Genomic DNA, 55,170 nt, shown 5'->3' with positions numbered 1-55,170 from the left:
ATTAGTAACACACTAGTCTAGCACCCGTGCGATGCACGGCTTACAAATCTTGATACTGATATTCATTTTACAAAATTTTAAAATAAAATGATTTAATGAGTAGTAATAAATTTACTTATAAATGTCTTAATCATATATTTTTTACCCTCAAAATAATGATATACGAAATACTACTTGAGAACAACCTTTTTTCTAATTCTTAAATCTTATGGTTAGATTTGAAAAATAATTCAACTCAATGAACTAACAATCAATACCCATCATATTTTTTTCTCTCATTTCTACTTGCGCCACTGGCCACCTCATTTTTAAATGGGGGGATTTTTTTGTGTGGTTGGTCATACCGTGTGGCCGGGTTACTCGATTTACTCGGTCAGGAGTTACTCGAGTTATTTCTGACCGAGTCACCCTAAAATAACCCTTGACCAAGTAACTCATAATCCCTGACCGAACCCCTCGAGTAAACCCCTGACCGGATGAATCGCGTAATCCCTGATCGATTAACCCCTCGAGTAACCCCTCGAGTAACCTATGACCAAGTAACCCTTAACCGAACCCTTCAAGTAACCCATGACCAAGTAACCCCTAACCGAACCCCTCAAGTAATCCCTAAATTAAATCCTGACAAAGTAATTCAAGTAACCCATGAACGAGTAACCCCTCGAGTAAAACCTGACTAAGTAACCCCTTAAGTAACCTATGACGACCGAGTAACTAACCCCTGACCGAACCCCTCAAGTAACCCTTGACCGAACCCCTAAATTAAAGTAAACCCTGACTGAGTCACTCGAGTAATTCATGACCGAGTAACCCCTGACCGAGTAACCTCTTAAGTAACCCTTGACTGAGTATTTAACTAATCCCTGATCGAACCCCTCAATTAACTTCTGACCGAAACCCTCAAGTAACCCTTGATCAAGTAACTCGAGTAACCCCTGCCAATAAAAATATTCCTTTTAATTGACTATCTCTGTCCTCTAATTTAATACGAAGTATATTTTTAGAAAAATTTACCGTTATAATAACAATATGATCATTATATATTGTACTTCATATATCACAAATAATTTCGTATCTTTTTCTCCTCTATGGCCTCTAAAAACACTTAAAATTTAACTTGAAACTTTTAAAAATAGGATTTTTGATCCCATCACTTACTACCTTTATTTTATTACATGATGAATTCACCTGATCATCACCATACACCTATTGTACCTTGTACAACCAAAAATCTACAAAGCCTCTAACTTAAAGCTTAGTACGAAGTATAATTTTTTTTTTCCTAAAATTTTAACCTCGGAATGATGTTTAGGCTTGTCAATTGTTTGATTGATGTCTTTTTTTTTAAAATTATATGTAATCATTTAATATTTTTATTGCATATATATAATAGTAAATAAAAAAATAAAATATACAAGCATATAAGAGAAGAAAAAAATGCATATCATTCTTACATATCACCCGTGACAACATATACAAAATCTACAACATATTTTTTGTGCGGCTAGTCACATTGTGTGTCCGCTTGTAAAAAAAAGAGTAATTAACCCTTATGAGACTAACAAACTAACCCCTATCATATTGATATAGTAACTGCTAAGCCCCGTTTATTTAACGTTATATTTGCTGAACTAAAATTATTTTTGCTGATCATAAATTATTTTTTACTAAACTAAAATTAATTTTATTGAATTGAAATTATTTTTGTTGATAGTTTTTTTTTTTTAACTTTATTGTTTCTCTATTATATTTCTTCTTTAAATAATTGTTTTTTACTGAACTGAAATTAAATATACCAAATTGTACTTATTTATACTAAACTGATTTTATTTTTACCAAATATTATATCTTTAAGGTGAAGTGAACAAAGTCTTATTATACTTATTTAGTAACCCTTAAATAACAAAGTAACAACTATAACACTAATTGGGTAACCCCTATAACACTAACTGAGTTTCCCTATGATGATTGACTACACACATTTAAAATTAGTACCAAAATCTATATTAAAAATGAAAATTATAGTTTTTCTTATAGGATGGTACAAACACACTTACATGCCTCATATTATTATTTTTTTATATGCATTATGTCTATTATGCAAATTTATATACGATAGATAAATAAAATTATTCTTATGCACATTTGGTAATAATATAATTTATAAATTTCTAGCTTCATAAAATGGTCAAGAATGCTTATAATTTGTAGGTATTCATAATCTATTATTAACTATCATTGTTGGAAAAAATATCATTTGTCAATCTTTTACCAAATTATTAGAGATTTTTAATACATAGATTTTATATAGAGTGGTAAAATATAGGATAAATTTATCTTTTCTATAAATTATATATATCACTTAATAATATATTACATTCTATGAAAAAGAGAATATTAAATGTTATAAAATAAATATATGTAGTATATTTTAAGGAATAATATACTTGAGTGATAGATGAGTGATCTATATATTCAATACATATATATTATATTGAGTTCCATACAAGAATATAAACAAAAAATTTATTTCTTAAGATTAAGTATGTAGGATAAAAAAATTATTAACTATAATTAAAGTTTAAAAATATTATTCAACATCTTTTATAAATTAATTTGTTACTTAATACTACCCTCGTTTTCCCGAGTTCTATCCATTTACAATTCCTAAGGTTAAAGTGGAGGTAGTATATTACGTAGTATATTTTATAAATAAAATAATTTATAAAATTAGTGTATTCGAGTGATAATCTACCTTTAATATATAGTTAGTTATATTTTTACTAAATTGTATTTTTTTTTTTTGATGGGTACTAAACTGTAATACAATGTTACTAAAATATTCAATAATCATGTGTAAAATATATGGAGTATCAGATTTTATAGATTATGAAGATTGTTTTATAATATGCAATCAATAGAATTTTTGTCAATTATATACATTCTAACAATAGACAACTTTAAAAAATAAAAAATAAAAGGAAAAAAAAAAAACAAAAAAACTAAAACAGGGACACGTGTCAGCTTTGGAGCTAGTGACCCTGTTTTCGTATAGTATATAGATAGATTCCCACCATTAATTCTAATTGCACACACTTATAATTAAGTAAATTTTAAAAAAATACGTATATTTCAATCTACTTGTAAATTTTTTTTTTTTTTTTTTTTTTTTGAACGGGTGTAAAATTTTGGTTTAATCCTTAATTAATAAGCACATTTTGACTACAACGCAAATAAATGGAGACATAGCTAGGGGATCATAAATGATTTTATGTTGGGTTGGTAAGGAGAAGGGTAGTAGGAACGGAACCTTTTACATGTCCTCCTGGCTTCTGGCCCAAGTTATCAGGTTAGGCACTTTAAAAGTGGTAGAAAAGGGTAAGAATATCTCCATCTTAAAATGCATCTAATGGAGTTTAATTCCACGACCTTTTAGTCAAAAAATGTGAATTTGAGATGATAAAGATTTGACCAAAAAAATTGAGCACATGCAACACCTCCCCACCACACAAGCAACAAGACACATGCAAATTATACAACTCATCCCATAATCCCATCTCCACCTTTTAGCACCACATACATTCGACTTTTTCAAGGTTACTTCCTTTCTCTTTTTAATTTTCACATGTTAATATTCTGAGATGCCATGACTCCATATTTTATTACTTGCTCTATTTCTCCGGTTACGAAATTTTAGAAGCATTATTAGTAGAAAATATTACTTTATGATGAAAGTGGAGTTGGTTGAAAAATAAAAAAAATTCTAATAAAGCGAAATTAAGAGAGAATAGAAAAAATATTTAAATATAATATGAGGGGACAGCTAATAAATTGTAAAAGTATTCTTAAAAGTTTCCAAAAAAGTAAATACTCCCTCTATTTTTAAATACTTGCTCCATTTCTCCATGCATGGAGTTTTAGGGGAAATTAGATAAAGAAATAAAATATGAAGGTAGTGGTCGGGGTTGGTGGAAGAATAAAAAATTGTAAAAAGCAAAAGTAGTGGAGAGAATTGGAGGAGAGAGAACATGAAATTAATAAAATATAATTTATGTTGGGTCCACTAGGTGAAAGAAATTAATTAAATATTGTAAAAACTTTCCAAATAAGGAAATGGAGTAAGTATTTAAAAACGGCCACAAATGGAAAGTAGTTAAAAATGGAGGGAGTAAAGCAATTATAGCAACTCCAATAATTGTATCTAGGGACTTGCTTGCAATTTCAATAAAATCCTGGCTACTAGCTTGACCATTGGAGCTAGAAAACTCAATTTGCTTAAGCTTGGCTAAGCAAATTAGCTTTGCCAAGCTGATTACACCAATTAAGCTCTTTCCATGTATTTGTCAAGCTAATTTACTTGGGAATAAAAATTGTCAAAATAAAATGCTCATTACACCAATTAAGCTCTTTCCATGTATTTTCTATCCAATGATTACTATTAAGCTAATAGCTAGCCATTGGAGCAAAAAGTAGCTAAAATGATAATTACCTTAAAAGCTTATATGACATGGCAAGCTAATTGTCAAATTAGCTTGCGATTGGTGGCAAGCTAAGGGCCTGTTCTCTTCAGCTTATTTTCAGTTTAGTTCAACTCCAATCAGTTCAGTTCAGTTCAGTTCAGTTCCTAATTTCCTTCTCTCATAAAATATTCAGTTCATTTTAGTTCAGCTCCAATTAGTTCAGTTCAGTTCAGCTCAGTTGAGTAAATGAGAACAAGCCTTAATTGTCAACTTAGCTTGCCATTAGAATTGCTCTTAATATTATACCGCTGCAGAAGAAAAGTGGAGTTAGTAATAAAATATGGAGGGAGATCTAATTCTTTTTAGAGGAAAGATACATAAAAAGTTACCATAGTCTTCACTCGATACTATAGCCTAACTTTTCATACTGAATAAAAAAATTAAATCTATTACATATATATTACTAAAAGCGATAGGAGGGTCACTTGACAACGTCATACTAAAAAAAATTTCCATTCAAAAGTATTTGCTTAAAAAAAATTTGTATTCTTACCATAACGAGAATTATATCTAAATAATGACATTTTCTATACATAAAATCTAAAGTAAACTTACAAAAATATTAAATTGTTCATTATAACTATTATATATGGTTATATACTTCATACTTGAAAAATTAGTGCATCAAGTCCTTATATTTTTATACTGTTTTTATAATTTGATTTCATTATGATTATTTAACAGCCGTGCATCTCTTGCACGGGATTTAATATAGTTTATAATCTAAAAACGGATCACTACCTTGATGAGCTTGCATAATAGTTAGTTGTTCTATTACCCTCTCAATAGATATGCTGCCATGATTCAACTGTGGTAAATTTTCATAGTAGTCCCTTGACATATTCTATCTGTAACTAAATTTTCTACGGGCACTATGTCTTCCCTTGCAAAATATATAAAAAGTAAATTATCTCCTTCAACAACGGTAAAGTTTCATAGCAGTGTGTTGCTCGTACTAATATTAAAAGACCTATGATGACCCAAATGTTCTCTAAACACAATGTCTGCAGGCCTTGAACCTCGATAGAGTGTAAAACATATTCCTTGGCCTCAATCATAAACTTAAGCTTTTGGTTGAGATGGTACTTTAACATGGTATCTAGAGCCAGCGTGACACAAAGATCACGGGTTCGACTCTCATCCACCCCCACTTTCAAGTGCAATAATAGGCTCTTGGTATGAGGAGGATCCATGTTGCATCTTGTAGACACTTAAAAATGTCTCCCCAAAACTAAACTCGATGATGAACAACCTTCATCGCCATTATTGGTCAGGTTGAGTATTTAATCTTTGGAGTGCTTTAATCCATATTCAATCTATTACATTACATAAACCACCACACGTTATTCTCATTTCTCTCTCACACATTCTAAGCCTTAAACCTATTCTCCTAATTATTATTCTTTCACTATTCTTTCCCTATGCACTCCAAGGAGTCCATACAACACCCAAATTTCCATACTTAAACCAATGCGTGAAAGGTAGAACCGATTGAGGGTTTGGACCAAATCAACTATACTTTTATTTAATTTAATTTCAATTTGATTTATATATTTATTGAATTTAATAACAATTTATTCATGATGTAGCAATTTAAAGAAGTGCAGAACGTGAGTAATTTATTTACTTAATTACTCTTATTTTTATCCTTATTGCTAGTATCATGATTAGGGTTATTATTATGATTTGGTTTTACTAACATTATTATGGTTAAATTGCTTCCAATGTTAATGATGGTTCTATTATAATTTTGATCACCATGTTGCATGTTAAAGGGAATATGTAATTGAATATAACACCTAATAAGATAATTTGGACAACCGGTTTAGGATCATTTTTAATCTTGTTGTTTAATCGAAGTGATCACGATATTTAGAATTATTTGTTGCATTAGCATTCAACCAATTTAGCTTAATATTAGTTCGGATCAAATTGAATATTTGTTTGCATGCCTTTGAAATCGCAAAAAATACTTTCGCTATAAGAATCGAGTAGAGGCCAATACGGGCGAATGTGACTCCATGACTCACTTCGTACCATCATCCCCGATCCTCCTTTTGTGGTTCATTCCGAACTATATAAAGTTAGTAATCTCAAGGATTATGAATGGGGTGTAACCTTCACAGGTCAATCATTGTTGCCTATCATTGTCCCTTAATCGTGGTTGTCTTATAATGATCCGTGAACGGTTTACAAGTTTCTTAAAAATTTATTGGAGGCTCCCTTCTTTGCTTTATCCCTAATTGTGTCCCTAATCGTATGTCAATTCTCACTTCCTATAAGTTTCAAGCATTTTCACAACATGCTTAAGTAGGCGCGCTTCGAATGACGCTTACGCATCCACACTTTATGCCCAATGGGCTATCGTGTGAGGTACGTGATATAGTATAAAACATATTCCTAGTCCTCAACTTGAGCTGTCAATTCGGGTAAATGGGTTAGGTTTGGTTCGGGTCAACTTGGGTCGGGTTAATGTTGTAAACTCTGCGGATCGGGTTCAGGTTAGGTGATGCTTGAGTCGGGTCACGTCGGGTCATACATCTTATCGGGTTTGGGTTGGGTTTAGGTCTGGTCAATAATAGGTCAGGTTACACTCGGGTCGGGTGAATAATAGGTGGGGTTTATTTTGGGTTTTCATGAGTTAAAACGAGTTAGGGTCATTCTCGGTTTCGAGTCTGCTTCGATTCAAGTCAATAGTTTGCAGGTTATAATCAAGTCGGGTCATTCTCGGGTTCGATTTGGGTTCGGTTCAAGTGAATAATTTACGGGTTATAATCAGGACAGATTATATTCCAAGTCATGTCATTCTTAGGTTCAAGTCGGGTTCAGTTTTTCAAGTCAATAATTTGCGGGTTACAATCAGGTTGGGTCATTTCCAAGTCGGGTCATGTTCGGGTTCAGGTCTCAAATATTGGGTTAATCTGGGTTTCGGGTTGATTTCAGGTCGGGTCATATCATGTTCAAGTTCATTTTTTGGGTCGGTTTGTTAAAATTTCATGAAATGATGTTTACGTTTAATCATGCAATTTCTTCATTTTTTATAAGAGAAATAAATTTAGAAAGTTTAAATTCGAGCTAATTAGTTCAAATAAATTTAGATAAGATGTACATAATAAGTTCATATTAATTCAAGTAAGATAGGTTTGTTTTAGATTTTTAGAAGATAAGTTCAAACTCTATTCTAATGTATTCACATTGTTTCCATTTACTTTAGGGACAACAATTTCAGATAAGTTCATACTCAAAATGACAACGTAACTACATAACTATATATATTTAATTTGATCAATATTAATAAGGTGGTCTAAATTGAATTTAAGATAATTTCAAATCGGACTAGGTCAATAATAGGTTAAGTTGAGTTCGAAATGGGTCAGGAACAATTTGGGTTGAATTTGGATTAGGTCAATAACACGTCGTGTTCATTTCAGGTTGGGTTAGTAACAAATCGGGTTGAATTTCAGGTCGGGTTAGTAATAGATGGGGTAAAATTTGGGTCGGGTTAGTAACAGGTCGAATAAAATTCGGGTCGGGTTAGCAATAGGTCGGGTTAAATTCGAGTTTTGACGGGTTAAAACGGGTTTGGGTCAATCTCGGTTCATGTCTATAATAAACGAGTTATATTCAGGTTGGGTCATGTCCAGGCCGGTTCATGTTTGGGTTCGATCGGGTCTTAAATTCTCGGGTTAAATCAGGTCTAGGGTTGGTTTCAGTTCGGGTCATATTGGGTTCGGGTCATCACTATTTTCCCGGGTTCAAACAGGTCGGTTAATAATCGGGTTCGGGTCGATTTTTGGGTCGGGTCAACTTTGACAGCTCTAGGCCCTCAACCATCAACTTAAGATTTTGGTTGAGATGGTCCTTTAACATGGTATAATTCCTAGACTAAACCATCAAATTTTATTTTAATAGCACCAGAAGAGGGTCACAAGGATGCACGAATACTCCTTGAGGTCGGACGAGAAGAAAGAGATGGAAGAGGAGTATCCATAGAGTCAAGACAAGAAGAAAAACACAACTCATGATATATAACATTACATCTATTTTTTTTAGTTGCAACATAGGGGTATTATTTTATAAGATATTAAAAATTCTTTTGTTACAACTAAAAAGAGATAGAGATAGGAGTTTTTTGGCGTATGGGAAAAAATGTCTACCGAAGAAAACATTGCTTCATTAAAATATTCACCTTTAGAGCACTGATCTATTGTCACACAATATTTTTTTAAATAAGCCATATAATTGTTTTTATTGATATAAATCATATATATTTCCTACAATGAAGACATGAATACGTTCTTCAAAATTGTGGTAACTACCATGCAATAAGGAAATCGGTTTGTCACTTACTTTTCCTTGAAAATAAAAGATTCTCCTATGATTCTACAAATTGGTGCACATGAATTATGATACAAATTTGGTATAATGTTCTACTAACAATTATCATATTGGGTTGGACACTCTTTCCTTGCATCAATTTCACAACTTTGGGCGAAACCTATTCAAAATATAGTATATATATTTGTAGTTTCGTACCATCTTTTTTGAAACAAATCAATTCATTAATAAAAAGTCATCTATCATTTATAATTGAATTCTAATTTAATAAATATATAAAATTGAATTAAATTAGGGTTTCCTTCATCAAAGTTACAACCGTTGAAAAGATCTTGTATTGTAGTACATCTCTCGCACACATCGCTGGAATATACAACCTTTTCGGAGAGACGATCTAACAATTTGTTGTTGCCGTAAAGATGATTTTCATCTGATTCGTTTGGACGCATTTGAAAACTTGACAACCGTTGCGATCCCAAACAAATCTTTTTCAAAGAACTGACAATATGGCCATAGATAATTACCTTTTAATAAACCCTAACACACAAACAAACAGTAAACATAAACAAACAATAAACAAACAAAAACTAACGACTCCACCATAGGGAGACGGACGAATATCAATACTACTCGTGTAAATTTATTGAGACGTAAATTGCAAAATTAACCAAAATTAAGGGAAAAGGGTCGAAAATAGTCTAATTTTCGAAGAAATTAGACAATTTCCGACCAAAAAACCCTAAAAAAGAGGAGGAGAGGAGAGGCGAGAGATTTTTTCCTATGAGCTTATTCTTAGTTTCGTACCATGTAAAAGCTACCACATGCTCCTTTTCTAATATTGGTAATGTCATCAAATCTCAAATATGTATGGTTCCTAATTTGTAGAGGCTCTTATGTTGATTTCTTGAAGTTTAATACTTCTAAGTTCTAGCTATATATATGATTGGAATTTTCTTATTTTTGAATACAACAAATTATCTTAATTAAACTCTTATTAGAGTTAATACTTTATTGGTGGTCATCATGTATGTGATACATGTGAGCATTGGGGGTTAGATCTTCTCTCATATAGTCATAAATAATAAAATGCCTCCCCTAACACCACCTATTGCATTACATGACTGTTTGGGATAAATTTATCTAACTATTATGGTGTTAATGTGGTAGCATTTGAGTGATGAAATCACAGAGGCAGATCCATGACATGATAACACTAAAGAAAATATGTCATCCTCAAAAGTCTCAACAAAACAAGTAATGATTGGAAAAGTTATGTTACATGAAGCATAATTTTGCAAAGGAAAGAGACACAGTATGATAAATCTTCATTTATGAGACAAGACACGTCAACAATACATGAGAAAAAAAACATGGTATAACAAATAATGTTACCATACATCCAATGTATTTGGACATATTTAAAAAAAAAAAGTTAAGGTAAGTAGTCGCTCCCAATGTTAGGAGAGAATATAACAGCAAAGTAATGAAACTACTTAACAAACTTCGTTAGTGAAAAGAAAAGAAATCAGAGGATTTTTATAGCAAACTTGTTCTCATATTTTTCATTCTATTTTTTTTATGATTATAGAATTGAATTTTTCGTGCGTTCTCTTGGCACTGCTATTACAATTTGAAAATTTTTCTATGGAGGCGGATGTACGATGTTCCGTGCATTCGTTTTTTTTTTTGTTTTTTTTTTAAAGGCGGAATGAACATTTAGTTGTTCAGTAAAGAACATACAATTATTTTGTAAAGAACATCTAGCTATTTTATAAAGAACATTACATATAGTTGTATTGTAATGAACATGTAGTTGTTTTGTAAAGAACGTATAGCTATTTTATAAAGAATATCCAGTTTTATATATATATATATATATATTTTGGTAAATCTAAAGAACATTTGTAATATTAATAAAAAACATGATAATATTAAAGAACATTATTCATATAGTAAATGTACATTTGGTATAAATGATCATGTAAGTACATAAAAAAGAACATTTTACTGTATTATAATATACATTGTATTATATTCTAATGAACATATGTGTTATAATGTTGCTTACAGGTTTAATGTACATTGTATTATTTGGATAATGCAAGTATATGAAAAAGAACATTTTATTGTATTTTAATGTACATTGTATTATTTGGATCTACAAATTATTCTGAATTTGTCTATTTGCTTGCTTTCTTCTTCCAAAATGTATTAATTGGTCGATCTTCTTCAAGAACTTCATTTTATTTCTCATTGCAACAACAAAACAACATAAATCGCAAATTAATTCCTAATAAAACCAAAAATTACAATTTTCAACCAAATTTATAAAAAACAAACACTCAAACTCAAAATAAACAAGTATGAATGTCGAATATGGTCTTACCTTTTGCTTTTATCTGTCATCTTGTACAATTTTGGACTTAAAATTTCGAATTTCTTGAAATTTTGCTAAAGGTTTGAGGAATTTAAATGGGTTTGAAGTTTTGTTTGGAGAGAGAAAGTGAACTTTTGATTTAAAAAAAAAATGATTTGTAATTAGTGTATGGTAAAAAAAATAATTACAGTTCTATTTATCTATTCCTTATATTAAAAAATTCTTTAAAAAAAAATATACAAAATTGTTGCACAAAAATCTCGTGTACATTATAAATGAACATTATGCTCTTTTATACGAAGTATACATGTCCATGTAAATTATAAATGAACATTATGTTCTTTTATATACCCATGTACATTAGAATATAACTGCATGTACATTCTGCCTTTTTATAGTTTTGGAGCGGATGCACCATGCGATCGTACACCCGCCTGCACGAACCACCCATTGATTACAATGTACTACCTTTTATATTAAGGCACATTACAATCCCTAGAAAGATACTAACCTAGGATTAGAAACCTTCTAGAGAATTACAGCTCATCACCTACCATGACCAATCAAATAGTGCCACTGGTAAGAAACAATACTGACAAAAATAGATCACATGCTCATCATGTGATGGTATACAGTGCTCAAATCTACATCCCCCCTCAAGTTGGATCTTGGGTTGAGTCACTAGACCCAACTTGAAGGATAGAAAGTTGAATTGTGTTGTTATTGGCTTAGAGACTTAGTCAAAATATCTGCTAGTTGCTCAATAGTTTTAACATGAGTTGTGTCAAGAAAACATGATTCTATGTGGTCCCTCACATAGTGACAATCAATATTGAGATGTTTAGTCCTTTCATGAAAAATAGGATTCTGGGCAAGGTGTTTTGCTGATTTATTGTCACAATGCAAAACAATAGGTTTAGGCATAGTAACCTTCAAATTTTGCAGAATGTCATCTACCCATACCAATTCACTGGTAGTGTGTGACATGCTCCTGTATTCAGTTTCTGTTGATGACATGAAAATTGTTTTCTGTTTCTTCGTCTTCCAAGACACCAAAGATCTTCCAAGGAAAATGCAGTACCCTATTAGTGATCTAGCACTAAAGGCACAAATTCACCAGTCAGCATCTGAATACCCTACTAGTTTGATCTCAGAATCACTAGTATAGAATAAACCCCATTCCAAAGTTCCTTTAAGATATCTCATTACATGAATATCAACTTGCAAATGAGGCTTCCTGGGACATTGCATGAATTGGGATGATTGCTACACTGAAGAAGAAATGTCAAGTCTTGTAATGTTCAAGTACAGCAATTTCCCAATGGTGCTTCAAAAGATTTCTGGTTCCTCCAATAACTCACCACTATCAGTAGATAGTTTCATTCCCTTAGGGAAAGGGAACTTTGTTGTTCTACACTCCTCAATCCCATTGTTCTTGAGGACATCTAAAATGTATTTTCTCTGGTTTAACAAAGTTCCATGTTGATTTCCCAATAAATAATCTAAATTCACCAAGATCCTTTATGGTGAATTCCTTGTCTAGTCTTCTTGTCAACACCTCTATACTTTCTTGATCATCTCCAGTTATCAGCAGATCATCTACATAACCAAGAACAATAGCTTGCTTTCCATTTTCATCCTTGGTAAACAAGGAATAATCTTTCTCTGACTGAGCATATCGAAGGCTTATCAAGAAGCTCTTTAGAGCACAATTCCATTCCCTTGAATCTTGCTCTAGACCATAAATGCTTCTCGCCATTTTACATACCTGTCCTGGTTCAACATTCTTATACCTTTTGGGTGGCTTCATATAAATCTCCTTTTCAATGTATCCATGGAGAAAAGCACTATCCACATCTAAATGCTGTAATTTCCACCCTTTGATAGTTGCCAAAGCAATCAAAATTCTGATGGTGCTCGTCAGTTTAGCAGTAGGAGAGATAATGTGTGCTTGTAGTCTTTCCCTTTGATTTGCTTGTCTCGCCTAGCTACTATTTTAGCTTTGAGTCTCACAACCTTTCCATCTCTTTCACATTTCACTTTATATACCCACTTTGAGTCAATAACTTTATTTCCTTCGGGTAATTTCACCACCCTCCAACTTCCGTTTTTCTCCATTGCTGCTTCCCAACCTAGATCACCTCGAGCTTGTTCATATCTATCTGGCTCTCTCACCTTCACTAAGCTATATTACTCATACAAGCAATATAGTCTGGTGAATGCTCCTGCATTTCTTTTACACCGTGGACTGTAAAAAATCCAGATTCTTCAAATTCCCTCCTCATTCCAGGGATTTTATAGACATAATCTTTCAAATTTCTGGATACAGTTCTCTCTCTTTCTGATCTTCTTATCTCTTGAGATAGCTCATTTTGAATGTGATCTATCACATTATCTTTTGGTTCTTCCCGAGTTTCCCCATAAAACTAATTTTGTTCATTGTCTTGCTCTCTCTCTGTATCATCATGAGGTATGTTCTCAGACTCAGTGCTATAAAAAAGATCTAGGCTTTTAACGCTCTCTTCCACCATAAAATGTTCATCATTATTATCATTTATTGTAGAATCAATATTACTCTCAGAAATTATCACCTATTTTTGCAAATTTTGCAAAACTGGCTCTCTTCTACTAAGGAAAGGAAAATGTGCTCTTTAAATTTTACATCTCTGCAAATAAACACCTTCCTTTTTTCAAGATCATAAATATTATATCCCTTCTGTCCATATTAATAACCTATGAACACTGATCTAATTCCCTTTTCACCAAACTTGTCACCTTTCTTCACTACAGGTAAGCCATAACATAAGCATCCAATAATTCTCAGACAATCATAATTAGGCATTCTCTTATTCAATCTTTCAAATGGAGTTTTCCACCCGATCACTGCATTAGGAAGTACATTAATCAGATGTGTGGCTGAAAGGATACACTCTCCCTAAAAGTATCTAGGCAACCCTGCATGTATTCTGATTGCTCTTACAATTTCCAAGAGAAATGTATGAATTCTTTATATTCTACCATTTTGCTATGGTACTCCTGGTATACTTCTTTGATGCATGATTCCTTTCTCTGCAAAGATTTTCCCACACTGAGGCTGAAAAATTTCAGTTCCATTATCACTTCTCAAAGTTTTTACCTTGCATTCATATTGATTCTCAATAAAATTTAAGAAATTGTTGAGTATACTTCTCACCTTTTATTTGTTAGATAATAGATGAGTCTAATTTTCCCTACTATAGTCATCAACTATATATGGTAATTTAAGGAAATAACTTGCACCTGAAATATTTTTTTTACCTTATAAGGTCCCTACAAATCAACATGGATTAATTCAAAATTTCTACCAGCAATTGCATTACTAGGTTTAAAAGGAAATCTATGGTGTTTAGCCACACAACATGTATCATTAAAATACTCACTTAAGTTCTTACAATGAAAAAAACTCAAATGTTTCATTTTTGACAGGGACACATGTCCTAATCTGGCATTAAAATGCTCAAATTCTCCTTTACAATCACGTTATTTATACTAGTATTCTTTCTAACACTATTCTTCTCTTCACTTCTTCCAAAATCTAGTGTATATATAAATCTCATCTTTACACCTTCCTCGAGCAGTTATCTTCTTACTGGTAGGAACCTATATCACACATCCGTTTTTATCAAAACTCACCCCCACAAACACCATCTACTATGAGTTTGCTCACTGACATTAAATTGTGCTTGAAATCAGGTAAAAATAACACATTTTTCAACATAATCTTAGGTGATAATCTCACTGTTCCCTTTTCTTCCACACATTTAAATTGCCCATAAGGAAGTCCTACTTTTGCAGGATATTAAAGTGAAATTATTTTAGTGAGTAAGTTTCTATTTCCCACCATATGATCTGATGCACCAGAATCAATTATCCAACTACCATGATCAAATACTTGAAAATAATGCCCTACATTTGAGGCTAAAAAATTACCTGCAAAATTTTCCATATGCTTCTTTTCACTCATGGCTTTCATCACTTCTTGCACCACAATTAAAATCAGTCCTGGATCTGGTTTAGTTCCACTTGTTTCTCCAAGTTCAGCATTCTTCTCAAGAGGTGTGTCACTTGCATATTCAGTGTTCTGTTACCCAGCATTTGCAATAGTCTTCTGTTTTCCTTTTCTTTTGGGAGGGTTTCTGAACTAGTCTGGATATCCTAGTAGCTCAAAATACTCTTCTTTAGTATGACCCTTCATCAAACAATGGTCACACTCCTTCTTCATCTTAGGTTCCTTAGATTCCATCCCTCTTCTACCAAGTATTCACATGTTTCTTCTTAACATTCATAACACTTATATCATTGTTGCTATGGATGTTTAAGTGATTTCTTTCTATTTCTCTTACTATTGAACAAGGTGAAAAGCCCTATTTACTAGTGATAGAGGTTTCATAGCAAGAATACTTCCCCTTATGTTCTCAAAGCCTTTGTTGAGAGCCATAAGAAATTGTATCAGCTGGTTCAAAGACTCTGCATCAGCCAGTTTCTTCATCATATTGCAAGTGCACTTGCTCATAGCACCACATGTAAACTCAGGTATTCCTTCAATAGAAGAAATATGATCCCACAAGTTCTTCAACTTGTAGTAAAAAGCTCCCACTTCCTGATTTTCTTGTTTCAGATCACTTAAATCTTTCTTGAGTTGGTAAAGGAGAAGTGCATTAGTTTGACCATACCTCTCTTTCACCTCATCCCAGAGCTCTTTCTTGAGTTGGTAAAGGAGAAGTGCATTAGTTTTCAGATAGATGAGACTTTCTGCCAAATTTGTAGTCATGGATGCTAAGTGTAACACCCCCAAATCTCCCTCTACGGAAATACTAGAGAAATGCGTATAATTATATTGTAGAGATAGACTTAGGCGTATTACCGTCGCGTGACTACGCAAGGCTACCAAACTTACTAAATAAAACCAATACTTTGCAGCAGAAAATTCAATACTCCTTTATTAAATAAAAACCATAATAATAACCATTGTCATGAGTACTCGTGATTAAAAACAAGAACTGACATTCCCGGGACTCCAAATGCTCACATATTGACTTCACCTGAAATTAGTCAACACTGCTTACCATTACGGTAAACAAGGCAAACCAAAATAAATAGGAAATACGAATTAGCAAAATATGCTAAGTACGATAAGTGCAAGATAATTAAATTCAATTTAGTAGCAAACATGCTTTTAAAACCAATTCCAATAATTAACCAATAATCCCAATTCATGATTCAAAACCAATTTTAATATTTCAATAATAATTAATAAAACCAATTCCTTTAAATATCCAAATTCCTCACCCAAGTGCGTGTGCACACCCCCCAAACTAGTCTCCTTATATTACAAGGCTATTCTTAAGGAAAGACTCGGTCATACAAAGTCCAAAATCTTATCAAATTAACCAAATCCGCATAGTGGGATTACTAACATGCTTATAAAGCTTTAATAATAATTATTCAATAATTCCATAAATCCTTTTTAACAATTCCAAAATAATTCAAACTCCTTTTTATTAAATTCTACATGCTTTCAAAATTAAACCTTTAAAATCTTGTCAAAAAAATCAAACCTTTAAAACATGATTAATGATTTAATTAATCAAGACATGATATAAAATCAACCCTTAATTTATTTATTAAAACCAATCCTTTAAACATACTTTTATTTCATAAACCATAACTCAATAAAATCATAATATCAAGATCAATTTATTAAAACACACATTAAAATCATACTTTATTTCATAAATCATAATTCAATCAATTTAATTCAATCACTAATAAAAATCATATAAAACATGTTATTCAAACCAATCACTTTCAAAGATATCTAGCCACCTTAACGTACCTCGATCCTTGCTTAGCAAAACCACACAAAAGAACTCAAGAACCTTGATTGAACACACCCTACAAATAAATATAACCTTAATTAATATAAGGTTAACAAATAATCACAACAATTAAATTAAAAACCCCCAACTATATGTACATAAACCTTTTAAATTATTTTCTCATAAACATCATTAAAAATCTGATTTTATTTAATTAAAACTAGTCATAATAATTTTTATAAATCCCCCATAATAATTATAATTAATTAAATAAGAGAAGAGAAGAAGAAAAGATAGAAAACCAAAGGAGAAAGAGGAGGAGAGTGGCGGCAAGGGGTGGCTGTCGGTGGTGGTTGGCAGCGACAGGGGCGTCGAAGGTGGCTGGTGGCGACAGGGGGTGCCGGAGGTGGTGTGGTGTACGGTGGAGGTGGAGGTGGTGGTGCGCAAGGAGGAGTAAGAAAAAGAGAGAAAAATAAGAGGAGAGAATAAGAGAGAATTAAGAGAATTTGTGTGAGTGTTTGGTCATGAAATAAAGGGGTATTTATAGGCTAATATGGACATGAATTATGGTAGAAAAATGTAGGAAGAATTATAGCAACAAGAGTTATGGAAATACTTGGAGAAGTGAATAAATAAATATGAAAAGTTTTGATATTAAGGTGATTGTGCATAATAAAAATACGGAAGCTGTGTTGTCATGAAAAATAATATGGTGAGGGGGATTACTTGGGGAATAATAAAGGGAAATAAAAGGTAGGAAAATATGATGATCAAATATTAAGAAGATGGAAAAATGGAATTAAGGAAAATAAAAGATTTTAAGGAGATAAATAAAAATATAATTTACCAAAATAAATTCCCCCAAAATTAACCATGAGGGCCGAAAATCTTAAGCTTACCATAGCTCAGATTTACGGACCTCAATAGTGAAATTAAGGAAGATTTTTGCTAGATTTTAAGGAATAAAAATAATTGTGTAATATTTATTGTATAAAATGATTAATTAAATAAATACCAATTATTCACCAATAAAATAACTAAGAAAATCAGATTTTCTATACATAGAAAATCCGAAATTCCTAGTTGATGTTTGGGAATTTTCATACCTATTTAATTAATTAATAAAATATAATTTTTGCTTTAATTAAAATATCCGAAATATATAAATAATCTGGTTTTTAAGATAAAATAAATAGATAATAAATCTTATCCACAATCTAAAAATAATAATTAAGTTTCAAAATAATTTTGGCGCTAAAATTCAATATCATTTTGGCTCCAAAATTCAAATAGTAAGTTAATTTACTAAAATACCCTTTTTATGAAATAATAATTAATTAGACATATAAAAATACGGGGTACACTAAGATCCATCCTCTTACCACATTATCAGTTCTGTACCATTTTTCGAAATCAGCATGACCTGGATTTGGTCTTCTAAGCTTACCATCAATGTAGCCTAGCTTGTTTCTTGACCCCAAAGCCATTATAGTACTTCTGGTCCGGTTCAGATAATTTTCACCATTGAAAATGATGATTCTGAGCTCTTGATTCAAACTATTATGGTCAGAATTTGCCAAATAGTAAGGATTTGCATATGCATTTCCAGTTGGTTGCCATCACTCTCATTTGTTTCTGGCATTTTCACTCACAAAGATTGAATCTTTTGATAAAAAACAAGGATTTTACCTCACTTTGAATGGTTTTCCTGCTTTGATACCATGAGAAGAAAAGAAATAAGAAGATTTTTATAGCAAACTTGCTCTCATATTTTTCATTTTTTTATTTTTTATTTATTTATTTTTTTACAGCATTGAATTTTTTGTGTGTTCTCTCGGCATTGCTATTATAGTGCACTACCTTTTATATTAAGGCACATTACAATCCCTAGAAAAATACCAACCTAGGACTAGAAACTTTCTAGAGAATTATAGCTCATTACCTACCATGACCAATCAAATACTGCCACTGTTAGGAAGCAATATTGACAAAAATTGTAACACCTCAACCCCAAACAAATTAGGTCGGGACCTATTGTCACGAAAATGCGCATCAAGGGTTAACAATTGTCCTTATAGACCAACTAAAGTCCTTCCGGCCCATTTTGTCCTCACTCATGCATACCCCAAGAAAACTTCCCGAGAGGTCACCCATACCAAGACTACTCCCATCGCTTAATTATGGAGTATCTTAGCATATGAGCTCCCTAAAAGGAAGATGCATCTTGTTGGTATTAGTAGTATATTAAATCCTTTTTAAAGCAATCATGAGGGATATTACATAAATAGATCACGTGCTCATCATATGATAGTATACAATGCTCAATTCTACAGTTAGTGAGATCAAATACTTGATAAGTCACTCACCTGATCTTAAGGTTAATCATACTCTTCTCCTCATTCAGTCACTCATTAGCATCATACCTCTCTTAGAGAAAGTGAAAAGGCTTAATTACACTCAAGAAATGATGCCAGTACTATTTAGTGCCTGTTTGGCCGGGTTTCTCAAAATGCTTCTAAGGGCCTATTCTCTTCAACTTATTTTCAGTTCAGTTCAATTCTTAATTTCCTTCTCTCATAAAATATTTAGTTCAGTTCAGTTCAACTCATTACAGTCAATCAGAACAGGCCCTAAGTGGTAAAATTAGTTACAAAAGGAGAGTAAAATTCTAATCTAATTAATCATTAATGACTAAGTTATACATTAATTAAATCATAAAGATGCTAAAGATTACACAATAATATCCCAAATTAAGATAACAAGATGTAATAATATCAAAGATGCAGAGAGATTTATATGATATATCTAATAGAGATATTACCACAGTAAACAAATGAAATTCAAGGATAAGGTTACTTAGCCAACAAGGTTCTCAAATATTCTCTATCAATTGCATCTTATGTAAGAATTTGTACTCGTTTTCAATTGATATTATGTGTTCTCATTTGGTAAAAAGGAACAATTTGGTTTAATTCCTGATTTGAATAAACTTGTGTGCTTATACGTAGTATAAAAGGAAAACAAAATACCCTTTGCATTAATTAACATCCAATTAACTTTATATAGCCAAAACTACTTTACACTAGTCAATTTTGCTTATTTTAAAGAGTTTTAATCAACAAATGACTATATGATCACCTAATCACTTATGATACATTCGAATACTCTCCATCCTAAAATATAGTTTTAATTTCCATTTTGATGGTCCTAAATATAGTTCCCATTTCATTTTTTTACCATTTATATATTCCTTGAAAATCACCCATTTGCCCTCAATTTTCTCTGTCTTTATTAGGTGAAATGCCGAAAGTATTTTTTTATTTTTTTATTTTTTTTTAAATATGCATCATTCCTCCATTTGTTTACTTCAATATTTTTTATCATAAAAAAAAAAAAAAAAAAATACGGAGTACAATTTCTGTTAGAGATATGAGATATCGGAAAATATATGTGTGATATATTTTCCGTAGATATCATTAAGAGAATAATATATTTAGGTTTATTTATGTCAAGATATTATTTAGTGAATATATCTTTAGGGTTTATGGTTATGCTAGTATATCTTTTAGAAAGACTGTTTCCTATCTTATGAGATTAGGTTTTGTATAAATACTCAACCTATTGATGAATAATAATCAAGCAATGCAAAAGCCATTTATTCTCTCTTTCACCCTAATTTGTCATGGTATCAAGAGCAGGTTAGATATTGAGAGTGTTCACGAAAATTTCCCCCCGTCGGTGGGTTAAACGGTAGGATATCCCATTAACCAAAATAATAGTATTTTTTAAAAAAAAAAAAACCTTTCGTGAGTGAATGGAAGGCATTTCATGCGTGGTTTTTCTAACCATTGAGATCAAAATTAAGTTGTTGGTGTGCCTTTGACTCTCAAAGATGAAGATAGATTTAAGAAAAAAAGGTTTTCGGGAGTTAAGTATAATGGAAGGACTTTACTTTTCGATTTTTTCACCTTTAAGGACCCTCACTATTTTTTTCACCTTTGAGGACCTAAGTTTTGATTTCCAGTCAAAATGGAGTTAAATTAACTCAAGGTGAGTTAAGCATAAAGTTCTGACATCATTAATAAGTAAGTTAACAAAACTCTAGGATCTAACATTCCTTTTTTTTCACCTTTAAGAACCTTTCATTTTTTTATATATATATTTTTTTCACTTTTAATTAAGTAGTTTAAGTGTGAACAATTCATCTTCCTCCATTGCAACCATTTCTATTAGTTTACCAATTTAATAATAAACAACATATCATTTAAATTAATCAACTTTGAACTAGATTCATCAAATCAAAATCCAATACTAACCCGAAACAGATGTCACAAATTACTAACTTTCATCAAGTCTCTTTGTCCAAAAATAAAATGAGAAAAAATGAAAAAAAAAATATTACTTCAGTTTCTTATTATTTACAAAAAATGAATTATTTATATATATCTCAAACATAATAACCCTTTATTACAAATAATAAGAAACAAAAGTAGTAAAATAAAACTTTCATTAAATATGAAACCACATAAACCCAGAAACAATCAAATCCAACCCATAAAAAACAAAATTATCATCAACCTTATCAAATAATACACCATAAAAAACCGATCAACAAAAAAATTAGTAAAAATTAAAAAAAAATCAATTATCCATCGGTGGAGCAACTGCCTAAGAGAATGAGAAAGAAATACTTCTGATTGAGGAACTAACATTTATGCATGATAATGAATTAATTATGAAATATGTTTGCACTTCATGATGTATAAAGAATTGATAAAATCCATTCAAAAAAAAAAAGAATTGATAAAATAATGTTGACATAAATTAAGTAAGGACCTAAGTTTTTATTTTTTATTTATTATATTTGCTCCAGTGAATTAAAGTTGAGTTAAATTGTCGGAAAGTTAACCACAAGTCCTCAAAAGTAAAAAAAAAAAGTAGGAGGTCCTTAAAGATGAAAAATCAAAAAGTGAAGTCCTTCTCTTATGCTTAACTCAGTTTTCGGCTCTCTTGTGTCGTGAGACAAGACATATTTGGTTCTCCTTGTGGCGTGAGACAAGGTTTGTGACTTGATTCGAGCATGATTTTGCTCCTTTGGATATGAGTGTGGTTTTGCTCTAAAATAAAACCAATAACAGATTTGAGTGTGGTTTACACTGAAAAACCATTAAGAGATTTGAGTGTGGTTTACTCTGAAAGACCATTAAAAGATTTGAGTGTGGTTTACTCTGAAAAACCAATATTTGATTGGAGCTCGATTTTGCTTTAGAAAAACCAAAAATTGTTATATTTGTAGGTTTGAAAAGAGTGATGTTCCTACTTGATCGATGATTTGATGGGTTCAAAAAGATGAATGTTCTCATCATTTCCAAAAAAAAAAAAAAAAAAAAAAAATTGAAGGCGACATCAACCGTGTAGTGCAACTCGATCGACTTCAACAAAGTGAAGAATTTCCAATCGCAACATTCATGTTACTGCCGTTACGATTGCGGGAGGGTGTTAGAGATATGAGACATCGGAAAATATATGTGTGATATATTTTCCGTAGATATCATTAAGAGAATAATATATTTAGGTTTATTTATGTCAAGATATTATTTAGTGAATATATCTTTAGGGTTTATGGTTATGCTAGTATATCTTTTAGGAAGACTGTTTCCTATCTTATGAGATTAGGTTTTGTATAAATACTCAACCTATTGATGAATAATAATCAAGCAATGCAAAAGCCATTTATTCTCTCTTTCACCCTAATTTGTCATGGTATCAAGAGCAGGTTAGATATTGAGAGTGTTCACGAAAATTTTCCCCCGTCGGTGGGTTAAACGGTAGGATATCCCATTAACCAAAATAATAGTATTTTTTTTAAAAAAAAAACCTTTCGTGAGTGAATGGAAGGCATTTCATGCGTGGTTTTTCTAACCATTGAGATCAAAATTAAGTTGTTGGTGTGTCTTTGACTCTCAAAGATGAAGATAGATTTAAGAAAAAAAGGTTTTCGGGAGTTAAGTATAATGGAAGGACTTTACTTTTCGATTTTTTCACCTTTAAGGACCCTCACTTTTTTTTTCACCTTTGAGGACCTAAGTTTTGATTTCTAGTCAAAATGGAGTTAAATTAACTCAAGGTGAGTTAAGCATAAAGTTCTGACATCATTAATAAGTAAGTTAACAAAACTCTAGGATCTAACATTCCTTTTTTTTCACCTTTAAGAACCTTTCATTTTTTTATATATATATTTTTTTCACTTTTAATTAAGTAGTTTAAGTGTGAACAATTCATCTTCCTCCATTGCAACCATTTCTATTAGTTTACCAATTTAATAATAAACAACATATCATTTAAATTAATCAACTTTGAACTAGATTCATCAAATCAAAATCCAATACTAACCCGAAACAGATGTCACAAATTACTAACTTTCATCAAGTCTCTTTGTCCAAAAATAAAATGAGAAAAAATGAAAAAAAAATATTACTTCAGTTTCTTATTATTTACAAAAAATGAATTATTTATATATATCTCAAACATAATAACCCTTTATTACAAATAATAAGAAACAAAAGTAGTAAAATAAAACTTTCATTAAATATGAAACCACATAAACCCAGAAACAATCAAATCCAACCCATAAAAAACAAAATTATCATCAACCTTATCAAATAATACACCATAAAAAACCGATCAACAAAAAAATTAGTAAAAATTAAAAAAAATCAATTATCCATCGGTGGAGCAACTGCCTAAGAGAATGAGAAAGAAATACTTCTGATTGAGGAACTAACATTTATGCATGATAATGAATTAATTATGATATATGTTTGCACTTCATGATGTATAAAGAATTGATAAAATCCATTCAAAAAAAAAAAAAGAATTGATAAAATAATGTTGACATAAATTAAGTAAGGACCTAAGTTTTTATTTTTTATTTATTTTATTTGCTCCAGTGAATTAAAGTTGAGTTAAATTGTCGGAAAGTTAACCACAAGTCCTCAAAAGTAAAAAAAAAAAAAAGTAGGAGGTCCTTAAAGATGAAAAATCAAAAAGTGAAGTCCTTCTCTTATGCTTAACTCAGTTTTCGGCTCTCTTGTGTCGTGAGACAAGATATATTTGGTTCTCCTTGTGGCGTGAGACAAGGTTTGTGACTTGATTCGAGCATGATTTTGCTCCTTTGGTTATGAGTGTGGTTTTGCTCTAAAATAAAACCAATAACAGATTTGAGTGTGGTTTACACTGAAAAACCATTAAGAGATTTGAGTGTGGTTTACTCTGAAAGACCATTAAAAGATTTGAGTGTGGTTTACTCTGAAAAACCAATATTTGATTGGAGCTCGATTTTGCTCTAGAAAATCAAAAATTGTTATATTTGTAGGTTTGAAAAGAGTGATGTTCCTATTTGATCGATGATTTGATGGGTTCAAAAAGATGAATGTTCTCATCATTTCAAAAAAAAAAAAAAAAAAAATTGAAGGCGACATCAACCGTGTAGTGCAACTCGATCGACTTCAACAAAGTGAAGAATTTCCAATCGCAACATTCATGTTACTGCCGTTACGATTGCGGGAGGGTGTTAGAGATATGAGATATCGGAAAATATATGTGTGATATATTTTCCGTAGATATCATTAAGAGAATAATATATTTAGGTTTATTTATGTCAAGATATTATTTAGTGAATATATCTTTAGGGTTTATGGTTATGCTAGTATATCTTTTAGGAAGACTGTTTCCTATCTTATGAGATTAGGTTTTGTATAAATACTCAACCTATTGATGAATAATAATCAAGCAATGCAAAAGCCATTTATTCTCTCTTTCACCCTAATTTGTCATGGTATCAAGAGCAGGTTAGATATTGAGAGTGTTCACGAAAATTTCCCCCCGTCGGTGGGTTAAACGGTAGGATATCCCATTAACCAAAATAATAGTATTTTTTTAAAAAAAAAAACCTTTCGTGAGTGAATGGAAGGCATTTCATGCGTGGTTTTTCTAACCATTGAGATCAAAATTAAGTTGTTGGTGTGTCTTTGACTCTCAAAGATGAAGATAGATTTAAGAAAAAAAGGTTTTCGGGAGTTAAGTATAATGGAAGGACTTTACTTTTCGATTTTTTCACCTTTAAGGACCCTCACTTTTTTTTTCACCTTTGAGGACCTAAGTTTTGATTTCTAGTCAAAATGGAGTTAAATTAACTCAAGGTGAGTTAAGCATAAAGTTCTGACATCATTAATAAGTAAGTTAACAAAACTCTAGGATCTAACATTCCTTTTTTTTCACCTTTAAGAACCTTTCATTTTTTTATATATATATTTTTTTCACTTTTAATTAAGTAGTTTAAGTGTGAACAATTCATCTTCCTCCATTGCAACTATTTCTATTAGTTTACCAATTTAATAATAAACAACATATCATTTAAATTAATCAACTTTGAACTAGATTCATCAAATCAAAATCCAATACTAACCCGAAACAGATGTCACAAATTACTAACTTTCATCAAGTCTCTTTGTCCAAAAATAAAATGAGAAAAAATGAAAAAAAAAATATTACTTCAGTTTCTTATTATTTACAAAAAATGAATTATTTATATATATCTCAAACATAATAACCCTTTATTACAAATAATAAGAAACAAAAGTAGTAAAATAAAACTTTCATTAAATATGAAACCACATAAACCCAGAACACAATCAAATCCAACCCATAAAAAACAAAATTATCATCAACCTTATCAAATAATACACCATAAAAAACCGATCAACAAAAAAATTAGTAAAAATTAAAAAAAAATCAATTATCCATCGGTGGAGCAACTGCCTAAGAGAATGAGAAAGAAATACTTCTGATTGAGGAACTAACATTTATGCATGATAATGAATTAATTATGATATATGTTTGCACTTCATGATGTATAAAGAATTGATAAAATCCATTCAAAAAAAAAAAAAAGAATTGATAAAATAATGTTGACATAAATTAAGTAAGGACCTAAGTTTTTATTTTTTATTTATTTTATTTGCTCCAGTGAATTAAAGTTGAGTTAAATTGTCGGAAAGTTAACCACAAGTCCTCAAAAGTAAAAAAAAAAAGTAGGAGGTCCTTAAAGATGAAAAATCAAAAAGTGAAGTCCTTCTCTTATGCTTAACTCAGTTTTCGGCTCTCTTGTGTCGTGAGACAAGATATATTTGGTTCTCCTTGTGGCGTGAGACAAGGTTTGTGACTTGATTCGAGCATGATTTTGCTCCTTTGGATATGAGTGTGGTTTTGATCTAAAATAAAACCAATAACAGATTTGAGTGTGGTTTACACTGAAAAACCATTAAGAGATTTGGGTGTGGTTTAATCTGAAAGACCATTAAAAGATTTGAGTGTGGTTTACTCTGAAAAACCAATATTTGATTGGAGCTCGATTTTGCTCTAGAAAAACCAAAAATTGTTATATTTGTAGGTTTGAAAAGAGTGATGTTCCTACTTGATCGATGATTTGATGGGTTCAAAAAGATGAATGTTCTCATCATTTCAAAAAAAAAAAAAAAAAAAATTGAAGGCGACATCAACCGTGTAGTGCAACTCGATCGACTTCAACAAAGTGAAGAATTTCCAATCGCAACATTCATGTTACTGCCGTTACGATTGCGGGAGGGTGTTAGAGATATGAGATATCGGAAAATATATGTGTGATATATTTTCCGTAGATATCATTAAGAGAATAATATATTTAGGTTTATTTATGTCAAGATATTATTTAGTGAATATATCTTTAGGGTTTATGGTTATTTTAGGGAATATTTCAAGCATCCCACACTTGAGCCCCACTGTGATCATACACTTAAGTATGGTGGCGTCCAAAGGGAAGGAAGTTAAAGCAAAAGAGTCGCCAACAAGTTTTAGGAACTTGTAACCGTTCACAAGGTGAAGGTTACACCCCTTCACGATCCATTAGATCGCTAACTCCATAGTGGTCCTGAACCATGACTTGATATTCGGGGATAAAAGTACAAATCCAACCTAAAAGAGATTGAACCTGCCCTAAAAATAGGCCTCTACTTTATTCTTCTCATATTCATGTGCGCTTTCTGACTAACATACAATCATTATATTAATCCTAAGCAAGTTTAATCTATGTTGGTTCATTATTAATGCAAAAACAAAACTATTATTGGCGATCACTTGAATTAAAATCACATTAGCCTAAATCAAATTATTAATTAACTTATTAAGCGTGATTTCAAGTACAAATTCCCTTTAAACCTGCAAGAGAGGGCGTGATCAAGCAATAACAATAATATATCAAGCAACATAATAATAATTAATACAACAAATCATCATCATCATAATCTCAATCTCAACAAAGCATAATAATATTAGCAAGATCCTAGGCATGATACTAACAAGATTAGTAACAAATTCTAGCATGTCACTAAACAATAAAAAAATCAAATCTTTAACCCTAACATGATACTAACATGATAGAAGAATTAGGAAGCAACCTAAACATGATACTAGAAAGCAATAAATAACATCCTAACATGATACTAGGAATCAATATAATTTAAGCATGCTTTCTATAAAAATATAGCAATAAAACAACTTACTTTGTTGCCTCGCATCTCTTTCTATCAAAACAATACACACGTTAGTAACTTCAAGGAAATTACTAAATCAAACAATTAATTTAAATAATTGAAATAGGGATTTGGGACCAAACCCTCAGAAATTATCAACCTTTCACGTCTACGGCGAAGGCAACTTCGAACTTGGCTATGTGTGTCTAAATCTCGTGAATGAGGAATATTGTATTTTGAAAAGGCTAGGCTTAGAAATCAAGAGAGAGAAAGAACAAGCTTCTAGCTTTGAGAGAAAAAGAATTAGATGATTGTTGATGATTGTTGGTGATTAAAAATGGGGAAATACGACCCTATTTATAGAGGAAAACAACCGTAAACGATTAGAAAAGAGTTAGAATTCGAATCGGAATAAAATTCCTCCTGACGCGGCAAGATAAGGACTATCGCGTCGTGATAAAAGCAGTTTTTTGCGGATTTTGTTTTTATCATAACTTTTGATCCAGAAGTCCAAATAAGGAATATAATATGTCATTAGAAAGCTCTTGAAGTCTAATTTCCAACCCAATTAGAATCAGATTAAAGTATTTTTTAGAATAAAAGATATGGCAGATATAGTAGAAGGGTGTCAGTTTTGGATGGAGTTTCGTATTTCTTTCATATCTTTTCATTATAGATCGGAATTAATATTATAATATTATCATTGGAAAGATAATTTCAAGATCTCTCCAACCATATAAAATTTGGATTAAAATTATGAGGCATGAAAATAATATCTGACTATCTTTGAACGTCTTTCATTTCGAATAGAATTAGGACTTAAAAAAGGAAAGTTTTATTCAATTTCAAACTCTTTGATCTTATCTTTTCAAAAAGGATAATTAAGATCTTTTAGAAACTAATAGAAGCTTCTAATTAATCCTAATTGGTTTAGGAATGGGATTAAACCTTTGGACCTTCCACATGATCATTGGGTCGTAGGTAAAATCCGGTTCGAGCCCAGTTTAGTATTTTGGCCATAACTTCCTCATTATTTATCGGAATTGGGCTTATAATTTATCGGACCCTTATCATGGACCAAACTAAACTGGATTGGACGTTTTTCATAAATAGGATACGAAATAAATGATTTACGAAAATAGAAATGAATTATTTTTATTAAAACACTTTAGAAAATAGAAGAATTCACGAGACTCTTCAACATTTCACATTACTCGATATCAATGACGTGAAAGTACTTATCACTGGGTTTGTTTTTGAGGAGACACAATTTGGTGTCTACAATTATGCTAGTATATCTTTTAGGAAAATTATTTCCTATCTTATTAGCTTTGGTTTTGTATAAATACTCAACCTATTGATGAATAATAATCAAGCAATACAAAACAATTAGTACTAATGACATGCTTGGATTGAGGGTAATATAGATTGAGGGTAATATATTAAGGGGATAATAAATTAAAAGTCAACTTGAAAAAACATAAGTAATTAGAGGTGGTATTGTAGGAGGTAAAAGTGTTTACAAATGAAATAAGGTACTTGTTCCATGAGGAAAAGAGAGAGATGGAGGAATTATTACCTTCATAATGAGGGTGTGAAACTATTACCTCCAACACAAGCCTCTTTCTTCGCCCCCATGCCTCATTAACTGCCTGTACTGATTTGAGTTGAACTGAACTGAGCTGAGGTGAATTTAATTGTTTATGAGAGATGAAAATTAGGAACTGCTGCACTGATTGGAACTGAACTAAACTGAACTCAAGCTGAAGAGAACAAACCCTAACACTACATATTTTTTCTTACAAATACACCATCACTATCTTTTCTTTGCCTATTTACTTTCATTTTGCTTAGTTTGATTTTTATTATACTACTCGTAGTGATACACTTCCCTTAATCTAAGCATATCCTAAGTAGTAATATTTGAAGAGTAGCTTGAATGAGTATACTAGTACTGGAAGCTCACTACCAATTTCTTGCAGACACCGGCATGTGAGCCCAAACCCATTTCAAACACGCTTTTGTTTTTGTTCTTTATGGCCCCACTTCCCAATATACCCACCTTCACCGACACGCCATTTTCCTTTCTTTTTATTTTATTTAAATGTTCTTTCTCTAATTTATTTTTCCACTTGATTAATAAATTTAATTAAAATAATAATCATCTTAAAATCTTAAATCTTCTTCTTTTCCCTCCCATTCTCTCTCCTCCTCTCTGTACCGCATTTCTCAAACCCCACCACTCTCTCTTTACTCTTTCTACTTGTAAACTTAACCCCATCAAAAATAAATACCCATTTTATTTCAGAAATCATACCAAAATTTTTTAAAAAAACACCCATTTTTGTTAAATAAATAAATAAAAAGCAATGCGTTTGTTTTTGAATTTGAGCATTGCTGCTCTGTTATTCACCATTGTTATTGCTGAAGATCCTTACAGATTTTTCAACTGGAATATCACTTATGGTGATATTTATCCTCTTGGTGTTCGTCAACAGGTTCATTTTTCTTCCTTAATTTTCTATTTTTTTGTTGGGTTTTTCAAAAATTTAAATTTTAAATCTTGGGTTTTTGTTTTTCAGGGTATTTTGATTAATGGGCAGTTTCCTGGACCAGATATTCATTCAGTAACTAATGATAATCTCATTATCAACGTTTTTAATAGTCTTGATGTTCCATTCCTTCTTTCATGGTAAGTTCCGATTACTAATATCGTGTTTTTTTCACAAAATAACGCGTCGATTTGTGTTATTTATAATGCTTAGCTATATTAAGTATCTCTTAATGCTTATTTAACTATGGAAGGTACGATCTTGTTATTGACATTGATTACATTAATGGCGGCATTAGTGTTTCTTTATTTTTAGTAAGTGAGTGATCTACAATTCAAGAATACTGTCAAAAAGATTGCTTTATGAGAAATTTTTTAATTGGGTGTCTCTAACTTTTATGTCTGGCTGTTTACACGTGAAATTTGGATCGTATTTTAGTATTCCTAATTGTTTATTTAATAAAAACATAATGTGAATTTTTGTCTAAGATCTAAGTTAGGGATCCACGGATCGAATTCGGATCGGATGTTCTGTTTTCTTGTGAGCCTTTTTGCTACATCCGGATGCTCCATCTTGTTTAGTTATGCTGTAATTATCACTAAGATTCTTCATAACTAATTTCTTTCCTTTTCTTTCTCTTTTTGAAAGTATAAAAGTGTATTTATCTTATCTTTTACTATTATTTCCATATACTTTATCTTTTTAGTTTTCTTGATGTGACTAGTGACTAGTGACTAGTGTATGACACTAACCTCTTTGATCAGATCAACTACGGAGTATTAATTAAGAATATGATTACGAGATTATGCAATGGTCGACGTTATGATTTTTCAAAGACAATATTTAACGATCTCAAGGCAAATTTGGAACTAAAAAAGCGTTACTTGTAGTGAATATTGCTTTGGAAAAATCATCATCGACTCATCGTGGTATAGTAAGTAGGTTTTTAGCTTGGAAAAGTACACTCGTATGTTACTCCGTAAGTAGTAACTAAAACACACGTTATCTAAGTAACAAAAGTCTTACAATGTGATTATGAAGCACATTTTTAGATCTACCAAATCTAGTAAAAAACTGTGTTATATTGACTTTTCAGTCAAAATTGAGTATTATAGTACAGCTGTGAAGTCTGACAAGCTATAGTTAATACTTATTTCTTAATGACATGGTAATTATGAGTTAAGATAAGATATTAGCTAAACATGAATGAAGTGAAGTCTTGGGTGGTTGGTTAATCATGCACATTTTACCCATTGTAAGGCGTTCATTTAATCTAGGACGATCCATTTTGGCTTGTTATGACATGAGGGTCCATACTTTAATGTTGTATAGTAAACCGGTAAAAATGGGACCCACTGAAATAATGTACCACCTTCACAACCATTCCTATAATGTTGAGATTCTGTTGGTGCTAATTCAATAATTGCTTGATCACTGTTTGCATTTTTCTGAAATTTATGTTGTGGGGTTGAAACTAAATGATACAAAAGGAATTGAATAAATGTTTAATTTGTGTTTCCAAAGCTTCATTATCAAAATGCATGAGATATGATATAGTAATAGTATAGAGTTGATCATGGGTCGGACCTGGACCTGGCCATGGCCAAAAAAGTCTGTCCTGTTTTCGCAATGCATCAGACCAGACTGAAAAGTAAGTCTAAGCCTGGTATAAGCTGTTAAGCCTACCTTAATAACTGGAACAAATTTCTAACTTGCTAATCAATGACATACAGATAATGGAGCTGAATCTGAGATATAGTGATGATTATCGAGTTGAAGATAATATTTGATTGTGTTATTTATACAGCTTTATAATTGAAACACATGAAAGTTATTAACAATGGTCTTGCATATCTTGTATCAAATCATCAATCTTTAAGATATATATATCAGTGTAATGTTAGTTGTAGCTTAACAGTATTTTGTTCTGGTGGGTTTGGCAGGAATGGAATTCAGAACAGGAGGAATTCCTTCGAAGACGGTGTATATGGAACAACTTGCCCAATTCCTCCAGGCAAGAACTTCACTTACATTCTCCAAGTCAAGGATCAAATTGGTAGCTTCTACTACTTCCCTTCTCTTGGATTCCATAAGGCTGCTGGTGCTTTTGGAGGTATTAGGATCCTTAGCAGACCGAGGATTCCTGTTCCATTCCCTGACCCTGCCGGTGACTACACAGTTCTTATCGGAGATTGGTACAAGTCTAACCACACCGTAAGTCTCATTTCCCCTTAAACTGATCAGTTTTGTGTACAAAGTTTATGGATATGTCGATTTCACTTGTGCCTTTGAAGGAATGTATCTCTATTTGTTATGAACTTCGGCTACTGCTTTATATCCTCCCATATGAGTAGCTAGATAATAGGGATACATAAAATACATGGGGCTGATGAATAATTTGTTTGGTGCTTTTACAGGATTTGCAGAAGACCCTTGACAATGGACACAAGCTGCCTAACCCAGATGGAATCCTAATCAATGGGCGCGGAAGTGGTGCAACAATCAATGTTGAGCAAGGTAAAGACATCATAAAGCTGTTCATCTACATATTGTACGCTTAAATCCATGCCTTGAATTAAAAGGATCATCTTTTGCTTTTAACAGGGAAGACATACAGGCTCAGAATCTCCAATGTCGGCCTGCAGAACTCACTCAACTTCCGTATTCAAGGCCACAAGATGAAGCTTGTGGAAGTTGAAGGAACCCACACCCTCCAAACCTCCTTCTCCTCACTTGATGTCCACGTGGGACAGTCCTACTCGGTGCTCATCACTGCTGATCAGCCCCCAAGGGACTACTACATTGTAGCTTCATCCCGTTTCACCAATCCTGTGCTTACAACAACCGGGTTCCTTCGCTATTCCAACTCTGGAGGCTCAGTCCAAGGTCCGATCCCTGGCGGGCCCACTATCCAGATTGACTGGTCCCTAAATCAAGCCCGTTCTGTCCGGACCAATCTTACTGCAAGTGGACCAAGGCCCAACCCACAAGGGTCTTACCACTATGGTATGATCAACACTACTAGGACTATTAGGTTGCAGAACTCTGCAGGCCAAGTGAATGGTAAGCAGAGGTATGCTGTTAACAGTGTGTCATTCATCCCTGCTGACACTCCCCTTAAACTCGCCGATTACTTTAAGATTGGAGGAGTTTTCACTGTGGGGAGCATCCCCTACAACCCCACTGGCTCAGGGATCTACCTTGCCACCTCTGTCATGGGTGCTGACTATCGATCCTTCATCGAGATTGTTTTTGAGAACACTGAAGATGTAGTTCAGAGCTGGCATTTAGATGGTTACAGCTTCTTCGTTGTTGGGTAAGTCACGTAACTACTTGCAACAATTAAGATTTCTAGCACTAAATGTATGTCTAGTACTCTTAACATTGATTTCAATATTTAACAATGAATTTTTGGGAAACAGATTGGATGGCGGTACCTGGTCACCAGCCAGCAGAAACCAGTACAATCTTCGTGATGCACCTTTCCGTTGTACCACACAAGTATGAAAAAAATAACATGCATTCCGATATGTTTTTTTTTCTCAGAATATAGTGTACTAGAATGACTAATCTAATAAATCTTACATATGACTATTAATGTAGGTGTATCCTAAGTCATGGACTGCAATCTATTTGGCATTGGACAATGTGGGTATGTGGAACTTAAGGTCAGAATTTTGGGCGCGACAGTACTTGGGACAACAATTCTACCTCCGTGTCTATACACCATCAACATCCCTAAGGGATGAATACCCCATTCCCAAGAATGCTCGTACCTGTGGAAGAGCAGCAGGCAGGCGCACAAGGCCTATTGCTTAAGCAGTTAAGCTAGCTAGTTAAGTGAGTTTGGTAACTTATTTCATATATAATTTTGTTGAGATGGAGCAAATAGATAAGCAAAGCTCTTGCTTTGATTTGCATTAGATTCTTTCAGGTGCTAAATTAGCACTAGTTAGTCCCACGATGAGGCCTGTATTATTAGTACGTAAAATTGTGTTGATACGACCTCTTCTCAAGGTCGCATTCTTTCAAAGTTAATAATTGTTCTTCAGATATCTCTATTTGTTTTTGCTCTTTCAAGAGATGTACTCATCTCTTTTTGATGAACTTTGTGTTTTAGGCAGATGGATTGAACAATTTTGTATGCTTACCTGATCATATTTAGCTCTAAACTAGATGGCAATCTCGGAGTTGTGAAGGTAAAATCAATTTTCAAACCGCAATGGAGCAAGTAATTTTAACTCTAGCTATAGCAAACAACTATCTTAAAACATGAGGAGAATCAAGTGGTAGAGTCAATGGCATCAAGGACAATGAGTTCGTTTGTGAATTGTGATTTTAGAAGGTAAGTCCAATGCTAAAATTATACCCTAACTTGAATACTAAATCTTAATTTTCCAAATTATAAACCCTAATCCCCAAATTCAGAAACCAAATCACCTAAGTTTATGAGCTCTAATTTGCAAAATTATTAAAACCTAATTTGATCCCAAATTGATAAACAATAATTTGATCCCCAAATCCTCAAATTTATTAAACCTAACTACTACTATAGATTAACAACAATTATAAATCTAAGCCACTAAACTGATTCAGGAACCCTAAACACTTAATTTGATTCAAGAACCCTAAACACTTAATTTGATTCAAGAACCCTAAACCCCCAAATTAAAGCCCCTAATTTCCCAAATTTGATAAACCCAAAATCCCTTAAAATGAAGACTTTTGATTTCTCGAAATATTAAACTTGAGATTTGCACTTGTAAATCTAAGAAACGTATTAGCGCTTTAAGATTTACTCCCTTTGTCCCTATTTTTTTTTTTTTTTTTCCATTTGACTATACACAGTCTCCAAGACGCGTTTTAAAACGTCTATATCTTTATGTCCATACACGTGAAAATTATAAAAATATGATATTAATAAAATATACAATAATACGAATCTAACAAGACCACTCATTACTATATTATCGTTTATAGATTAATGCCTTAATGGTAATTTATGGTCAACATTTTTAATGTTTGACCCAAAAAATGGCGATGGGGCAAACATATAGGGACGGAGGTAGTATTTGTATTTGGATTACCAAGAACACGAATTAATAATAGTTAAAATGAGGATAAAATGGAGAAATTAGACGAAAATTAATAAAGGTGGTCCAAAATAAAAATTTTGGACAGAAACGGTTGGCGAATAGTGCTATCCAAATTAGAAAAAAAATAGTTAAATTTAAATTATTTAAGTTTATCTTATAACCTATAGTTGTGAAAAATTATCCATATTATCTATAACTATACTTTAAAATATAAATTAAAATTATTGCGGATACAATGAGAGTCGAAAAGGGCTTTTATACACAATAAAATACAGATCATATTCTAGTGGGTGAATGCAGGGATTGCATGATGGTTTACATAAATATGTGATACTCGTTTGTATTATTTTAAATCCACCGCTAGTCAGCTACCGTGTGCATGACTTGTTTTTAAGTACCAACTATCCACCAAAGTTAGGCCCTGTTCTTTTGGATTTTCCTGCAGACCTACTCAGTTTAGTTCACTTCAGCAAATTTTAGTTTAGTTCTGCAAATTTCAATTCAGTTCAGTTTAGTTCGGTTCGTATTAATTAAATTTATTTTATTTATTTATTATTACAATTATTATTGTTATTGTTTTAGGGAATATTGTTGTTATTTTTGTTATTATTATTATTGTTATTATTTTAGGGAATATTGTTATTGTTATTTTTTAGGGAATATTGTTATTGTTATTTTGTTATTATTATTATTGTTATTTTTCTAGGGAATATTCTTATTGTTATTTTGTTGTTGTTATTCTGTTGTTATTATTATTATTATTATTATTATTATTATTATTATTATTATTATTATTATTATTATTATTATATCTTAAAAACAGATAAAGTTATACAACCTATAGAAAATTAGTGGGAAGCCGAGATACAATTTGGGCCCCCACTCCTCTAGCTACAGCAAAGCCGATCCTAATAAAGATATGAGCTGCTGCACGAGTTCCAATGTCTTGCGTCGTCGAGAACCTCTGAACCCGCTTCAGTAACGCAACAACCTCCTTCTCTAATTCCCCAAGAGAAGAAAAGGAGAAGGGAATGAAACCATATCCATTCGTCCGACAACGAGCTTCATACTTAACCTGCTTTCGATGAGCCGCATCAGCCACAACCCGTTCAGAAACAAAGTCAGCTAGCCCTGTCTATGTCAAAGGAGGAGACCCTGTGAAGTCGACACATACATCACGACCACGATCCCATGAATAAAGTAACACAGCGGCAGGTTTGAGGGCCCTGTCATTCCCTTATTATTATTATTATTTATTTATTTATTTATAATTTTTAATTTTTTTTTAAAAGGAATATCAATTCATTAATAAGAAGCCATACAACATCTACAAAAGAGATCAGAAACGATAAATACAATGAAAATTGAATCAAATAACAATTCTAATTCTGTAGAACTATGATCGAGAGTGAGAATTGACATTGATGAACACCCTCGTCGCTTGAATTGCTGTCCTCTGCAACCTTCTTCTACAAGGGGGCCTTGCGATTTTTGATAGTTTTTAAATTGAACAAAACCTGATTCAATTCATTTTAGTCGTTGATCTGACAACTTATTCAACACTGCACGAACCACCACCAAAAAAATTAAAACTTCTGATGACAAAAGAGAAATCATCTACACCTATTAAGACCATCATAAGATGGGATCTATTATTATACGCGATTAAAAAGGGATTTTGGGGCTTACCACTGATCAAGGAACCAATGGTAGTCCCTACCAATAATCACAATGTCCCGCATCCACTAAGCCGCAGCCGACATAACACGACCAAGAACGAAGTCAGACAACCCAGATTGTGTTAAAGGAGAAGACAAAGTCATACACCTACAGAAAGTTAGTGGGAAACAATCTGAGCCCCTACTCCTTTAACTATAGCAAAGCCTATCCTAGTGAAAATATGAGCAGCAGCACGTGCCCCAATGTTTTGTATCGTCGAAAACTTCTGATGAAATTATTATTATTATTATTTGAAGGAAACCGTTAGTCGGACAATATTATTAAAGAAGATCAATTTCCGCCAAAAAAATAAAGCTTTGGGAAAAATCATTGAACCATACATAATAAGATTCACTAGTACCAAATCTAGCTACTAAATGTGGTAAGGTATACTCGATCTACGGACATGACAACAATTAAAAGAAGTAAACAAATCTTTTAACTTCCTAATATCTTCATAGAAAAGCATCAAAGTAGAGTATCCCTGCTCATCCTTGTTAATGGTATTCACCACATTGGATGCATCACACTCCAACACAATTTTCATATACCCAATTGTTTGGCAAGGAGCAAACTTCCGCTTGCTCTACACACCATCGTGCCTTCACTCTCTTGACAGCAGCTGCCATAATCCTTCCCTCCTCATCCCGCAACACCACACTAACCCAACCATATTTCCTACAGCGAGGTGAGCATCAGAATTCTCATTAATAATGCCAGCTGGAGGAGAACGCCAATTACTTGGAGCAATAGCACCAACAGGTACAGCAGGCCTAAAAACTTTTGTCGCATACTCTCTGTAATCATGCAGCATTTTAGTGAAATTTGTAGCTACAACAATCGGATCAGCCACAGGCTCATCATGCACCCTTGCATTTCTACAAAACCAGGAAGCTCAACACAGAGTGTAGATAAGGCTCAAATCATCCTTGTTGAGTCTATTTGCAACCCACAAAAATCTGTCAGCGAAGGATGAAGCAGGTGCATCAGATGGCAGTGTGTGAAAAGTACTCTAAAACCATATGGTCACAGCATCTGTGCATTCAAATACAGCATGATTAATAGTCTATGCGGCTACACCACAGCCATGGCAGGTGCTGTCATTGATAATGTGATGATGACATAGTCTCTCCCTTACCCCAAGGCTCCCCTTACTCCCTCTCCACACAAAATGATGCAGCTTCGGAGGCCCCTCAATTCCCCACACCTTCTTCCAAAGATCCTCTTATTGAATACCATGAGATAATGACCACACCCTATGCTTCCCCAACCTTGACAACAAGTATCCCGATTTGACAGTGTAGCATCCATTCTTCGTTGGCCACCATAATCTTTGATCAACAGGCCAAAATTTAGACAAAGGTAATCCAGAATTAACTCACATTCATCCTCCAAAAAAATACTTCTAATTAGGACTTCATTCCATTGCCTGTCAAAATCAATTAAATTTGCCACACGAAGATCAGGATCAGCGTTTAGATTAAGAGTGGGTACAATCGAAGCGCTGTTCCCTGGTGACCAAGCCTCCTCCTAGACCCGAATACTCATGTCATTGCCCACCCTCCATTTCAAATCTTCAAGCAATAGCAGTTTTGCACACCAAATACTACTCCATGTATATAACTCGGATTGTAGCCCTTTTTCGACTCCAAAGTCATTATTTTTGTAATACCTGGCTTTCAAAACCGAGTGCGACAGGGAATTCTTATCATTATGCAACCTCCAAGCCTGCTTTGCCAATAGAGCCTGATTAAAAGATTTAAGTTCACGAAACCCCAAACCTCCCATCGACTTAGGCATACACATGGAATCCCAATTATGTCAATGCATCTTCCTCGTAGTATTTGTTGAACCCAACCAAAAGCGAGCAATTAGCGCATGATTATCATCAATGAAACCATCCGGAGTACGGAACACGCTCATCATATAGGTTAGAATAGCTTGTGCCACAGCTTTAATCAAAATTTCCTTTCCTGCTCGGGACAACAACATTTCTTTCCACCAATTTAATTTCTTCCAAAGTCTGTCCTTGAGCCCTGCAAAATTGATCTTTTTTGACTTTCCAATTATCGTTGGTAAGCCAAGGTACTTCTCATGCTTTTCTACTTTCCTCACACCCAAAGTCTCAATAATGTCTTTATTTCGATCAGCATTCATACATTTGCTTAACTTCAGTTTTGCTTAAATTAACCTTTTGTCTGTAAGAACTGATTATGTCAGCAATCTTAGAGCATTCTTGCACATTAACTCTAGCAAATATAATACTATCATCAGCAAAGAAAAGATGAGAGACCCGGGGTGCCCCCCCTGCAAACTCTAGAACCATGATTCAACCCTTTTCTTGAAGCACTGGAAAACAGAGTAGAAAAAACATTAGCACATAAAAGAAAGAGATAAGGGGATATCAGATCCCTTTGACGAAGGCCTCTGGTCAGAAAATTTAATGTTTAATTTCAGTTCAGTTTAATTAATTTTTGTTTAGTTCGGTAAATTTCATTTCAGTTAAGCAAATTTCAATTCAATTAGTCATCAGCACAACGAATTTTAGTCCAAAAAAACAGGACCTTATAATCATATCCGCTCTCACTTATGCGGGTGCGGGGTGTATGATCCACCATATGTATCCGGCCGCCAATCTGATCCCTACCATCAAATCTTAATAGGCATAATTGATAATAGCATAATTTAATTGTCAATCAACCACCCAAAAAAAATTAATGTCCGTTATTGATATAGGACCGCTTCAGCAGCGTGGGTCGGGGGTGTGACTTTTGGGCTTTCGCCGTATAATCTGCTCTCACTTCACTCATTAGTCATTACTTCATTTATTAAGTGGAGAACAGACCTTTGTTTCAACGTAATTCATTTGGGTAAGTACGTTACGTTTCCAATTTTTATCATTCAATCACTTTCTTGTATTATTTCTTCATTTATAGTCCATTTTCAATCAATTTATACAGATTTCTAAAATTCAATTAGTTTTCGTCATATCAATATAGTATCATGATCAATCCTGAGCTCGTCCTTGCGCACAAATTTCCTGAGGTAATTTCATCCTTAATTCCACTCCTATGTTTATAATTGTTGCAATCAATTTTTTCTGTTTTTAAGTGTTGAATTTATGATTAAATTTATTGTTTATACGATGAATTTTATTTTGATGCTACAAGTAACATAAGATTGCGATGTTTGGGAATTACTGGAATTTAATTGTGGAGTTCTATTGATGATTTGCAAATCTAATTCTTGGGTTTGGTGAATTATTTTTCAAATTTAATTCCGGAATTGTTTAATTCAATGATATTGTTGGTAGAAGAAAAGTCAAAGAATTTTGGTATTATCTCCTAAGATTAATGTTGGATGAAGGAGATGGAGAATGAATTTTGTGAGAGGAGAGAAAAAGAGAGAGTTGTGAGTTGTGAGGAATGGTGCAACAATAATATTAAACATATACTCGTATCAATCAAGCTATGTTATACTCCCCTAGCCCCTTCAGTGTTTGCTCCATTTACTTTTTGACTGTAATCTTAAATTAATTTGATGAAAATGGTTAGATTCATAGTATCATGTAGTTTCATGATATCTAAACTTTTTTTAATTTTACTAAGAATCTAACATGTACATAATCCTTTTTGTATTTATTTTTTAAAATTTGAAATCGGGAAAAAATTAGGAAAAGTTAATCTTGATGAGTGGAAAATTGGGATTGGGATTGTGATTTTTACTACCTTTGTTTTAATGAATTTGCAATGATGTGACATTCACCATCATATAGGTAAAATTTGTTTGAGTGGTAAATGGAGAGTGAAAAATAAAGTTGCATGTGATAAGGAGAGAATTAGAAAGAATCACCAGTAATAAAAAAGAAAAGGAAATATCTATTGTAAATATATGTAGTATCCATTTGTGGAAAATGTTGCAAATAAAAGGTAGTATATAAAATAGTCACACTTTTCAAAAAAAAAAAAAAAAAAAAAAAAAAAAAAAAAAAAAAAAAAAACAATGAAAAAGAAAAGGGACAACGTAACCAATGTGGTGTTTGTGAAGAGAGTATGTTAATTAAAAAATTAGAATCATGCATGGGGAAATTCAATTAGTAAATAATTATAAAAAAACAATTAATGAAAAGGGAAAAAAGTAATAAATTCGGAACACCCACTAAAGGAAAATGAAAGTTAATTTTTTCTACCATATTTGGAAAAATTCTACTCCTTCTATCCTTGTTCTTTTTGTTTAGGAAAGTTACGAAACTTCTTCTTTTTTGAAATCTTTCCATATATGGTAAAAAAAACTCCCTAGAAATTTTCTTTAATCTATTTGGTGAATGTGCCAAACTTTATTACTTTTTTTCTTTTCCGTACATTTTTATACAATTTAACATTAATTGAATTTTCCCATGCATGATTTTAATTTTTAATCATCATTTACTCTTTCCAAACACCACATGAACTAAGTTGTCTTTTTTTTTTCATTTTTCTTTTGTTTTGAAAAGTGGGACTATTAAATGTAAAGTAATGATCCATATTACTTTAATTGTTTCTCACTCATAGGATTCACTTTTCTTAATTTACTCCTCGATTCCAAATGAGAAGAACAAAAAGATTGGAGAGTGTAAATCGAAAGAACATTTTGGAATTTTCCATTTGGGAAAGGGAAGAACAAAAACGATTGGAGGGAATAGTTTAAGACATTAACAGTTATGACCAACATAAAATACACCTACCTAGGGGTGTCAATTCGGGTAAACATTTCAGGTTTGGGTTGGGTTTGTCAGTTTCGGATTATAACGGGTCGGTTAATAACGGGTTGAAATAATTAGCGGGTCGGTTTTGAAAATTATCGGGTCAGTTCGGTTGGTTTTTTTAATTGCAGTTTCTATTTGGATCGGGTCTTTATCGGGTCGGGTTCTAGTCGATTCGGGTCATAATCAATTTGGATTGAACTGGGTCGGTTTAAAAACGGGTTTAGCCTGTTTAAAGTGGGTTTCGGTTAAAAACAGTTCGGGTCTTAATCAGGACGGGTCATAATTGGTTCGGGTCTTAATCAGGACGGGTCATAATTGGTTCGGGTCTTAATCAGGACGGGTCATAATTGGTTCGGGTCATAATCAGTTTGGGTTAAACTGGGTCGGTTCGAAAATGCGTTTTGGTTCAAAACAGATCGGGTGAAATCGGATTCAATCATTATCGTTTTAGGTTATAATCGATTTAAATTGAACTTGGTTGGTTTGAAAATGAGTTCACCCAATTTGAAGTGGGTTTCAGTTCAAATCATATCGGGTTAAAATTGAGTCGAATGATTATCGAGTCGAGTTAGTCAGATAACGGGTAGGAATAGGTCATGTTATAATCAAGTCAAGTCATAAAAGTTGGGTTTATCGAGTAGTGGGTTGAAACGGATTAGATCATAAACATATTGGGTTATAGGTTGTAAATGACTCAGTCATAACGGGTTACGGATTTTAAACACTTTGGTCTCAACGGGTTACGGGTCGTAAACGGTTCGGTCACAACAGTTTACGGGTTAGAACGATTTAGATTTATCGGATTTTTGCCGGGGTTTAACGGTTTTCGGTTTAAAATGGGTCGGGTTAAGTTTAGACGTAATCGGTTTGGGTTGCTTTCAGTTTCGGGTTGTAACGGTTTGGCTTGATAACGGGTTGGGTTAGTAACGGTTCGCACAAATTCGGTTCAGTTCAGTTTCGGGTTGGAAAAAATTAGGTCGGGTTAGTTTTCGGTTTCCAAAAAACGGGTTTTAAACAGTTCAGTTCCTTTTCGAATCGGTTTGAAACAGTCGGGTTTAACGGTTTGGGTCAGAAACTGACAATTCTACACCTACCTCATAGTACTTGTGTTCAAAATATCTAAGTGAAAAATAAGGAAACGTTAGGCTATTTTCTTCTCATACTATTGGTAAGTAGAGTATTATCGGATTACATTCACTGTATCCACAATTTCTATTTTCCCAAATCACCACTATTGGATATCATCTTGTTTGATAGATTTTTGCCAAAAAGTTTTTGAAAAAAAAATGAATGAAGATATAAGGAAGACTTGAGTCGTCCAAACCACCTATAAACCTAGAGAAGGTCCCATCCTAAAACCAATTAAGAATGGGAGTAGTAGTTCCTCAAGCTTATATAATCTTTACGTCTTTGATGTTGGACAACTAGCATGTGTACACTTAGAACATGGAATTTTAAATACTTTTCCTCACACGTGAAGGCACTTAGTAAATGGAGCACACTAGAAAGATGATCAAGTAATCAACTATAATCTTCTTTGTCGGACAAAGTCTAATCCTTATCTTTGATTTAGATCTAGAAGCCCACATGGGCTATGATACCATTTTAAATTTAAGAAAATACTGAAATTAAGTTTGGATTCCTTAAGGATAAGGGGAGTTTAGACCACCTACAAGCCCAAAACAGGTTCTATTCCAAAACCAATTGGTATTGGAAAGAGTAGCTCGTTAAACTTGTGAAGTGGTTATAATTTCTCATCATCTTTAATAGTTCAATGTGAGAAGAATTATATGTGCACAACATGGTGTATCAACATATGTTTTACTTTTTATAATCTACATGTTTTTAACATGACTTTTGACTTCCATGGATTAAGTAGTTAATGTCTATCTTATATGACTTATACTAAAAACAAGTTGTTACTCATATAAATCATCCATTTGTAAGGTGAATGTAACAACTCAATCATCTAGTATTTAGTTATCTTATGTTGTCTGATTTGTCACTTTGTCTGAATTGATGATACATGTAACTAATGATGATGCTGCTTGCAGATGAAATATCGGTATTCCGAGAGGTACTTTTACCTTTTATACCCCTATTTTCTCATTGTTCCTCAATTCTGTCAAATTTCTTTCATACATTAGAATTTTTCCTTTTACAGAATTGGAGACCCAAAACTAATTATATTTATGATAAAAAAGAACATATTATCAACAGAGTTAACACACTTCCTTCCCAAGTTCATTCTTTCTACTGTGAAGTAAATTAGCTATGGAAGGGAGTAAGCTTTGCTAACAACTGTTGAAAGTTCTTGCCTTCTATGATAGTCTCCTACTATCCAAAATCAAACTTTAACACACGTGTTTGGTTATAAGAAATGATGGTATTGGTATTAGGTAATAAACTTAAGATATGCATTGAAATTTGTGAAGAAGTCAAATGGGACAAACATTAATGAGTGGAAGGTGTACAAAACAAGGAGATTTTTTTGGTTTGATGGATTGCCTCTTTTCAGATAATTTCTTATCTACGTTGTGATTAGAGCCGGTAAAACACGATACGAACCGAACACGGAAGTATTAGGTTAGTGTCAAGGTTTTACGACACGTTTAGTTATATGGATCAACACGAAACGATATGTTTTATTAAACTGGTCAGCTTAGTGTTGAGAATTCCATCATGAAACTAACACGAATCAGCCTGCTTAAGAAAATTAATCAATAATTTATGGATTGTATAATGATTATTGACAATATTTTACTTATAACACGATAACACGACATGAATTGGACATAAAATAAGCGGGTTAATGCCAAGGGTTTTGACACGATTAGTTAAATGGGTTAGTGTTGAGGTCCTCCAACCCAATTAACTTTGAACACGAACACGAACGCGAGAATGATACCACATGACACTTTTGCTAGCTCTAATTGTGATAGTTTGATGTTTGCACCTGAATTTATGTCCTAGTTTGATGTTTGCACCTGAATTTATGTCCTAAACATGTAGTGTCCAAGAATTAGTAACATAATTTATGAGAGATCTTTTTGGGTATGGGTCGTGGACCTGAGAGTTAGGACTGTAGGGGAACCATCATGCTTATCAGACTTAGGGGGAAGGGTGGCTTATGTCTCGAGAATTTGTATCTAAGACATTTTCTTGGTAGGAAAATGCTTTTGGCTGTTTCCTCTTGATCCTGCATCCTTTTGGCACCATGTAACCGAAGCAGGTATACATTTTATAAGGTTGATGAATGCACTTGCAGCTACAAGTGCCTTTTTCTCTAACCTTGGAAACCTATAAAGTTGGAGGGTTTGGGGCTGGGGTAAGATCAAATTTGAATTATGGGCAGGGGTTTAAAGAGGTATAAAGACAACTAGACAAGTAATGAGATGAAAAAGGACTGAAGCAGCCATTTTCCACTTCTTTACTTAATTATTTACCTCTTTACTTTGCATCATTATCCAGCTCACTTGTCTTTAGCTACACCTTTTCTTTTGTCTAGTCATATCGGGAAGCCAATGTTCCCTGGATTGCAAGTTTCTAACTTCTAAGGCAGTGTTTTGGGTGGTCATACTATATCATGTTTTCATCGACTCTGTCTTTGACTCCCCCTATCAACCTGATACGATTGATCACCTAGCTCACAGAGGAAAGGTTATTGAAACTCATATCCTCACTCCATCTATAACTTATCTTATAGTAGATTGTAATGTATAAGAAGATCTTGGACTGAGGTTTCCTACCGTGGGCTAAATCAAATCCTTCTAATCACTTTAAGTTAAATTTATAATATTATTAATTTCCTTTGTTTATAAAGTATTAAAACTGCACAAGTAATATTAAAGTCAAGTCCCTGAGTTTATAATATAAGACTCTAAAAATCAATTGCTTGAGGTCTGTAGGCAAGAAAGAAAAGCAAAATAACTAAAACTTGCTAAAAAAAAGGTGCCCTAATATCTTTAGGTTTGTTTGTTTGTTTTTTTTTTTTTCCTTCTAATTTTCTTATTCGATAATTTTGGATTGGATTCTTGGGAATTGGTTTGTGAAAATTTGTTTTTAAAGTTATTTAATTCCCAAAATCCCAAGTCGTCAATTTTGGGCCAAGTACTAATCATCAGTCCTTTCGGTGAGACTACACACATGACACAATGCCGCCCCTGTATACTTTTCCTTTCTTTTTCTTTTTAGTTTGGGTTTAGCTTGTTTAGTGGATTGAATGCTTCTTAAAGGTTGATCCTGGTCCCTGAAGGTCCCTTATAGCTCTGCTCTTTCCTTTGGAAACCAATGGTTGTTGTGAATGGATGACTGAAATTTTCAAGACAGACATTTTATTTGGTAGTCTTTGTGGGAATGAGTGGTGTTTCTTTGTAGTGTTGGAAAGGGAACGGACAGGGAACCACTCAACTAGGTAGTTTTCTAAGGAGCTGGGCGGTAAAGATTCAACTATCGCGTCACAATATATTTTAATTTTATGGCTTAATTTAAAGCTTTATTTGGCATGATTGCACTTGAGATGTTTTGTTATAGACTGATTTTCTTACTTAGTATTTCTGATTTAACAAGGCAAATGAATAAATATAAAAGCTTGATGTTTGACTGATAATGGCAAAAGAAGTTGCAAAATGATAAAATTAATAGCTGTAGACTATCACTCTTAAATAATGGCTTGAGGCCATAACCCTCTAGGTTTCCCAATACTAATTTTTGCCTATTTTTTCCTTTCTCCTCTCCCTCTATTTATACTAAGGCTAAAGACTATTAACCTATTAATACTGGACTTCCCAAAGTGCCCCTCCTATAGATAGTCTATTACATGTTTGCATTAGCCTTCCTTTCAGCTGAGCAGGTCTTATTAAAATTGGTTTATTTTCCCTTGTAACTAATTAGTAGTACTTATTTTCTATCCAGATAAAAAAGATTATTATTCTCCATCTTACTATAAGAGTGGCATATGCTTTGAGTACATTGAATATGTCTTCTGGTTTCCATTTCACAGTAATTGGAATGTTTCGTTGAATACAGAGATGCAGCGTTATATGCGCTTGGTGTTGGAGCATGTGGGACTGACGCAGTTGATGCCAATGAACTGAAGTATGTTTACCATGATGATGGTCAACAATTCATCAAGGTACTGATAATTTCTTTTTCCTGCATGACTGTAATTCAATTTTTTACACTAGTTGTTGCCATCTTTTTCAATGTTTATTATCATGCATTTCATTTTCAGTCAATAATATAAGATTATAGTTGAACCTCCTAGAATATTTCCCAAGAGTATGCTTGCTGAGGCAGTGGCTTATACAGCCTAGCCTATATGGCTATAAATCAGAATTATATGCTGTATACTGTCAAGGCATTTCTGATTAATTTGGAGTGTTCTTTCACAAGACAGGATTTTGCCTAAAGAGTATCATTTTCTCTCTGGAGAGGGAAGATACAGACTCAACAACCTAATGCTCAAGGCTCTCGCCTTTATGAGGCTTTTTGATGATGCGATTACAAATTACATTGATCCCCTGTGGTTGCAAAGATTTCTCTGTCCTTTCAAATTTAAATCATTTAATGCTTGGACGTGAGAAGAAAGTAAATTGAAAGTTGTCGGCTTTGGCTATTCGAAATATCAAGTGTTCCACTTTCTGTGTTTCACTATCTTAAATTATCAATACAACCTTCTTTATGTATTAGTATCTTAATACATCAAGCTCTTTCCTTGTTTCACTATCTTAAATTATCAATACAACCTTCTTTATGTATTAGTGTTTGTTCTTCTTTATTTACCTCATATGTCCTTTAATTATACCTTGCAACCACTGAGACATACTTCCTCAGTTTCATATAAATTGACACACTTCATTTAGGCACACCAATTAAGGAGGGTGGGAGTGTAAAGTACAAAAATTGACACACTTCATTTAGACATACTATTGTCACACATCGACTCTTGCTGTAACATCGACCATCATTCTCTATTCAATTTAGTTGCAATATCACAGCCCTTGTCCTCTATTCCAAAACACTACACTCACTGCAACTCACCATTATTGCTTCTCCACCATTGGAATTCACGTCAACAAGAAGGAATTTTAAGGAAGAGCTCCATAAAATTGAAGAGGATAAAGAGGAAATTGAAGAGGATAGAGAAAGAGAGGCGACGAGGGAGGAAAGCCTAGGAGGATGCGACGGTGAAGGAGTAAAGAATTTGGCAATGAAGGTGGTGATAGAAGTTGACGAGAACAACAGAGAGAGCTAACACTGGTTGTCGGAGGGAGGAGATAGAACGCCGACAATAGTGGTGGTTGGATGGAGGAGAGAGAAAATTGGATGTTGGTAGCTATAGGGAGAAAAATCCCATAACGGAAGGAGTATAGATTTCACCTATTCAAAATTTAGTTATGACAATAGCCTAATTGAGTTTTCTTATCTTTTGATCCATTTCAGGTATGATCCACGACTTCTTCTGCATGGACAACAATACATAGAAATTTACAGGCCACTTCCATCGAACAGTTGTGTAAGGTTTTTTTTTAATTTTATTTTTTGGGCCAAATATGCTTTGTTACTTACCAATGAGAGGTAGTACTAACACCAAAACACTACAATTTGACTTAGTTTCCAAAATTTGTGTCAGTATCACTGTCACCAACTCCCATCTTCTTGGAATGGTTGGAGGACAGACCCTTCATGTGCAGGAGCCTAAGCTCACAACAGAAGCAATTGCATCTTTCAGCTGAACCTCTACAACAAACCTTGAACATTTCATTTCTAAACAAAATGACACTGTCAACTAGAGCTCCAGTAAACAACTTCTGATCTGCAAAGCTAACTGATCCCACAAAGAACATTCCTTTTGGCTTCTGATTTAGTTTTGGCTTCTGATTTAGATGCTTTCGTCTACAAGCATTTGCAGCCCATTGCAAGATTTGCAACTCCCTTTGAAACCTCAGACAGCTTCAAACAATGTTCACCCTAGCAAAGTAGGACAGGCAAATATAGATGTACACTGTACAGTAGCCTCTGCAGCCCCATCATATAACACACACTGCCCATCTGTAGAGATATTTCACTGAATTATTGTGTAACCTGTTCAGAATAACATGCCAAACTATAAAAATGCTCTTTGGCCTGGGCTAGCCATTTTATGTTGTATAAGGTTTCTTTAGCTCTATTATATACTGATACTGTAGTGTGTTTACACTTAATGTCCTATATACTTATTTTTGGACAATGTTGTCAAATCATCTTTAATTTTCTCTCGCACGCATAGAAAGTCTAGAGCCTATAAATAATTACTACTCTATGCCACCTGATCCCTGAAGCTTGTTGAGGATGCCCATCAGAATTGCCATCCAAAACAAGTCTGTATAACTCTCAGAGATATCATCTTGTCTATCACATATTTATTTAATTCCTGTTTCTCGACTGAAGCTGAGGAAGCTTGTTGATCCTTGTATTGCATTTGTATCATTTTCTAAAATAAAAGTAAATATAGTCCTTGGAACTCAGGAGTCACTTCTTTCTGTAGCTCTCAGAATTTTTAGTTGCAGCAGTTGCTAAATTCACTTTTATTTTGTTATTATGCAGATAAGAAACACGACAAGAGTTGCTGGGTTGCATGATAAAGGTTTGAAATTTTTTCTGAAAATTCTCTCTAGAAATCCATAGTTAGACTTGTGGGGGTGCTACAAAGTGGCAGCTAAAGCTTTAGGTTTTAAAACAAAATGATTTTGATTTGCAATTCAAATCAAAATCAAGTGAAAAAATAGTTGATAGGCAAAATCTTGGGATTAAAGTTGTATATTTATCTTCGGAAATTTGAGGTGTATTTTTGAAATTATTTCAAAATAATAGGAATAACATTATATGGTGCCCAAGCACTTGGATATCCTATCTGATCACAGAATTGAACTAACTTTTTTATATGGTAAAATGAGCATTCAGGATTTCCTCTGTAAGTTTACTCATATCAAAATGTGTTGGATTCATCTGTTAGAATAATCACGATCCCAACAAAAAGTATAGTACACATGTATATGATTGTAACTAAAAGATTATTGCACATAAAGCATATAATTATGCGTTATGATCATATATTATATTGCTTGCTTGAACGCCTTAATCTTATAAGTGGGGTCGGCTACATGAACTAACACGAGGACTTTCCAGGAGGTCACCCATCCTAGTATTACTCTCAATTATTGTGGCTCATGTCAAGCGATGTGACAAAGTTTTACACTGGTTGTCACTAGCCATCATATAACTTTACTAATTCACATTTTTTATTTCACATGATTCATGCTTCACATTCAACAAAAAAACTTTGAATAATATAATTAACTTCACTTTAAATTCTATTACAAGCTTCCATCATAGGAAATACATGACTACATGATAATTATATACTTGACTTGCACATTGTCACATGCTTACTGCAAAATTTTGTTGAATTTAATTAATAAACAACCACATTTCCTTTCTATGTTACCAATCTCATTTAAATTAATTGATTAAAACAAAAAGGCTAAAAATAATTAAATATATAAATATTTCGGACTTCACTCGGTTTTTTTTTTCTTCTGTAAATCAGGTTTTTTTTTTTTTTTTTTTTATTTTTAAGTTCCGATTTTAATTCAGAACTCTCTCTCTCTCTCTTTAATTATAAAAAAAAAAAAAAAATCAAAATTACATCTCAAATTTCCAAAGATAAATATACTATTTTTGAAATTAAAAGCCCAAGATTTTTACTAAAATTACTTAACTTAAAACACTTTTTCACTTGATTTGCAAATCAAAATCATAATCATTTTGATTAAACACCTAAGGCTCTAGTCTCTAGATGTCACTTTGTAACACGACTAACTCCCCCACTATTCTCATTTTCTAAAGCAATGCCACTTTTCTAAAAATTCTCACTTTGTACCCACCCCCCCCCCCCCCCAACCCCCCAACTATATTCTTTAGAGATATCCAGGCAATCAGATATATGAGCTTAGTTAACAACCCAAGACTCCGCACATGCCTTAAAAGCAATCAAGCAATGACTAGCCACAATTAGAAAGAAGTTTGTCTGATTGAAGAATTCGAGCTAGTAAATATAGGATACCTGTTAATCTATGAATGTAAATCCTGTTTTGGTGATTTTGATTCAAATAGGAATAATTCTACAAAAGAACATTATGATGCAATTGATACGAAGTATTATTTTAAATAGCAAGCAACCAATTTTGGGTGATGAAATAAATAAAAGGGCAGCTTGCAGAAGATGATTTATTCAAAACTTACTGCTAAAATGAATTTCACTTAGATAAGCTGATTTACTGAGAAGCTCTATTTTTTCAGGTAAAGCAGCTATCCTGGAAATAGAAATGACAAGTTTTGATGAAGATTCTAGGGAACCACTTTGCATGAATAGGTTAGTGATTTTCGGGAAAGGGTACATGTCAATCTTCTTCTACATAATTACATGATTGGCTAGGTTTAAAATTTGTACTGTGCAGGAGCACGATCTATTTTAGGGGTGCTGGTGGTTTTTCAAAGTCTTCGCCACCCTATACTTTCACAAATTATTCAGGGACCCAGCTTCCAGCCATTAAGATTCCCAAAAGTCAACCTTTTGCATCATTTGAGGATGTTACTCGACCATCTCAGGTCTGTTCTTCTAGTTTATTCTTCCTAAGACACATGATTTAGTGATCATGTCCTGTTTCACTTATATATTCTGCTGCCATCGCATAATATATTAATACACTTGAGACTTAATTTCGCCTCACATGTACATGTAAATCATATGGTATTATCTTATTTAAGATGCTGATATTTCTGTAGAATTGGAATAAGTTAACAACAATTGCTATTATTCCTCAATGCTGGTATGCAGGCTTTGCTATACAGACTCTCTGGAGATTATAATCCATTGCATTCTGATCCTATGCTTGCAGAGACGGCAGGGTATGGTTTCTTGATGATGATTTCATTTGTATACGTGACTGTCATTCTTGTCTATCTGTAGGTCGTTTAAGGGAGGAAGGGGGAAGAGGGATGTCTGTTTTGTATGTTGTACTGCCCATTTTGAATGTTATGTCCACATATTCAGTCAGTGGAAGTTACTTTTACAGCTTAATAAATCATCTTCAGATGGTGGATATTATAGTAAAAAAGGAAATTATACTGAGTGATATCTATTTTATAGTGATTGCTTGCACACTCTATACATTTTCGGAATGTGCTTCAGATCTGTTTTTGGAGCTCATACACCATTATATTCCTGGTCTTCTAGATAAACTCATAAACCTATTATCTCATGCCATGAAAGTGAAATAGTGAATACTAATTCAATTTGAATGTTTATACTCCAACACTATGTTAGAAAATTTCTAAAGATCCATCTGTAATATTCTGATCACACTAATTACACTGGTCTGCTGGTCTCCACTCATCTGATCTTGAAATCTCAAGAATTCTCTACTTCCTCCGGTTCTTTTTAGTTGACATGTTTTAACTTTTGGGCACTTTACATAAGTTACTTTGACTACTTTTTGCAATTTATTTTATAGAAGACAAAAACATAGTCATGTTGGTCTAGTTAGATTTGTCTCAAAATTTATTTTCCAAATATCTATTTTTGATAATTTTTTCTTATTGATGTACCCTAAATATGCCTTGTTCTTCCCTTTTCCTTCTCATATACCCCCCGTCTGACCAGAAAAGTACTGTGTGAGCCGAGCGTGAGTGTGTGTGTTTGGGGAGGGGTGTTCAGCTTGCTGCTGACGTAAATTTCTCTGTTATGTATTCTGTGTCTGATATGTATTCTGTGTCTGATATGTACGTTGCCTATATTGCACAGTTTTCCTCGTCCCATATTGCATGGACTCTGCAGTCTTGGTTTTGCAGTCAGAGCTGTTATTAAATGCATTTGCAAAGGGAACTCAGACACGGTCAAGAGTTTATCAGGTCGATTTCTTTTACATGTCTTCCCTGGTGAAACTTTGATCACAGAAATGTGGGTCGAGGGTTTGAGGTATGATTGCTACTTAACTTGACGTGATATACAATTGGTATCACTGGGCTAAGTTTTCTGATTTTTACTTGAATGAGCAGGGTTATTTATCAGGTAAAGGTGAAGGAGAGAAACAAAGTGGTGCTTTCTGGTCACGTTGATCTTAATCGTTTATCTTCACAGCTATGAATCGTCAACTGAATAGCAAAACAGTATCATTATGCCCTGTAACTATTCCTTGTCGCCTTTACTGGTTACTGTACAGAGGTTGTGCTACTTTCAGGTAATAAGGTTAGTTTGAACTTAATCATGAAGCCTTTGTTTAGTGAAAAAAAAAGAAATGGATGAATGAGGAAGAATTAAAAATACATTTCCTTGGTTCACAATAAAGGGTGTTCTTTCTGTTGCATTTCGTCATCAAAATCTGTGTAATTCAATGATGTTGTGCTTAACCTATTATTTTATGGGAATGTAATTTTTTTTTTTTTTTTTTTTTTTTTTTTTTTTTTTTTTTGATTGATTGTTGATGGAGGATTTTTTATGCTTAATTGTTGATCAAGTAGAATCTTCTGATTTATTTTCTATATATTTTTTTAATATCTAGTTGTAAAGGAATTTTCTAGAAGAAGCTGCATGTGGGAATGGCATAACTGGGAAAATTTCTCGAATTGTGCTGAAAATTATATTCTTTGCTTCAGTGCTCCATCTTTTCTGAGTTGACGAATTCCTGTTCCTTCAACTATCTCTTGTTTAACCCATTTGATGTTCTCTATTCCCTTGTAGCTTACATCTTTTTAAGGAATATATAAAAGCATGGAATAGCATCTTATATTCTTCCTATATATACATACTTTAGGTGCATGAATGCTTGTATATTAATCTTGTCTACAGACTTTAGCATCAGAATATTTTCAACCGCCATACCTCTTCTTGAAAATTTGTATTATAAAAGGACATTGTTAGTCTTATTCTATCTTCCATCCTTCCTAGTCGAAAATCATGTCTACCGTGAAGTTTCTCGATTTTCAGTATGGTAGAAGCAAGTTCTCAAAGAACTCAAAGCGTTTATTTTCCTTCAGCAACAAGCAGTACTCGAACATCTTACCGGTCTTCCTGCCAAGCACGGATGAAATGCGTCAGGTGTTTGATAGATTTGACAAAAACAAAGATGGGAAGATATCGCAAGAAGAGTACAAGGCAATACTCCGAGCCATGGGGAAGGATGAAAGTGTGGTGAGAGAAGTCGGTAAGATATTTCAAGTAGCTGACTCCAACAAAGATGGATACATCGACTTCAAAGAGTTTATGGCGTTGCACAAAGATGGAGGTGGTGTAAGGACAATGGACATAAGGAATGCGTTTCGTGTGTTTGATTTGGATGAAGATGGGAAGATAAGTGCGGAGGAGGTGCATGAAATGTTGAAGAGATTAGGAGAGAGATGTACGCTCGTAGATTGCAAAAATATGATAAGAGCTGCAGACACAGATGGGGATGGTTTCATAAATATGAATGAGTTTATAACCATGATGACTCGTAATATGACTCGTTATTAGACAAATTCCAAGATGACATTAAAGAATGTTTTCAAATTTGTCCTACTTAAGTTGTTAATAATGTGATGTGATATTGTTAATGTAAATGTACTTCATTAACATTTAAGAAGAATTATTATATGTTTATTTGAACTCAAGGTTTTTTTTTTTTTTTTAAATAGATTGGCGTAGATGCTTTCTAATTATCTAGTTGTGTCTCTTTTTTTATATCGTACGGTTTCTTATGACGATTCATGTTAGTCGGATTTTGTTGTTGTTGACTTGTTGTTATTGGCATATACGGAGTACTATGCTTTCTACTACCTCTAATTTTTTTTAGTTGCAACTTTAAGATATTATTTGAGAGAGATAAAATATTTCAAAGTTGCAACTAAAAAAAATCGGAGATATAAGGGATATGATATTTATATTCAAATTGAAGATATTATACTTTTTTTTACCTAATCCCCAACTGCAGTGTAGGAGCCAATTATGAGAAAGAGAAATGTGAAGTCAATAATTAAATATTACGAGAGCAAAAGTTTTTTAATCATCATGAATCTATTGGAGTATGTTCAATATTCAAACTAAAAAAAATTAAAAAGTGTGAAACAATTCCTCCAGTCAATAATTGAAATGAAGTACCGGCTTGTAATAATATTACCTTTATTTCATAACATATTCATTATTTACATGACAAAATTTACTCTATGTTTTTTTTAGTCATATATGGTTTATGCACTGTTTTTACATTTTTCAATCCAATATTGTAATTAGTGTGTTACCTGGGCGTTGCCACATAATGTTACTTTGAGTAATTTTTTTTAATAAGTATTAATTTTTTAGTATTAACAATTTGGATTATA

At 32.9% G+C, this 55,170-nt stretch overlaps 2 protein-coding genes and 1 pseudogene across 2 annotated transcripts; all 3 read left to right on the top strand.

The window, feature by feature from the left end:
• Positions 1 to 29,846: 29,846 nt before the first annotated feature.
• On the top strand, positions 29,847 to 34,246 carry LOC145590982 (L-ascorbate oxidase homolog). The gene is made up of 7 exons (XM_081647368.1): positions 29,847 to 30,159; positions 30,244 to 30,353; positions 32,157 to 32,427; positions 32,631 to 32,730; positions 32,818 to 33,529; positions 33,636 to 33,714; positions 33,817 to 34,246. Exons 1-7 carry the CDS (start codon positions 30,031 to 30,033, stop codon positions 34,030 to 34,032), a joined length of 1,617 nt encoding a protein of 538 aa, XP_081503494.1. The 5' UTR covers positions 29,847 to 30,030; the 3' UTR covers positions 34,033 to 34,246.
• A 5,735-nt stretch (positions 34,247 to 39,981) lies between these two features.
• LOC145592469 (enoyl-CoA hydratase 2, peroxisomal-like) lies at positions 39,982 to 53,600 on the top strand. Its single transcript, XM_081648922.1, has 9 exons — positions 39,982 to 40,073; positions 43,827 to 43,849; positions 46,801 to 46,906; positions 49,360 to 49,399; positions 51,115 to 51,187; positions 51,273 to 51,423; positions 51,653 to 51,723; positions 52,619 to 52,792; positions 52,873 to 53,600. The coding sequence occupies exons 1-9, from the start codon at positions 40,032 to 40,034 to the stop codon at positions 52,958 to 52,960; spliced, it is 768 nt and encodes a 255-aa protein (XP_081505048.1). The 5' UTR covers positions 39,982 to 40,031; the 3' UTR covers positions 52,961 to 53,600.
• A 32-nt stretch (positions 53,601 to 53,632) lies between these two features.
• On the top strand, positions 53,633 to 54,457 carry LOC145592470 (calmodulin-like protein 30 pseudogene; annotated as a pseudogene).
• The last annotated feature ends 713 nt before the right edge of the window (positions 54,458 to 55,170 follow it).

The sequence above is a fragment of the Chenopodium album genome, chromosome 18 (assembly GCF_948465745.1).
Source record: "Chenopodium album chromosome 18, dcCheAlbu1.1, whole genome shotgun sequence".
Lineage (NCBI taxonomy): Eukaryota > Viridiplantae > Streptophyta > Magnoliopsida > Caryophyllales > Amaranthaceae > Chenopodium > Chenopodium album.
The sequence above is the reverse complement of the archived record's forward strand: the minus strand, read 5'-3'. Positions and strand labels throughout refer to the sequence as shown.

What these genes read in the sequence shown, in the direction of transcription:
- LOC145590982 (XM_081647368.1), top strand. Translation starts at nt 30,031, where the DNA reads ATGCGTTTGTTTTTGAATTTGAGCATTGCTGCTCTGTTATTCACCATT. An exon ending in CTCTTGGTGTTCGTCAACAG is followed by an intron (nt 30,160 to 30,243) that starts GTTCATTTTTCT and finishes TTTGTTTTTCAG; the next exon opens with GGTATTTTGATTAATGGGCA. An exon ending in CTTTCCGTTGTACCACACAA is followed by an intron (nt 33,715 to 33,816) that starts GTATGAAAAAAA and finishes CTATTAATGTAG; the next exon opens with GTGTATCCTAAGTCATGGAC.
- LOC145592469 (XM_081648922.1), top strand. Translation starts at nt 40,032, where the DNA reads ATGATCAATCCTGAGCTCGTCCTTGCGCACAAATTTCCTGAG. An exon ending in ATGGTCAACAATTCATCAAG is followed by an intron (nt 46,907 to 49,359) that starts GTACTGATAATT and finishes GTTATTATGCAG; the next exon opens with ATAAGAAACACGACAAGAGT. An exon ending in ATGTGGGTCGAGGGTTTGAG is followed by an intron (nt 52,793 to 52,872) that starts GTATGATTGCTA and finishes TTGAATGAGCAG; the next exon opens with GGTTATTTATCAGGTAAAGG.